The 72,089-nt window shown below is 40.1% G+C and overlaps 2 protein-coding genes across 2 annotated transcripts; one reads left to right on the top strand and one right to left on the bottom strand.

Moving 5' to 3' along the window:
• Positions 1–27,648: 27,648 nt before the first annotated feature.
• On the top strand, positions 27,649–29,400 carry LOC145123522 (uncharacterized). Its single transcript, XM_079058733.1, has 2 exons — positions 27,649–28,415; positions 29,088–29,400. Exons 1-2 carry the CDS (start codon positions 27,774–27,776, stop codon positions 29,172–29,174), a joined length of 729 nt encoding a protein of 242 aa, XP_078914859.1. The 5' UTR covers positions 27,649–27,773; the 3' UTR covers positions 29,175–29,400.
• A 957-nt stretch (positions 29,401–30,357) lies between these two features.
• On the bottom strand, positions 30,358–34,329 carry LOC145123738 (uncharacterized). The gene is made up of 9 exons (XM_079058944.1): positions 34,012–34,329; positions 33,645–33,879; positions 33,318–33,487; positions 33,075–33,217; positions 32,812–32,989; positions 32,138–32,723; positions 31,952–32,064; positions 31,610–31,850; positions 30,358–30,621 (listed from the first exon to the last, which is right to left on the bottom strand). Exons 1-9 carry the CDS (start codon positions 34,203–34,205, stop codon positions 30,397–30,399), a joined length of 2,085 nt encoding a protein of 694 aa, XP_078915070.1. The 5' UTR covers positions 34,206–34,329; the 3' UTR covers positions 30,358–30,396.
• Between the last annotated feature and the right edge of the window lie 37,760 nt (positions 34,330–72,089).

Genomic DNA, 72,089 nt, shown 5'->3' with positions numbered 1-72,089 from the left:
ATTAGATCTGATCCCTGGGTGGTGGTAGCAGTACAATCCCTTCTTGTGTTATTTCTTCTTTACAATAGCTCGTGTGTGCTAGTATTGTTTATGCGGGTAGTACTAGGTTGGGTAGAGTCTAGTGGTTTGCCTCACATATGGAGGACTATGCATGATAGGACTCGACGCATCCAAGTGGGGATCGGGTGTAGCCAATGTGTCCCACAGGCTCGATGAACTGAGCACGGGGGACTGGGCATGGCCAATGTGTCCCAATGGGTATGGGTACGGGGGATCGGGGTTGGCCAATGTGTTCCAAGGGCTCGATGTACTGAGCAAGGGGGTCGGGCTTAGCTAATTTGTCCCAGTAGGAGTATGTTTGTTATTGATGTGTTCTTTGACATGCATGCATGGTTATATGTTTGATACCTTTTGTATGTGTGAATAGGGGTAAGGTTGATATGATATGATACAATGTATGTTTGGTTCTCAAGTAAGTTCAGGATTACTAAATTTGATATATGTCGCCATTTGTGGATCTTTTACAGCAGACGTATGCATTCATAAATCATCTGTAACTTTTATTGATTATTATTCTTATTGATATATGTATAAATAGTTATGAATCTCCTAAAATGCTTGAAACCATTAGGATTGAAGTTGAAAATCAACTTGGCCGGAAAATATAAGTATTGAGATTAGATATAGTCATATATGTGATAAATATTATGGTTGACATACATACATCGGTAAAGGACCCTAATATTTCTTTGAATTTTGTAAAGATCCAGGGATAATTAACCAATACGCCTTGTCGGGTACCCCTCAAGAAATGATGTATCCAAGAGGGGGAATAGAACCTTAATACACACGGTGGAAATTATTCTTGCAAACACTAATTTGCCCAAACATTTATGGACCAAGGAAAAAAAACGACAATCCACATCTTGAATATAGTTTCTTTAAAGTTATTCCTAAAATTCATTGGAGATTTGAGTAGGAAGAAAACCAAGCCTAATATATTTAAAGGTGTAGGGTTGTTTGGCCAAATAAAAACTCTACGGTTCTCAATAAAAAAAACTACACATGAAAATCATAAGTTGCTTCTCTATTGGGTATCCTAAAAGGTCTAAATGTTACCGATTTTATGCTTTGTCACATAGTAGCTAAATTGTGGAAACGATGAATGTCGAATTTGTTGAGAATATCAAAATCAGTAGGAGTGATTTATTGAGAAATTTTGACATCCAATAATCTAATGAAGAGACACCTATATTTCAAGTGCTTATTATGCTTATCAATTCATTAGCAGATTTAAGCCAATATATTTTTCCCTCATAAAATGATACCACTTAATATATATTAGCATGGAAACCTATGAAACTTAATAACCTACAATACATTCTCTATGATGTAGGAGGGTCAAATATTTTGACGATTAAATGAGGCCGATATTGACATAAGGAAGGAAAGTGACCCCATCATGTATAGTGATGCCATAACTTGTGATCAATAAACTAAATGGAATGAAGCCATGATTGACGAGCTTAATTCCATGGATAAGAATGATGTTTGAGAACTTGTTGAATTGCCAAAGGGTTATAAATCCGTAGGATGCAAGTAGGTCTTTAATGCCAAATTGGACCACAATGATTAACATCGAATAAGATAAAGTTCAATCAGTCTTAAAAGGGTTTTCATAAAAAGAGGATATACCAAGAAATGTTCTCACCTATTTTTCGAAACGACTTCCTTAAGATAGTAATGGCCCTTGTAGCTCATTTTGATTTAGAGATACATTAAAAGGTATAATATATATGGGTTAAGAGCATATGATGTGTAAAACTCAAGGAATTAATATATATATATATATATATATATATATATATATATATATATATATATATATATATATGCTAAATCAGGCTTTGTTTAATGGTATCTAACGTTTGACGAAGTGATGAACAATTAAGACTTGGTTAATAACCAAGTAGATTAATGTATATACCTCAAGATTAGTGGGATGAACTTTATCATATTTGTATAATTATAGATGACGTTCTCTTAGAAAGTAACCACCTTTATATGTTGCATGAATCAAATCACTTGCTATCATATTACCTCGTTATGAAAGATTTTACTAAAGCCTCGTATATTATAAGCATAAAAATACATCAAGATAGAAAACAAAGGAATTTAGTATTGTCCTAAAAGGTATATATCGAGTGTGTAGTATGTTGAGATTACATGAAAAATGATCCCTTCAATTTCTTTTATAGTTAAGGAGTATGTTTTCAGTTTATATCAGTGCCTGAAAAATGAGATCAAATGAGTTATATATTATGCTTCAGTAGTTCAAAGCTTCATGTATGCCCAAGTTTATACTCATCCCGAAATTGCTTATATTATTGGCATGATGAGATGTTATCAGTCAAATCATGGTCTAGATTATTGAAAAGTTCCCGAGAAAGGTTTGTCATATTTACATGGAACCAATAATTACAAACTTGTTTATATAAGAAATGATAAATTAGAAGTGATATGTTTTTTGACTCTGAATTTTACAAATGCAAAGATGATAAGTCATTATTGGGATGCATCTTTATGCTATCATTCTGCCAATATCATCGATGATCCATAAGAAAAAAAGGACGACTATATCAACTTTTATGGAAAAATATGTTGTCATATATCACGAAACTAGCCATGGAATGTTGCTTAGAAATTAAATTGTGACAACCGAGGAGATACGCCCCCAACCGTCGTCAGTAGTCGAACGACAAAACACGATAAAACAAACTTGTAAACACCATTTTTTTCAACCATCACTCTTATTAATGTCAAAACCACAAATAAATGCACAAAAAGTCGCGCTGCTTTGCGAGCAGGTTAACATATTTAGATTCTACAAGCTACCGTCGTTCCAGAAATATAAAGTTCACAAGAATCTGACACAGTATGAGCGAGATATGACATTTATAGGAAATAAATGCATGTCGTACTTAAAAAGTTACAACATCGAAAAATACAATGAGATCGGTCGACTTTTGGGAAAAGTCACTGTGACATCTCCAATTTCACGGCCAGAAAAGACCGATTTGTTTATGCTTTATTTAAAAATCAGAGTATCCTTTTGAAGAATAATAATGAGAAATTTGTTCCCAAAAATATGATAAATACATTATCAAAGCATTTCCGAAGAAATGTATTTTTGTTGTATTAAAAACGTTGGGATGTCGTCGTCAATACAGAACATAAGCATAAACAGAAATAGTACAGGCCTTACAAACATCTATTATTCTAATGGCCTATAATCCATAGATCATCTGATCATCACACATGTGCTCTTGTACCACTACCTGTAATACAAGAAACTGAGTGGGTCAGGCTTGGGAGTCTGGTGAGCACATAGGGTTTTCAACCCACAATAATTAAATTCTCTAGTTTCATCAAATCATTCAACCCGATTACCCGTTCCCGTTATCCTCACTTTATGTCCCTAAAACATCTAATTTAAGGGACCTAGCCTAAGGATTATCTTTGGGGTTGACAATAATGCTTAGGGGATTCATCAACAATATATGTCAGTAAGGCAACCACGAGGGGGATGGAGTACACCTGGTGAACACGTCGTTCACAAACACCTATAGGTTGCGAGCCTTCCAGCATTCCACTGGTCTGTCTAGAATAGTTTGTGGTCGTCATCTATACTCCGCTAGGTGGCTGTATCAATTTTAACATCAAGGCCCCTCATCATTTATCTCATCTTTCATTTTTCATCATCCTTCGTTTACCCATTTTTGCCCAACATATTTATAGGTATAAAATACATATACAATTTAAATCAAATAAAACATGTATAAATCGTTCATTTAACGTAGATATTAAGAACACATATAGTAGGCACATATAGCACATAATTTATATTAAATACTTCATATCTATTTGTAAGATGAAAGTAACTATGCACTCATTTGTTAAAGTGATGATTCGAAATTCGGACAGCGCTTCGCTTCTACCAATTGTCTTTTTCTTTGACGTAACCTAGTATCTCTTACGCTTTAAATTTTCAAATAAAATTTTCATTTTTAAATCCACATAAAAACACAGTTTAACATTTCTCAAACCCAACTTTGTAAATTGTTTAACATTATCCCAGAATCCTCCAAAAACACAATCAACTAGCTGGTGTTTACAATCATGCCAGCGCCTTCCCGCGATCCTGAGATGTACCTGAAACACATTTCACACAGCACTGTAAGCACAAAACTTAGTGAGTTCTCCAAAATACCACACAAAAATAATTAGCTCATGGCTATATCTCAATAAGGACCCTTCGGTCATGTGTCTCAGTGAGGACCCTCCGGTCTCACAGCTCGGGTTGGACCCTCCAGTCCTGTATCTCAGTGAGGACCCTCCGGTCTCACAGCTCGGTTTGGAAAAGACCGATTTCGTTTATGCTTTTTAATAAAAATCAGAGTAACTTCTTAAGAAAAGTGTTGCGGAATTTGTTCCCAAAACAAAATATGATAAAAATTTATCAAAGCATTTCTTAAAGAAATGTATTTTCATTACATTACAAAAACTCGGGATGTCAATCATCGATACAGATCAATAGCATAAACAAAATATCATAGGTCACAAAACAAAATTGGCCTCAAAACAATATAGGCCTTACAACATTCTGTTTATTTTATACTGGCATATAAATCCATAATCCCTCGTCAGATCATCCAACTATGCTTTTGCCACTACCTGTAATACAAGAAACTGAGTGGATCAGGCTAGGGAGCCTGGTGAGCATATAGGGTTTTCAACCCACAATAATAAGTTCATTATTTATTTTCATCAAATCATTAACCCGATTACCCATTCCCGTTATCCTCACTTTACGTCCCTAAAGCATCTATTCTAAGGGACCTAGCCTAAGGATTTTTCTTCGGGGTGACAACACTGCTTAGGGAATTCCTCAACAATACATGTCAATAAGGCAACCAGGGGGGATGGAGTACATCTGGTGAACACTTAGTTCAAAAACACCTACAGGTTGCGAGCCTGCTAGCGTTCCACTGGACTGCCTAGAATAGTCTGTGGGCGTCATCTATTCTCCGCTAGATGAATAGATCATCGTAAACATCGAGGCCTCTCAACATTTTATCACACATCCACTATTTCATCTACCCATGTTCTACCCAACATATTTGTAGATAAAAAAAATACATACATAGTTTAAATCTGAAGGAAAAAGCTCAGATCTGAAAACAAAATACATCTATAGTTTAGATCTGAAGAAAAGGCTCATATTTGAAAGCAAAATACATCTACAGTTTAGATCTGAAAGAAAAATTTAGATCTGGAGGAAAAAGTCTAGATTTGAAGGAAAAAGTTCAGATTTGAAAAGAAAGAGGTTCAGATCTTTCATCCAACATACATCTCAAGTAAACAGATAATATATATATACACATAGCACGTAATTTATATAAAACAATTCATATATATGTGTAAGATAAAGGTGACTATACACTCACCTGATAAGGAGTGATTCGGACATCACTTCGCTTCTTAAACTAATCTTCTTTGACGAAACCGGGAAGTTTGCTTGAAAACTGGGCTTCGTTGAAGCAGCATTTCTGAGCCGAAATCTCTTCTTTTCGAAGCCGTCGGGAGCTCCGGGGCTTCCTTCTCGTGCTAGGGAGTTACCCTAGGCTTTGGGGGGGGGGGGGGGTTGGGGGAGTTAGAGAGATGTTAGAGAGAGAAAGAAAGGAGGTTGAGGTGTGAGAAATGAGGCTGCCCTGCACCTCTATTTATAGGCTGGAAATCTGATCAAATCACCGAGTCGGAAAACCTACTCATCGAGTCCACGCCACATGTCACCATCTGGTGGCCAGCCGTGGGGAGGAAGCTACGGCCAGGATTGTGCCACGTCACCCTAAGTCGCACAGCCTATTCCCGACTTCTAAAAATCGTAACTTTCGCATACGAGCTCCGTTTTCGATGTTCTTTATATCCACACGTAGGTAGGATCATACTCTACAACTTTCGTTTAGACTCCGTCGGCTAATTTTGAATTTATTTTTAAAGTTATATTTTTAACAAGCCGGGACAAGAAAAGTCCGTTAAAAATTCATAACTTCTTCATCCGATGTCCGTTTTCATCTGTCTTTTTACCGTAGCGCTAATAATAATGAGATCTTCAATTCTCATTTAGGTTGCGTTGGCCAAAAACCGCTCGATCTAAAATTCGAATTCCGGGTTGTTTACTGCTATGCCAAATCTTAGAAAAATCATAACTTCCTCATACGAAGTCAGATTTGGGCGTTCTTTTTATGCACGCTCTCGGTTTAACGTAAACTATGACTTTTGTTTAGATTGCTAAGGCTAAAAAGTCCTCTATCGTAAATTCACTATTTACGTCACACAGCGTCGTGTCGGTTTTGTCGCGAAACTTCGACAGGTCATAACTTCTTCGTTATAACTCAGATTTTGGCGTTCTTTATATGTCCGGAATCCTTGTCACGACCACTAAAACTTTCTTCATCGATATCGGGTTTATCTAACATTTTATTTTTGACGCTTATTTTTACCATTTATTTATTATATTATTATAAACAAGTAATAAGCACACAAAAACACATAATTCACATAATATTCAAGTAATTCATCTTTATTACTTCAAAAAGAGTTAAAATGGTTGGCCTAGACTATTAGATCAGCATTAGTGCTTAGCCCAGAAACACGAGCGTTACAATTCTCTCCCCTTAGGATGATTCCGTCCCGGAATCATGCATCAGCAAACAAATGCGGATAGCGACTCATCATGTTACTCTCTGTTTCGCAGGTGAGATTTGGCCCATTCGAATGTTTCCACCGCACAAGCACTAAGTCGGCCATCTTGCGTCGTAACTTCTTCGTCTTACGGTCAACAATCGCCTCGGGCTCTTCGATTAGCCTCTTATTCTCATCCATCCTTAACTCTGAAATTGGAATTATGTCGGGAACTTCTCGCGTAAACTTCCTCAAATAACACACATGGAATGTGTTATGGATACCATCTAGTTCTTCAGGCAATTCCAGCTTGTAGGCTTGGTTCCCAATCCTCTGAAGAACTTTGAACGGTCCAATGAACCTTGGACTCAACTACCCTCTTTTCCCAAATCTTATAAGTCCCTTCCACGGTGAGACTTTAAGCAAAACCGAATCTCCGACTTCGAATGTCACCGGTCGTCTCTTCTTATCAGCATAGCTCTTTTGACGATCCTGAGCTGCTAACATCCTTTCCCTAATCACCTTCAACTTTTCAGCAGTTTGATGGACTATTTTGGGGCCCATAAACTGCTTTTCTCCAGCTTCAAGCCAACAAGACGGCGTACGACACTTTTGTCCATACAAAGCTTGATAAGGTGCCATCTTGATGCTCGAATGGTAACTATTGTTGTAGAAAAATTCTACCAGAGGTAAGTGCTCATCCCAATTACCTTGGAACTCCAGGGTACACGCTCTCAGCATATCCTCCAATGTTTGGATCGTTCTTTTGCTCTGACCATCGGTCTGCGGATGGTAAGTTGTACTTAAACACAACTTGGTACCCAATTCCTCTTGTAGACTCCTCCAAAACCTTGACGTGAAATGGCTATCACGGTCTGATACAATCGTTAAAGGAACTCCGTGAAGTCTTACCACTTCCTTCACGTAAGCATTAGCAAGCTTATCCATAGACCATCTTTCATTTACCGCTATGAAGTGTTCACTCTTAGTGAACCGATCAACGACCACCCGAATCATGTCGTGACCATCCTTCGTTCTGGGAAGTTTGGTGACAAAATCCATGGTGATGTCTTCCTATTTACCCATGGGTACAGGTAAAGGATCTAAACTCCCATACGATTTCTGATGTTGTGCCTTAACTCTCGCACATGTCACACATTCGGCCACATACTTCACAACATCGAGCTTCATCGTCGGCCACCAGTAGTAGGGTTTCAGATCCCTATACATTTTCGTGCTACCGGGATGAATCGAGTACATGGTCTTGTGAGCTTCTTCCATCAGCAGATCTCTTATTCCTCCCATTTTAGGTACCCAAATCATATCTTGGAATACTTTCAATCCTTGATTGTTTGTACCGAACACTAACGTTTTGCCCAAACGCTCTTCCTTTCGGTCATTTTTCTCTGAAGCTTCTTCCTGATATTTCTTGATGCTTTCCACAATTGTTGAGACAACTTCAATTCTTAATGCTCTTGGCATTTTCCTTTCAAGGCTCACTTTCTGACTTAGAGCATCAACCACAACATTTGCTTTACCAGGGTGGTAAAGTATCTCGCAATCGTAATCTTTAAGCAACTCTAGCCAGCGTCGTTGTCTCATATTCAATTCCTTCTGAGTGAAGAGATACTGAAGACTTTTATGATCAGTGAAAATCTTGCACTTCGTGTCGTAAAGATAATGCCTCCATATCTTTAGTGCAAATACTACCGCTGCCAACTCCAGATCATGAGTGGGGTAGTTCTTTTCGTGTTCTTTCAATTCTCTCGATGCATATGCTCTCACCTTATCCCTTTAGGTCTGAATGCAACCTAACCCAACTCCAGATGCATCGCTATAAACTACGAAGTCTTCAACTCCCTCGGGCAGAGAAAGAATCGGTGCTTCACACAACTTCTTCTTTAGCTTCTCGAATGCTTCTTTGTGTTTCTCACTCCAAGTATAAGTGGCTCCATTATGGGTCAAAGCTGTCAATGGAGCAGCTATCGAAGAAAAGCCTTGGATAAACCTTCGGTAATATCCAGCTAACCCGAGAAAGCTTCGGATCTCCGTGGGACTTTTCGGTCGTTCCCACTTCATTATAGCTTCAATCTTTGCTGGGCCAACCATGATCCCTTTTTGGTTAACCACATGACCCAAGAATTGGACTTCTCGAATCCAAAAATCACATTTGGAGAACTTTGCATACAGCTTCTCCTTCTTCAGAACTTCTAACACTTCTCGCAGGCGCTTGCCATGCTCCTGCTGGCTCTTTGAGTAAACCAGAATGTCATCTATGAATACTATTACAGATTTATCGAGGAATGGTTTACAAACCCTGTTCATCAAATCCATGAATGTTTTTGGTTGGATAAGGTGTCTAAGTCCATAACTATTTCTGGTATGTACTTGACCCGGTTGGCATGGTCCATTTGGGTTGCATGGCATTGCAATACTTGGATAGACCAAAAGAGAGAAAGGACACTTAAGGTTTATTAATATATTATAAGTTCTAATATATTAATAATATTATTTAATTAGTATTGATCAAGAATTAATTTAGAATTAATTAAGTGATCAAAAAGAGACTAATTAAATATATGGGGTTGATTGTGTAAATCATCTATTCTTCTATAGCGGGCTAATGATCCATGGTTTAGTGAATTGGGCTAAAACCCATAAGGTTCTCCATGGATAGTCCATGGAGGTTATAAACCCATGGATCATGGAATATGGAAAGCCATGTCAATTAGGGTTTACATGTTGTAACCCTACTTGTGACACAACTACAAAAGGACCCCTTGACTAGCAAAATCGGCCCTACTAAGTGAAGAATAAGAGGGCTAGCCGATTTTGAGTGATAAGTGCCTTCTCTCAAGGTTATTCCAAGTGTTGTGGTGTTGTGTGAGACATTTGAGGCATCACACTTGAGGTGCTAGGCTCACAAGGTTCTCAAGGAATCAAAGCAACAAGAAAGGTATGTCTTCTTACTAGTTCTTATGATTCAAGTTCCCCATGCCATGTTAGATAGGTTAAGAACCTTGGAAATCAAATTTCCATGTATCTTAGTAAAACATAGATCCAAGGTTTCTAGGGTTGCATGTACACCTTAGGAGTGCTAGAATGTTTAAAATCCTTCAGTGGTATTAGAGCCTAGGCTTGTTTTCTTGATACTTGATGCAAATTGTTGAAAAAACTCAAGTTTTCTGCATTCTGCGACATGAACTCACCGAGTCCATGGGGGGACTCGACGAGTCCATATGATAATTCATCCTACTCGTCGAGTAGGTTCTTGCACTCGACGAGTAGGAGCCCCTGAATGCAGATTTTCGAGTTTTGCTGCTGGAAATAGACTAGAAACATTACCCTAAACTGTTTTGGTCTTATAAAACTTGTTTTAGATGGTGTAATGGTTATGCTAATCCATTTACAATGGCCATTATCAAAATTTCAAGTCTTGTATGGTTTATTTATGATTCTTGAAATTGTTGATATCAACATTCATACACTTATGAGTTTAGAAGATCATAGGAATTATTTGCAACTTGCTTGTTAGTTTAATTCTTGATCATTATGTGTTTTAATGGAATCCATAATTTGTCCTCAAGTTATGGATTACCAAAAGTCACTCTTTTAAAGTCCATTAAAGAAACACATAGGTTACATAAAATGAAAAGTCTCTCATTTTAATAAACCATTAACTCATAAGTTATGAAAGATGAAAAGTTTTGAAAGTTACAAAACTTGCCCTCAAGTTTTGGAACATGTAAAGTCACTTTAAAAACTTTAGTTCCAATCCCTAGAATTTTAAAAGTTAAAATTCAACCCTTATACTTTATAGTATTATAAGTTAATAATAATAATATATATATATATATATATATATATATATATATATATGTATACAAACAAGTCGTTTTACCATTAGTAGGCCTCATTCACGAAGCCGGTCTATAAGGGGGGTATAAGGTTGTTGCCTATAAAATGGCAGCTTAATGGGTGTCCACTCTCACCCACCGCTTCCTTGACTAGTGGAGGGTCGTTAGCTGAACGGGTAGGATAATGACTTTAATCCTCATTAAAAGTATGATGATTATAAAGTAACTAAATGTTTTTATAAATTCCCAATCTTAGTTACTTTAGGAAAATGTGAATAAGGTGCTAACCCATGAAATTACACTTTACACTTTGATTAAGTCGTTAGTGGAGCGTGTGTGGTTAACCGGCACACTAACCTGGACTTAACAAGGTAGGCAAAGGGTGGCTTAAGGTTTATCATAGGTCGGTGGAGCGCGTGTGGTTAACCGACACATCGATTGAGTGATAAACATTAAGAGTACCAAGTAATTTGCATGGTTACTTCACACCTTGTTTTGTGATCCTCGGCATCCCAGTCACAAAACCTGAAGGGCACACTCGAGATTGAAACATGCCATTGAAAAGTTCAATGAATCTCAAAGAGTCTAGGAGTTTCAAAACCAATTAAAACCTAATAATTTATTTCGTTTTTTATGGTGGAAATTGGTGAATCGTCATTCACCTACCTTCAAATATTTTATAGCTTGGATTACGGAATCCCTCTTCTAAGTTATAAAATATTGTGTTGGGTCCTAGCCTTAATATTACATTTGGGTGTCTTATTAAGGACTATCTTTATATCTAATCTAAACTTGTCTTTCTTCTTTTCATATGTCTTCCAAAAATCCTACTTCTGGCTCAAATCCTACCAGCTCCTTCTCTCTCATGAACCTTTGTGGGAGAGTCATCTTTGATGGTTCCAACTTTATGGATTGGATCAGGAACATCAGGATGGTCACTCGGTATGAGGACAAGGAATATGTCCTCGACAAGGAGCTTAAGGAACTTGAGTCGTCTGCTACTCCTGAGGAGATCGCTGAATACCAGGCACATGAGAGAGATACTACCAAAGTGGCATGTATCATGTTGGCCACAATGACAGCCGAGCTCCAAAAGTCCTATGAGGACTACTACCCTTTTGAGATGCACCAAGACTTGATGGACCGCTACCATCAGAGTGCTCGTCAAGAGCGGTATGAAATCATCTCCTCCATGATAACAACCCGGATGAAGGATGGTGAACCCATCACGGGCCACATGCAGAAAATCCAAAGGTATGTGGACCGTTTGCTGAAACTGAATGTGAACTTCCCCGAGGAGTTGGAAATTGACATCATTTTACACTCCTTACCTTTGTGTTATGATTAATTCCGAATGACATACCACATGAACAAAGAGGAAGTTACACTCAGCAAACTTCAAGGACTACTGAAGAACGCCGAAAGTGGTATTAAAGGTGAATCGGTTGTTACTACTTCTACTCCTACCAACGCCCTTGTACTGGCTATCGGGAAAGGTAAAGGGAAGAAGAGGAAGAGCCCTTCGAAGGATACCAAGGGAAAGTCTCTTGATGGCTCCTCTTCAAGTGGAACCAAGAAAGGTCCTGTCACTCCTTCTGCCAACCCTAATGAGGTTGAATGCTTCTATTGCCATGAAAAGGCACACTGGAAGCGAAACTTCCCAAAGTACTTGCAAGATGTTAAGGATGGGAAAGTGAAACCCAACCATGCAGGTATTTACACTATATTGTCTAATAACTCACCCTATTCTAATTATTGGGTCCTTGATACAGGTTGTGGTATTCACATATGTTCTGATTTGCATGGACTAAGAAGAAGTGAGAATGTGGAGCATGGGAAGATAAACTTGATCATGGGGAATAGGAAAGTTACACTTGTCACCAAGATTGGAGTTTATTCTTTATTGCTAAGTAGTGGGTTAACATTAGATTTGAATAAATGTTGTTACTCGCCTGAAATGGCAAGAAATATTATTTCCTTTCATGGTTTGTACAAACAAGGTTTTACCTTTTCGTTTGATAATGAATGTGGTGGTATTAATGCTTTCTTTAATAATGTTCTTTATTTTAAATCATTACCTTGTGATTATGTGTATGAAACTGTGTCGGTTGTAGATAACCTAGGAAATAATGTGTTGTGTATCGATTCTTCCTCTAGCTTGGATAAAGCATCATTATGGCATTGTCGTCTTGGACATGTAAACAAGAAACGCATAGGCCAACTCCAAAAGGATGGATTCTTGGAGTCATTTTACCTAAAGTCGGATGATAGTTGTGAATCTTGTTCGCTTGGGAAAATGAAAAAGTCACCCTTCACTAGTACTTGTGCTAGGGGTGAGGGTTTGTTGGACCTCATACATACTGATGTGTATGGACCCTTCATAACCGCCACAAGAGATGCTAAACGCCTTCTATGTGACTTTTACTGATGATTTTAGTAGATATGGATATGTCTACTTAATCAAGCATAAGTCAGAAACCTTTGAAAAGTTCAAGGAGTTTAAACAGGAAGTGGAGAATTAGTTGGGCAGGAACATTAAGATGATTTGATACGATCGAGGTGGTGAGTATCTTAGTACAGAGTTCCTTGACTATCTTAAGGAGTGTGGGATTGTCTCACAATTGACACCTCCCAGAACACCACAGCTTAATGGTGTGGCTGAGAGGCGTAATCGAACCTTGTTGGATATGGTTCGTTCCATGATGAGTCGAGCTTCACTACCAATCTCATTTTGGGGGTATGCCTTAGAGACTGTCGCCCATATCCTTAATCTAGTCCCTACCAAAAAGGTTGCCAAAACACCTCACGAGATGTGGACTGGAAAAGTTCCCAATCTAGATCACATCAAGATTTGGGGTTGCGAGGCTTTTATGAGGCGCGAGACTCACGATAAGATCAAACCTCGAAGTGAGAGGTGTATTTTCATCGGCTACCCACAGAGTTCCTTTGGTTACCTCTTCTACAGACCCAGTGATAATGTGGTCTTTGTAGCAAGGAGAGGAGTCTTTCGAGAGAGAGAGTTCATAAGCCAAGGAAACAGTGGGAGGCAAATTGACCTTGAAGAAATTCAAGAGTCAAGTGGTGAAGGAACCTCAAAACCTAGCAATCAACATCAGGAGGAAACTCCTGTTGATCTGACAGATGAGTCTGTACCTCTGAGGCGTTCCACGAGAGTTAGGAATGCACCTGAGCATTACTATGGTTTCCATATTACTGCAGAAGGTGATACACTTATCAGTGATAGCACACTGGTAAGTCTGGATGAACCTAACAACTACACGAAAGCCATGGCAGGCCCTGAGGCTGCTAAATGGAAAGAGGCTATGGACAGCGAGATACAGTCCATGTTTGACAATCAAGTTTGGAACTTTGTTGACAATGTACCAGGTCGTAAGACAGTCGGGTGCAAATGGATCTTCAAGAAGAAGACCGACATGGATGGTAATGTACACACTTATAAGGCACGACTGGTTGCAAAGGGCTTTTCTCAAACTCCGGGAGTTGATTATGATGAGACCTTTTCACCAGTAGCGAAGATTAAGTCTATTAGGGTTATGCTAGCCATTGTTGCATTTCATGACTATGAAATATGGCAAATGGATGTCAAAACCACTTTCCTTAATGGAAAGTTGGCTGAGGATGTTTACATGAGTCAGCCAGAGGGTTTTGTCAGTGCAGAGTACCCTAATAGAGTGTGTAAGCTTGAGAAATCCATCTATGAATTGAAACAAGCACCTCGCAGATGGAATCTTCGTTTCGATGAGAAAGTCAAAGAGTTTGGTTTTTCGAGGAGTGAAGATGAGTCCTGTGTATATGTCAAGGCTAGTGGGAGTATAGTTAGCTTTTTGGAATTGCATGTGGATGACATACTACTCATAGGAAATGGCATCCCAACTCTACAGGAATTGAAGTCCTGGCTTGGGAAGTGTTTCGCTATGAAGGACCTTGGTGAAGCTGCCTATATCCTAGGGATAAGGATTTTGAGAGACAGGAGTAAAAGACTAATTGGACTTAGTCAGAGTACCTACTTGGATAAGGTGTTGAATAGGTTCAGCATGCAGAATTCCAAGAAAGGAGAGTTACCGATCCAGAGTAACGCCAGATTGAGTAAGACTCAGAGCCCGAGTACAGAGGCTGAGATAGCTGAGATGAGTCGAGTTCCGTATGCTTCCGCTGTAGGCTCGATCATGTATGCTATGACTTGTACTCGTCCTGATGTGGCCTTTTCATTGAGCATGGTCAGCAGATATCAGGGGAACCCTGGCAAGGATCACTGGACTTCGGTAAAGAACATTCTCAAGCACCTGCGGAGGACTAAGGACTGGGTCCTTACACTCGGTGGGAGTGATGACTTGAGAGTAGTAGGGTATAGTGATGCTAGCTTTCAGACCGATAGGGATAATTTCCGCTCTCAGTCGGGCTGGGTCTTTACCTTAAACGGAGGAGCAATTTCTTGGAAAAGTTCCAAGCAGGAGACAGTGGCTGATTCAACTTCCGAATCAGAGTATATAGCGGCAAGCGAGGCAGCAAAGGAGGCTATATGGCTAAAGAACTTCATTGGAGACCTTGGAGTTGTACCAGCTATAAAGGAGCCTATGGAGATTTTCAGTGATAGTGAAAGTGCAGTTGCCTTAACCAAGGAACCAAGGGATCACGGAAGATCTAGACACATCAACAGAAAGTACCATTTCATCAGACATCGAATAGAAGAAGGACTCCTCGTGGAAAAGAGGGTATCATCAGATGAGAACCCAACAGATCCCCTCACGAAGGGACTGGGTAGGGTTAAGCATCTCCAGCATGCGAGGCGCATAGGGCTGAAGGATGATATTAGTTTTAGTAGTTAGATAGATTTGAAATTTGTAAAGTGTAATTGACGTTTGATGATAAATAAAAGTTATTGTTTATTTATAAGTAAAGTGTTGCTATCTTCTGTTAATCGTTTACTATCATTTCATTTTGCATGTTTTGACTTTCAGAATAATTATGTTATGGTATATCATATAATTCAAATTTCTCCACAGTCGGTCGTATGTTGGAAGTAGAAATGAATCAAGACTGTCATGAGTTGGCTTGTAGATGTCTAAGATGTTGGACATAGCAAGAGTTGCTACAACACTCATGAGTGCTCATAAGTTCTGAGTATTGGATTCAACCCACGCTCACTTGTATCACTTCATGGAATTTATCTCGAGTGATCGTGAGACGATAATATCATATAAGTCTTCAAACCTAGAGATATGAGTTGTTGACTATGAGTTGGTTATACATTGATTGTACGAAAACGCATTGGTAACTCGATGTTATAAAACGTGCCTTTGTGTATAATTCAACAAGTAGTAGAACAAGCATATGAGTCGAAGTTTATCTGTTCCTTCTTGGATTAGAAGCGATATCTGGGCCCCTCGAAGATTTTGTTGTGACCTATGTACCGGGCCCGGTCAGAACTAAATTGATGAGTTCGATTAAGTTCTATGTCAAACAAATCAGAAATCGGGAAACTAACTGCTGGACAATAAGTAAGAAAATGTTCCATGTATCTGTCTGGTTGATATCAAGAACAGAGGATTATATGATCACTTATCTTAAATGGCGTATCATCATCATCTCAGTTCCGCGAGACCTTGAAAGAGCTACGATTGTTGATCGGTTCCTGAAGTCATACTTGCAATTATGGTTATTAGACTTATCCAAGTGGGAGACTGTTGGATAAGGTGTCTAAGTCCATAACTATTTCTGCTATGTACTTGACCTGGTTGGCATGGTCCATTTGGGTTACATGGCATTGCAATAATTGGATAGACCAAAAGAGAGAAAGGACACTTAAGGTTTATTAATATATTATAAGTTCTAATATATTAATAATATTATTTAAATAGTATTGATCAAGAATTAATTTAGAATTAATTAAGTGATCAAAAAGAGACTAATTAAATATATGGGGTTGATTGTGTAAATCATCTATTCTTCTATAGCGGGCTAATGATCCATGGTTTAGTGAATTGGGCTAAAACCCATAAGGTTCTCTATGGATAGTCCATGGAGGTTATAAACCCATGGATCATGGAATATGGAAAGCCATGTCAACTAGGGTTTACATGTTGTAACCCTACTTGTGACACAACTATAAAAGGACCCCTTGACTAGCAAAATCGGCACTACTAAGTGAAGAACAAGAGGGCTAGCCGATTTTGAGTGATAAGTGTCTTCTCTCAAGGTTATTCCAAGTGTTGTGGTCTTGTGTGAGACATTTGAGGCATCACACTTGAGGTGCTAGGCTCACAAGGTTCTCAAGGAATCAAAGCAACAAGAAAGGTATGTCTTCTTACCAGTTCTTATGATTCAAGTTCCCCATGCCATGTTAGATAGGTTAAGAACCTTGGAAATCAAATTTGCATGTATCTTAGTAAAACATAGATCCAAGGTTTCTAGGGTTGCATGTACACCTTAGGAGTGTTAGAATGCTCAAAACCCTTCAGTTGGAGCATTGGTGAGTCCAAATGACATAACCAAGAACTCATAGTGTCCATATCTTGTTCTGAACGTGGTTTTCTCAATATCTTGTTCTCGCACCTTCAGTTGATGATATCCTGACCTATGATCGATCTTGGAGAAATAGCTTGAACCTTGCAGCTGATCGAAAAGGTCATCAATCCTCGGCAATGGGTATTTGTTCTTCACTGTTTCTTTGTTTAGCTCTTAGTAGTCTATACACATCCTCATGCTTCCGTCCTTCTTTTTCACGAATAACACCGGAGCTCCCCAAGGTGATGAACTTGGTCTAATAAAACGTTGTCCAACAACTCCTAAAGTTGCGTCATAAGCTCCTTCATCTCCATCGGTGCTAATCGGTATGGTGCTTTTGCTATTGGTGTTGTTCCTGGAAATAAGTCTATTCGAAACTCCACTTGTCTATCAGGCGGTAATCCAGGAAGATCTTCGGGAAAGACTTCCGGATAGTCACACACCACTGGTATTTGCTGTATCTCTTTCTTTTCTTTCTTTGCGTCAATCACGAATGCTAAGTATGATGTGAATCCTTTCGAAAAACATTTTTTGGCTTTCATTAGGGAAATGATTCCAGAATTCACTCTACGTTTGTCCCCATACACCACAAATGACTCTTTTCCAGGCGGGTTTACCCTTACTATCTTCTTCTTGCACAGTATCTCGGCATCGTTGGCGCTAAGCCAATCCATTCCCAGTACGCTGTCGAAACCATTCAGTTCAATAGGCAACAGCTCCACATGGAATTTGTTTCTGTTCAAGTCGATGACGATATTCCTAATGCAATTGCTAACAGGTATGAATTTGCCACTGACAACTTCTACAACTAGGGCATCATCAAGTTTTTCTATAGGCAATGCAAGTATTCCACCAAATTTATGTGATATAAAGGAGTAATTTGCTCCAGAATCAAACAATATATTGACAGGTAATCCATTTACAAGAAAGGTACCTGAAGCGACGTCCGCTGCTTCCTTCGCGGCTTCCAAGGTCATCTGGAAAGCTGTGGCTTTTGGCTTCGATGGGACATTGGGCCTTGCTACCTCCTTCTTCTTCGGGCAATCCTTAGCAATGTGCCCTTCTTCATTGCATCCATAGCACACCCTCTTGTTGGATGTGCACTCATTGGCGTAATGCCCTGTCCTTCCACATTTGTAGCAAGTCACCTCCTCGCTACATTTCCCCGAGTGTTTCTTTCTACACTTCTCGCACCATTTTGCTTCGTTTCCTCCTCCTCCAGATTTCTTTAAACCAGAATTGTTCTTCTCTTTAGATTTTGACGACCCATCAAACTTCCTCTTTTCGCCAACCTCAACCTTGTTGGTGGCTCTTCCCTTGATCATCTCTTCAACAGACTTGGCAACCCAGATAGCTGCTTCCAGAGTAGGTGCCTGGCGGACTGGCACAGCGTACTCCCATGGAAGTCCCTTTGCATACTTATCAACTTTTGTCAGCTTATCTGGAACGATGCGTAAAGAAAACTCCATTTTTTCAGTGAAGGCATTAGTGTATTCATCAATGGACATACTTCCCTTTTTCAATGTCAGGAATTGGTTCTCTAGCTCAAGCAGATTTTGGGCCGAGCAGTATCCACGCTTAAAATGTACCAAGAACTCTTCCCAAGTCAGCTGTAGGGGCTCATTGGGGCTTAGGGTCTTCCCCAGGGTGTTCCACCAGCGAACAGCGCCACCTCTGAACTGACGCACTGCAATTGTGGTCTGTAGCTTGCCTTTGCAACCACATGTTATGAAGGCCAATTCCATCTCCGATATCCAGTCCATGACTCCAATTGGATCCTCCTTCTCCATGAAAGTTGATGGCTTGCAAGTTGTGAAGTCCTTATACGTGCATTCATTCCTCTTGACTCCTTCATCATGGTTGTTCCTCTTGATCACTGGGGGTTCCACCCACTGACAGTGCGGATGTTAGAGAGAGAAAGAAAGGAGTTTGAGGTGTGAGAAATGAGGCTGCCCCGCACCTCTATTTATAGGCTAGAAATATGATCAACTCACCGAGTTGGAAAACCTACTCGCCGAGTCCATGCCACATGTCACCATCTGGTGGGTAGCCGTGGGGAGGAAACTACGGCCAGGATTGTGTCACGTCACCCTTAGTCGCACAGCCTATTCCCGACTTCTAAAAATCACAACTTTCGTATACGAGCTCCGTTTTCGACGTTCTTTATATCCACGCGTAGTTAGGATCGTACTCTACAACTTTCGTTTAAACTCCGTTAGCTAATTTTGACTTTATTTTTAAAGTTATATTTTTAACAGACCGGGACATGAAAAGTTCGTTAAAAATTCATAACTTCTTCACTCGACGTCCGTTTTCGTCTGTCTTTTTGCCGATGCGCTACTAATAATGAGATCTTCAATTCTCATTTAGGTTGCATTGGGCAAAAACCACTCGATCTAAAATTCGAATATCGGGTTGTGTAATGCTATGCCAAATCTTAGAAAAATCATAACTTCCTCATACAAAGTCAGATTTGGGCGTTCTTTTTATGCACGCTCTCGGTTTAACGTATACTATGACTTTTGTTTAGATTGATAAGGCTAAAAAGTCCTCTATCGTAAATTCACTATTTACGTCACACAACGTCGTGTCGGTTTTGTCGTGAAACTTCAACAGGTCATAACTTCTTCGTTATAACTCGGATTTCGACGTTCTTTATATGTCCGAAATCCTTGTCTCGACCACTACAACTTCCTTCATCGATATCGGGTTTATCTAACATTTTATTTTTGACGCTTATTTTTACCCTTTATTTATTATATTATTATAAACAAGTAATAAGCACACTAAAGCACATAATTCACATAATATTCCAGTAATTCATCTTTATTACTTAAAAACGAGTTAAAATGGTTGATCTAGACTATTACATCATCATTAGTGCTTAGCCCAAAAACACGGGCGTTACAGGACCCTTTGGGCCTAACTCAATAAGGCACAGAATAATATACAACATAAATCACAAAGACAGAATGCATAATATATCACATAACTCGGTATATGCACATAAGACCCTCCGGTCAATAACTCAGGCAAGACCCTCCGGTCAGACAATATTACCACTCAGGTAAGTATAGTAAGAAGACTCACCTCGTCGGTAAAGCAAGTATGTCTCATACTCAACGGTCGGTCTAGACTCCATCTACATATATCATATCACCTCTAATTAACAATTTATAACAACAACTCTAAAGATGTTAAGCTAACCCCCTTTACTAATTCTCGAAAAGGGTAAAAGACCATTTTACCCCTCCATGGTCTCCAAAGTCCACAACTTGACCAAACCCTAAAAGTCAACGAAAGTCAACGCTTAAGTCAACAGTCCATGTTGACCCAACTCGTCGAGTGCATCTATGCGACTCGTCGAGTTTCTCCTGTTCTCAGAAAAATTAGGAAAAATCCAACTCAACTCGCCGAGTTGTCTCACCAACTCGTCGAGTTTGCATAGCGTCTAGGATAATAATGGCGGAAAACCCTAACCAACTCGTCGAGTTGGCTAACCAACTCGTCAAGTTCCTTCATCCCAATCACTCATTCAGACGCTTTTAAGCGAGACTAAGGCCCCAAACTCTAGATCTAGCCTTCTAAGGCTGAAATACCACGTAAAGCTGCAAGCTTTACGTCCATACATGGCATCTAGGGCTAAGTTTGCCAAAACAAAGCTCAACAAAGGGTTTAAGGCATGGAAGTTGGCCAAATCTTGATAAAGCTTGAGTCTCGAGGCCTAAAGGGCCTAATAATGTCCAGATCTGAAGTCTTAGCTTTCTGGTAAGCTCAAAACCATCAATGACTCAAGAAATGCTAAAAATGGCCATAAAATCCCTAATGGAAAGATCTAGCAAGCAAGTGATCAAGATAATGGCTTTTTATCTCCAAATGGTTGTGAACACTTAATGGATGCCAGATCCAAGGACTCCTTCTTGTTCCAAACCTTTTACTCCTCAAGTTCCTTCAAAGAAGGCACCAAAACACACACTCTTAGCCTCACTCTCTCTCACACTGGAAGATAGCTCGATTAGGGTTTGTCTCAGGGTGATAAGGTGATGAGGGAGGCGGGATAAAGGGCTTAATGACCTTTAAATAGTGTGCAAACCCTGAAAATTAGGGTTTTCACACTCAGCTCCAACTCGTCGAGTTGATTCTAAAATTCACGCGGCCATCTCGATCTCTACCCGACGAGTTGGGGCCTCCAAGTCGTCGAGTTGCCCTGTCAAAATGAATATAAAACAATTTAAATTTATACCTGGGAGTCGGGATGTTACAATTCTCCCCCACTAGAATCAGACTTCGCCCTCGAAGTTATTTTCCGGAAATAGCTCTGGGTACTGCTCACGCATCTCGGACTCCGGCTCCCAAGTCCACTCGAATCCCCTCCGATGCTGCCACTGAACCTTAACCAAGGGCACCTCCTTATTCCTCAAGACTTTCACCTTCTTATCCAAAATCGCCACCGGCTTTTCAATGTAGTTCAGGCTTTCATCAATGTGAATGTCCTCTAAAGGGACCACTGTCGTCTCGTCGGCTACACACTTCCTCAGCTGGGATACATGGAAGATGTTATGAATCTTGCTCAACTCTGCAGTCAGATCTAACTGATAAGCTACCCTCCCTACTCGAGAAACCACTCTGAAAGGACCAATGTATCTAGGGCCCAGCTTTCCCCGCTTCCTGAATCAGATCACCCCTTTCCATGGGGATACCTTCAGGATGACAAAATCACCGACCTGGAACTCTAGGTCGGAACGTTCCGGTCTGCATAACTCTTCTGACGACTTTGGGCCGTCAGTAACCTCTGTCTGACCTGTTGGATTTGCTCTGTCGTCTTGAGCACTATCTCAGTGCTTCCCATCACTCTCTGCCCGACCTCCCCCCAACAGATGGGCGTCCAGCACCTCCTCCCGTATAAAAGCTCAAAGGGAGGCATACCGATACTGGAGTGATGGTTGTTGTTGTATGAAAACTCAGCCAAGGGCAAGTAAGTGTCCCAACTCCCACCAAAATCCATAACACATGCGCGTAGCATGTCCTCGAGCGTCTGAATCGTCCGCTCGCCCTGCCCGTCTGTCTGTGGGTGGTATGCGGTGCTGAAATGCAGTCGGGTACCCAACTCCTCATGAAATTTATTCCAGAACCTGGAAGTAAAACGCACATCACGATCTGAAACTATCGATGTTGGCACCCCATGTCGTGCCACCACCTATCGAACGTAGACCTCATCCAATTTCTCCGCAGAAGAGCTCTCACTTATAGCCAGGAAGTGAGCACTCTTCGTCAACCGATCTACAATCACCCAAATCGCATCGACACCCCGTGCAGTCCTCGGTAACTTGGTAATAAAATCCATGGAAATCAGTTCCCACTTCCAGAGGGGAATCTCCAAAGGCTGCAACTGGCCATGGGGACGCTGGTGCTCTGCCTTGACCTGACGGCAGGTCAAACATCTCTCGACTACCCATGCCACATCTCTCTTCATACAGGGCCACAAATAATCTTTTTTCAAGTCCAAATACATCTTGGTGGCCGCAGGATGGATCGAGAATCTCGACCTATGGGCCTTCACCATCAAAATCCGTCGGGCTCTACCTGAATATGGCACCCATATCCGCCCACGGAAGGTCATAAGCCCCCGACTATTAGTCTCGAACTCAGAAATCTACCCGACCACCTGCTCTCTCTTACGGTTCTCTGGTCTCATGGCCACCTCTTGGGCCTCTCGGATGGTATCTAAGACTAGAGTCATCACCTTCATCGTCATATACACGTCTCAGATCGGAGCACTCGCTGCTCTATGGCTCAGGGCATCGACTACCACATTAGCCTTGCCAGGGTGATACAAAATCTCACAGTCATAGTCTTTCACTACATCCAACCACCTCCTCTGTCTCATATTCAGGTTGGGCTGATCCATAAGGTATTTCAGGCTCTTATGGTCCGTGTATATGGTACATCAGACACCATAAAGATAGTTGCACCAAATCTTGAGGGCGAACACCACCGCCCCCAACTCCAAATCATGGGTGGGATACCTCGTCTCATGAGGCTTCAGCTGCCTCGACGCATATGCTATCACGTGCCCCCTCTGCATCAACAAGGCACCCATTCCCGATATAGATGCATCACAGTATACTACGAAGTCCTCTACTCCCTCCGGAAGGGCTAACACTGGAGCTTCGCACAATCTCTGGCAAAGAGTATCGAATGATGTCTGCTACTCAGGCCTCCAAGCAAAGGTAATGCTCTTCCTGGTCAATTTGGTGAGAGGAACAACAATCTTGGAGAAATCTCTGATAAACCTCCGATAGTAGCCTGCCAGACCCAGAAAACTTTTGATCTTGGATGGGGATCTCGACACCTCCCATCGCATAACTGCCTCAATCTTGGCCGGGTCGACCAAAATCCTATTTTGATTAACGAGGTGCACCAAAAATTAGACCTCTCGTAACCAAAAATCACACTTGGAGAATTTCGCATAAAGCCTCTCCATCCTCAACACCCCAAGAATCTCCCGAAGATGCTCCTCGTGCAGTTCCCTAGACCTTGAATACACCAAAATGTCATAGATGAACACGATCACCGACCGATCCAACGTGGGCCTGCACACCCGGTTCATGAGGTCCATGAATGCTGCCGGTGCATTGGTGAGCCCGAAAGGCATCACCACAAACTCGTAATGCCCATAACGAGTCCGAAAGGTCGTCTTCTGGATTTCCTCCTCGCAGACTCTCATCTGATGATACCCAGATCTCAAATCAATCTTGGAAAACCAAGACGCCCCCTGCAACTGATCAAACAAATCGTCGATCCTCGGTAGTGGATAACGGTTCTTGGCCGTCAGCTTGTTCAACTCCCAGTAGTCGATGTACATCAGGTGTGAACCATCCTTTTTCTTGACAAAAAGAATCGGTGCTCCCCATGACGAGCTACTCAGTTTAATAAAACCCTTCCCCAGCAGCTCCTGGAGCAGCGAGGATAACTCCTGCATCTCGGGCGGCGCAAGGCGATAAGGTGCCTTGGAAATAGGTGCCGCCCCCGGAATCAGATCGATCTGGAACTCCACCTGTCTCTTAGGAGGCTAAAAAATTGACCAATCTAAAATTCGATTTCTGAGTTGTATACTGCTACGCTGAAACTTCGAAAAATCATAACTTCCTCTTGTGAAGTCAGATTTTGACGTTCTCTGTATGCACGCTCTTGGTTTAACGAATACTGTGACTTTTGTTTAGATCAATAAGGATAAAAAGTAATTTATCAAAAATTCACTTTTTACATTACGCAGAGCCGTGCCGTTTTAATCGCGAAACTTCAACGGGTCATAACTTTTTCGTTATAAGTCGGATTTCAGCGTACTTTATATGTACGGAATCCTTGTGACATATAATATAACTTTTGTTAAGATTATTTATCCTAAATAATCTTCTATCAGAAAGTCATTTTTAACGCTTATTGTCTCTAAATTGTCTAGCATGAATCTACGGGCGTTACAGTTAACAAGTAGACAAACGTAGTACTACATAAAGTAGGAATTATGGAGCAAAGAACGTTGAAAACAAAGATCATATGAGGAAGATATGATTTTTAACAATAATAAAAACACGTCGAAAAACGAAAGTCAAAACTAGGCAAAACGACCAAAAGGAACGTTGTAGAGAATGAAGAGATCTATACGAGTATATAAGAGTCGTCAAAAACGGAGTTCATGTGCGAGAATTACGAATTTTCGAAGTTTAATTATCTAGTCACGCGCGCTCGCACGCAATGCGCCGGGCGCACCGACACACGATTTCATTGAGATACGGGATGACGTGACACAATGAGGAAACGACAGGTGGCATGATCGTACAGTTCACGCGTATTTGCCAGACATACACCATAAAACCTGCTATAAATAGCAAGCTTCAATAAATCATTTTCCTCACCCCTCTCACTCATTCTCTTTCTATCTCGATTCTCGTGCCACTATCCCAAATGTCTCTCAAAGTCCTTGCTTGAGGATTTCTACCCTACATCAATGATTTCATAACTATCAGGTAATGTACTCATTTCAGGCAGAATCTGATGTGGAGCACAATTTATCACTTGGTGATTACGTTGTTATTAGAAAGGTATGTATTTATTTTGTAAACAAACCCTTGAAAGCATAAATTGTGATACTTGAATGCATTAAAAATTTACATCGAGCAATATAGGCAACATACTTTGTCTTTTACCCAATATAGCAACCAACTTTTACTTACCTCTTTACCGATATAAGCAATTTGCAAGTACAAACCCTATAAAAATGACGAGGTGGCACTCATGTCAAACACACTGCTTTAGAAATGCAAATAAGATGCCATGTCAGCATATTTCTGACAACTATATAAAAATTTGATAATGTAAAAGAGATATGATAATGTAAAATTTTGCAGGTTTCTAATAACGGTTGGGCAGAAGGTGAATGCAAAGAGAAAGCAGGTTGGTTTCCAATGGGATACATTGAAAGACGAGAACGTGTTCTTGCAAGTAAGCTGACAGATATTTTTTTAGCTCTCATCTAAAATTCATAATCTTTTGTAAATTCTCTTTTGGAATTTTGTTGTCGGTTTTTTTGAGATACGATTTATATAATCGCTTTTGTGCTTTAGTCATATTTTTGTGTTAAGTCGAGAAAGTTAATGTGCTTTTTCTGGGAAACTATTCTTTGTCATGAAATTCAAGGAACAATTACGAGAAATACAAAACATTATAGCAATGTACTTTTTTTGAACTACAGTTTTGCATTTCGATCTTTATGTGTTACATATAGAGACCAGGGGCGGTTTTAGGGTGTTCCCGGTGTGACACTGCTTTTCCTGTCCACAGTGGAAAAATTTTCGATTTTTTTTTTACCTATTTTTTATGTATCGGCAACATCTATTTCATCTCGGCAACACCTACTATGTATTTCTGCATCCTCCCCTGATAGAAACATGTAATTATGTAAGTGCTTTACTATGATGAGTAAGGAATTGCAATTATGTTGTTTTGTGTCAAGAAAATGGAAATATGATATTGTCATGGTTCACATAAATAAAAATGATTTCATCAATGATTTCTACCCTAACTACTTCTTCTGGACTGCCCTAACCTCTCTCTCTCTCTCTCTCTCTCTCTCTCCAACAAGGTAGGAAAAATAAGAATTTGATCACGTTGAAAGTCTAGCAACCGTTGAGATTATATGTCTTGATAATCGGTTTCATTATAATTTCTATGATTTGATTTAATATGTTTAATTGGATCCGTGACTTTTGAGATTAAATTTTGTAAATCATTATTACTTCGGATATTTGTTTTGAACATCAATCAAATGTTATATCATATCATCTTCTAGATTATGGATATTTGTTTTGAACATCAATCAAATGTTATATCATATCATCTTCTAGATTATAAAGTATAAAATCATCTTTGTTTTCCTTTTATAATTTTTGAGCATGTTTTCATATTCTTAAAAATTATCAAAAAGTAATTTAATAGTTTAAAACTTTTAATTAAATAAAATGTTCATGACAAAGAAGTGTGTATTAATCGACAGATTGGGCATATTTGGGGGTTTATCCTCATATCTAACATTCTAACAATAAACATCAAAAACCAACTATGCCTATACACTAGTCGTTTTCAAAAAAAATAAAAAAATCTTGGAAGCCATATTTGAGTTGATAATTTAATATCTATTCTTTTGGTTTGAGCTTACTTCGTTAGGTAATACTTATACACAACCTACTTAGTGAATGAATTTTTTTTTAAAAAAAATGTATTAAATAATACATTGACATCTTATCTTCAAGATGTTGGTGGTAGTGGTGAAGTGTTAGATAATCGCACATGACTTGAACTCCCTTAGTCCCTAAGCTATCAAAAAGGAGCATGTCTTCGCAACTTTGTGACATCGATTATTCTTTCATTTCCTTTCCTATCATAATGATCACAATTAGTTTACTAATGATCAAACTTAGTTTATTATATGAGATAAAATTAGATTCGATTGAACTACTTTTTAGAAACTTTTGGAAATAATTTTCGATGTTTAAAATTAAAAAAGATATTCTAGTTTATTTTGTACAAATAAGATATAACAACTAGTCTATTTTCAATATCTTTAGATAGGCCTTTGTTTGTTTTTTTGTTTTTTTTTTCATCCATCTTCATTCAATAATCTCAGTATATGGGTATGTTCATAATGGGATTTTTAAGATATTTTAGTTTTTAGTTTTTAATAAAATATTTAAATTAAAGAAAAAACTTCATTTCATAGCATAATCTTAAACCTTCTAATTAAATAAGAAAACACTTGTAATCCAAAAATAATTTCAAGTAGTTTTTAAAAACTTTTATATTAGTTTACATCTTTTAAAATTTTACTGTGTACCTTCTAACTATGAGTTTCTAGCTAAACTATATTTTTTACAAACTTTACCATAAACACAAAAACTTGTTTTAATTAGTCTTGTATTGCCTAACAACAAACAAATAATGGAGTAACTTGTTTTTAAACCAAAAGGAAATGAAATATCTCACTATCACTCACTCAAAAAGAGAAAGGGGAAAACAGTATAGAGAAGTGGTGGCCCTTCATACCTTTACTTACCACACACCACCCCACATTCCCTCACCGGAGTTGCAGCAATGACCTCCGACACTAACCCAAACGGCGGCCATAATTACCACAACCACAGCCACAGCCACCTACCACCTCCTCCGTCACACAACCACCACCACCGCTACAACCAACGACACTACTACCCTCACTCCTCCTCCTCCTCCGCCTCAATCAGAGGCTGTTGCTGCTGCCTTATCCTCCTCTTCTCCTTCCTCGCCCTCGTCGTCCTCACCGTCGTCCTCGTCATTGTCCTCGCCGTAAAACCTAAAAAACCTCAGTTCGATCTCCAACAAGTCGGTGTTCAATACATCAACCTCGCCGCTTCCCCGGTGAATACTCCGAGCACCGCCTCCCTATCCCTCGCCATTCGGATGCTGTTCACCGCGAAAAACGACAACAAGGTAGGGATCAAGTACGGCGTGTCCACCTTCAATATCATGTACCGTGGGATTCCATTGGGTCGGGGCACCGTACCCGGGTTTTACCAACCGGCGCACAGTGTACGGCGGGTTCAGACGACGGTGACGGTGGATCGGGTGAATCTGTTGCAGGCGGATGCTGCTAGTTTGGTGAGAGATGCTTCGCTTAATGACCGGGTCGAGTTACGGATCATGGGTGATGTTAATGCTAAGATCCGAATCCTTGGGTTAACTTCACCCTCCGTGCAGGTTAGCACTTAGCATTGTCTATTTTATATTCAAAATAACATTCTCTTAGACAAAAAAAACATACATTCATGTGAACATTGATATTCTTAAGTCTATCCTCAAGAATCTCGATAATCTTAATTAAAACTAGGGTTTTTGAAATATTAATCTCAGAGGCTTCATTTGTTACTTGTATTCGAATATTTATTTTCTACATATCTGTCATTAAGTGGTTTTAATTGTATTTATGCTAGGTTTAGATTATAAGAAATTGCATGGATAATCTCAATTAACATTAACGTTTGTATATTTTAGGGAAAAACTCAAGGTAAACCATTATGTTATCGTTCTAATATTGCCTAAATTAATGTTTAGTGACCATTTTGTCCATTAAAACCGGCATAACACAAAATTTCTTTAAAAAGAAATTAGATCATAAAATGGTCAAGAAACATTAATTTAGGCAAAGATGATAATATAAAATGGTTTTAGTGGACAAAATAAAATATAAATAATGTTTTTTAAGCATCGGGAGATAATACATTGGTTTTTTCTTGGTTTATGCAAAATTTATAAAACGGGAATTCTTACATTGTTTATAATCACATTTCGATATATGTATTTTATGAGTTATAATTTGTTATAAAAAGTTTATATAATACGAATAATTGGAATTGACATGATATATTGTAGGCATCGATTGATTGTGCCATAGCCATAAGCCCAAGGAAGCAAGCTCTCACTTACAAGCAATGTGGATTCGATGGTTTGCAAGTATAAACTAACTCCCACAACCACAACATATTTAATTAAAATGCACCGATTTTAATTTGACAAAAGTTGTGCACAGTTTGGTTTTGTTTTGTGTAATTTTAAAGTGCGCCCATTATCAAATCGTTGAAAATGGTTTGAATAATGGTTTGTGCTTATGGTTTTTTTTCTCATCACTTTCCCTAATTTTTATATTATTCAACGTAACATAGAGAATGTCATGTTATTTTTCATCCTTGAAATATGTCCTATCAAATTTAATTTGTTAACCTTTCTCAATCTTACATTGATTGTAACAACCAACAAGAATGACTTGACTTTGATTCAAAGTAACATCATAGAAAACATCACGCCAATTTTGTTGTGCGACATTAACACCATGTGCAACAAAGGTAACACGTGAGGAGTTGAGACAAAGTTGTGTTTTCATTCCAATCATATACTAAAAACAATTCCTCAATAAATACATTCAAATAACATATTCTTGTTACTATGTTATCTAATAAGCACATAACATTTATAATATGTAACTAGAAAGGTTACCCCCGCTACGCGGGGACCAGAAGCTTTCAATGTTGTTTCCGAATTGATAAATATGACAGACATAGAAAGTGCAAGGATGAAAAGTCCGGGCTTTGCCCCGGACAAAAAATGTAAAAGTTTTGACTGCAAGGACCAGAAGTGTAAAAATGGCTAAAGAATTAAAGGGGTAGAAATTAGCAATTTTTTAGAAAATGGATCAAAGTTGTCAAACTGTTAAAGTTTTGTGGCCAAACTTTAAATATTAAAAAGTTCCAAAAAAATGTAAAAATATTGATTGCAAGGACCAAAAGTGTCAAAATGCGTAAAGAATAATGAACAAAGTTGCCAAAAAACATCCAAATTTAGTATTCCTAACTTCCAACAATAATGCAGGGACCAATTCTGCCAAAAAAATGAGAAGTTGAATCAAACACAAACAAAAGGACATGAATAAATTAGTTAAAGAAGTACAGAGACCGGATATGTAAATCAAGGGACCAAATCTGGACAAAGTATCCTAAGTTTACTATTCTTTTCTTCCAGAACTTTAATATATATATAATAATAAGTTATATCTTTTAACTTCTAAGATATTTTTTAAAATAAAAATGACAAATTTATAAAATGATTTATAATTATATATAATATATATATATACAAACAACACTCCAAATGATTCGTGTAATGTAAATCTACCCGATTAATTACATTACTTCTTTTTCTTGTCTTCCTCTCTTTCAAGTAAAACAGGAGCTGCTGGTATACTAAACCACCACTCTCTCATTCTCCTCATGAATCTTTCGGTTTGTGCCTTTCTCATTGGCGAGTACTTTGTAAATTCTTCCAAGAACATTACTAGAAGCACGTATCGAAAGGGTACAAATGTTAAAAATAAAGCAAAACCCGCAAGTGCAGCCGCAAATCTATTAGTTGCCTGAAAATATACGTAAAAACACAACTTAGTGTTTGCTTCTTTCTGATTTCTTTTTTACGGTAAAATGATCATTTACATACATCCAAACAATATATTCGGTTCAAAAATTTTTATCTGTGTGTTAACACACTTGGTATATACACATATTATTTAGCCCTGTAATGGGAGCCTGATAGTGACACAGTAGGTCCTGGTTTAAACCTTAACATACTCAAAATATTGTTAGTGTTGCAATTGATCTGGAATGTGAGCTTTGAGGCGGAGTAATGTGGGATGCAGCTCAAATGGTACGGTTTATTGTTTTTTTTACATATATTATTTGGAGTTATCACAAAAGGTTGACAAAAAATGAGATCATAATTATATCACCAAGTGACCACATTTAAGAAAAAATTATCACCAAATAACCTACTTACTTCTTGAAAATATCACCAAATATCTTCATTTCAAGAAATTAATTTTTCAGTGGTCCCCACCACCATAATTACTGAATTTCTATGCTTTTTCAATATTGTTTTGCGAGATAAAAATAACTTGCAATAGTGACTAACTTAATTATTTATGTTTAAAATGTATTAAAAAAAAAAATTTCGGTTAAGCAAAATTGGTCAAAAAATTTAGCTCTCATAAGGTTCCATGTTTGACGCCTTTGAAAGACTATTTTTTTTTCTTCCAAATTTAGCTAAAATTTTCTGCTCTTCAATTATATGTAAAAAATGGTCTTTTAAAGGGACTCGAACTCACATGCTTCACCTAAAAAACCAAACACCTTAACCAATTTTACTGCAACGTGTCAAAGATGTATTTATGTATCATTTTGTGATAAATATTAAAAACAATGGTCATTTCGTGTCATACATTTTCCTCGTTTTCACATTTTTATGATTAGTCTCAATGTTTTATCCATTTCATAAAACCGGAAGCACGTTTAGGATTATACTGACATAGACAGAAAATATAAAGATTGTATGTAAGTATGTATATATACCTGTGGAAATATGGATAAAAAGAGGCCACGTATTTTAAGAAGAACGACATTTCCCTCTTGAATTAACTCTTCAGCTTGAGAAATTGCATTTTGGACAGCTAAAAGCTGCTCCATTTTGCTCATTGATGGAGGCACTACAACTCTTAGTTCATCAACTGGTCGTCCACTAAAATATCGTGTCATCACCATATTGATCGCAAAAAAATTGATCAATAACGCAAACACATAAGCCAGCCATCCCCTACACCCACAAAAAAAAAAAAAAAAAAAAAATTAAAAATATCAATTATAATTTTATAATAAAATTAAAGTAGGAAGTAGATATTAAAGTTATAAGCTCACCAGTAGATAATAAATGTAAATACAAAACAGAATGTAAAAGACTTTGTCGGCTCATCCCAATACAATAGTCTCAAAAGATGAAACCCGAGTTCGCTTAAAGGAAATAGCAACTCCTACAAATAGCAAAGAGGAATAATAAATAATTAAATGGAATTCGCTTCTTGTATTATTGCATCCAAACAGTACCTTAAGAACAGCTAAATTCGTATCAAGGCCTTCAACTTTAGCTCCATCAACAGTCGCTTGTGCATCAGCCACCATCTTATAATTGCTTCTAGATTCACCAACGGCTTTCTCCAATGGAGTCATCTCCCCAACAGTTATCTCACCAACAGTAATCAACGACTGATTATTAGAATTTGCCCCAAACACAGACCCTAAGCTCGAAGCCATGGTGGTAGCCGACACCGAATACATTCCCTTTCCGTTACCGGATTTACCTCCGTTGTTGTTATTCCGTTCCGGCTCTTTCGAAGTCAACATCGATGCGATTGTTTCTAGTATTCGGTCGCCACCTGGCAGTTGATCACACGCATTGAACATAAGACCTTCTTCGTAGCATAAGGGGATTGTGGAGTTCATGTGAGTTAGGGCTTGCATTCGGATAATGCCGAATATTGCTTTTAGTAAGGCTTCATCGCGTTCGACTCCTTTAATCTTGAATTTTCGGATGAATTTGTGAGCGTATAAAACTTCACGCAAAATTGCTAGCCAATAGTCGCGTCTAGCGTGCCCTTTTAGCTCCGGAAGCTCCATTACAACTGGATCTGATCTACAATTTGGAACCCTAAATTAGTTCAAAGCCTCTACCCCTTTTGGTTATTTTTGTGATTATATTATATGTGTTAAGGCAGGCTTACAAGGAATTTGACTTGTAGAGAATAGCTTTGTCAAAAAGTCTTGTTCCCCATGGGCCGGTCAACTCAGCTTTGACTACTTGCTTCAAGTCATCTGCTAACTCATAAACTGTGGGCTTATCATATGACACAACACGAAGAGCTTCAAAGTATAATGCATGATCTGTCAGAGTTAATCGACCTGATGATAGATTTATATAAGAATTTCAACAATATCATGTCATATATATCATTTGAAGGAAAGAAAATCGAATATTTAAACCAACCAGGCCAAGTTGAGATCCCTAAATGTTGAAGAACAGGTTGTGTGGTGACTGTTCCATCTACTTCAAGAATCCTTTCCCCTCTTTTAGCTCGTTGAGATGAAAGCAAAGATGATTCTGAGTGTGATTTAAGTTTTTTAATAGACCTGTTGAAAAGTCAATCTTGTTACATTCGCAATCCAAGAACATGGAACACAAGATCTTTAATGCAAATATAAGAGCAGATTGCAGAAGTAATTTGAGTACTTTTCCAATGCAGAAAGATATTTCTCATATGTAGAATACTGAAGCCTGCCTCCAGTGGATGCAGTAAGAAACTCAAAAATATAATTACTGACTATCACATTTGCAATAATAGGCACAGCTGGAGCTATTCTTGAAAAGGCCTCAATTCCCACTGTTGGATCCTCATCTATCTGCACAGTGATCCAAACTGTTCAATCTAAGATCTACCTTAACTGTGAATGAATGAAAAACTGAAAATTACAAGTCCCAGAAGCTTCTGAAATCTATAATTACTATACAAATTTTGGGCATATCATCATTACATAATGAATGTACAGAAGAACATACATTTATGGTTTGCTGGCTAGCAGAATCTGGAATTTCCCAAGCAAGCATCATATCAAATGTTAATCTTCGAAACCTTTTGTCCTCCATATAACCATTAACTTGCGTAGATTGAGAAAGAGCCCTAAAACAGGCAAACTCCAGGAAATTTCGAGCATATCGAATTGGATGTTTTGTTACATCAGAAGCCTCTGCTTCAAAGTTTTCCCAAAGCTTATCCGTAGAAATATGGAGGATTCTGTAACATTCGGATACAGAGTGAGTGAAATTTCATTTGGAATGGAATCAACAGATCTAGTAAAGCACATGAAACATATTAATTTTGATTGAAGAAATGTAGAAATTGGGAGTATTTTGCAACAGAACTTACTTTGAACATCGACGGATAACTACATTTGCGACTGCAGATAGATCGTTGATCCATTTTTTATTACTAGATGAAGAAGACCTTTTAATCTCTTCAAACTCATCATGCAATGGGTTATGGCTTTTATTCAACCATTTCAATGATCCGTCTTTTACAAAACCCTCGATCATATGTTTGGTTTTGCTTACTGCAGCCATCTTCGGATTCTCTAGGATTGAATTAGGGTTTTGAGATCGTCAAATCCAAACAAATCGCGTTGTACATTATGCAAATTATTGTAAAAATAGAGGAATCGCAAGAAAGTTTCATCGAAATATTTCGCTCAATCCCAAAATCAATCAGAGCTACGTGGAGATTGATTTTTGTTTGAATGGAATATGCATGTAATTCGTTCGATGTTGATTTTACAGAATATTGTGATTTACAGAAATAGTCCTTGTGCTATTTATCAATCTGGGATAATCCATTTTAACCAATGTTTTTGCACAAATGGTCCCTACGACTTTAGGTTTTCCATTTGCTACCCATCTCCATTTCTATATATTAAAATATATATGTTAAGCTTCAAGCCTTCAACTTCTTTTACACTAGCTTTTTTAATAAGATTTTTGTTTTCATATGATCGTCAAATCAACATATCAAAAAACATAACAAAAATCTAAAATACAAGAGCCTCTTCACAAAGTTTATTCAATTTATATACAAAATAAATGAAATAGTATTAAAAATATGAAAAAGTCTTACTACTGAGCTTGTAAATTTACAAACAATGTGAAAAAAACTTCGGAATGAAAAAAATAAATAAATCATTCTTTAGCTTATTTGATTGAATAACCTTTTGAAAAAAGCTGGTACTATTGATATGCTAAGACATGCATCAACTTCAAGATGTCTTTGAACGTGTGTATTTATTTAAACATAAGTCATGCTATCTTATAGAAGCTTAGAAAATGAATAATCTCAAGAATTATCAAGAATGGATAGGATATTAACTATTTCACTAAGTGGGCTAAAGAATTGTCAAACTAGGCTTAAAATAAATACAAGAATTATCAAGAATTGATGATAGTTTCCTAATAGTTATTTGGACCAAATTACATTATTTTGAAATAAGGCCTAAAATGTGCTTAAATAGGGGATTGGAACATCCACGTACAAAGTAGATTTCTATTTCAGAATCCATTACTAATATGATACTTTTGTTGATGGGGAAGGGGCCATTCTTGAATATTTCAATAACCGTAAAGTGTGAAATCAGTGACTATTTTGTGGAAATTATATTTCAAAACCATTGCTAAAGTTTATATGTTAAGTTTTCCGTGGCCAAAATACAATATTTAAACTATAGCTTAACATAAATGAAAATAAATAATATTTAACGCCCCATAATCACTTCAGTATTACTTTGGATTCACCCATTTAGCCTCATTCGACCCGATTAATCACTTAATTATTCAGGTTGCAAACCGAACAAAACTGAATCAAACCAAATTACAATCGAATTCGAATTCAATTTATGTTTGTGGTTTGAATATAAAACTAATTAAAAATCAAATATATTAACTAATATAGCATTATTGATACATAGAAATTCATGCGAAGTTTACCTTATATTTTTTGCCCAACTCGAAACACACAGTCGCACAAGAAGTCGGTATTTTCACCTAAAGCTTTCTTCAAGTTTGTGTAGTATTTAGCAACACTCGGTGAGTTCATACAACAAAATTGGTCGATTCAAGCCACGTATCCATTGCACCCAATATGTTTTGGCCACCTCACAGCCCATTTTTACTGACTTTTGTTTTTTCGCAAAATAGTCACTTAACTTTTTATCATGTGCACTTTCGACCCTCCATAGCCATTTCCACATTTTGTCACTTTTAATGGCGTGTTCAACAAAATTAGCTCGTAGAGGGTAGTTTGTAGCGTTTTGTTAAACGCTACATGAATTAACATTTGGATTTGGAGTGCTTTGTTTAAACTAAACGCTAGAAGCTTGTAGTGCCAAACAATGTTTTTTGTTCAAAACGGAGCGTTTTGTCAAACGTTAGAAGCTAGAAGCTCTCAAACACTCCGTGCCGAACACGCCCTAAGCCCTGCTTTTAGAAGTTTTCATTCTCGAGGATAGATTTTGAAAAGGCTCCACTAATTCTTTTTATTCACTACAAAGATGCAACTCGTATACCGACGACATTTTCTATCCTTATGCCGACAACAAGTTGTCGGTAAAGCCTATGTCGACGACAAGTCTTCTGGTAAAAGTAGTCGGTATAGCTCCGTCGGTATAAATTGTAACGTCGTGATTTTTACCATAATTTTTTTCTTTTTAAAACATTTATTTAACAGAATACGTTAGCGAAAGACTTAGTTTTTTTAAATCAAAACATTTTCAAAACCACAACGTTACTTCGAAAACTCAAACATAATTCCAAACCATTAAACTGTAAACAAAAGTATTTTTAAAGTAAATAATCAAAAATGTGTCCAAGAGTGGTATCGTTAATACAAATCTACTACCTATAAGAACCCCCTCACCAAGGCTAATCTTCTAAACTGCCTATACCAATCATGAGACACAAAAGAGAAAAGATACAAGTGTCAGCCCCTGCTGAGTGAGTTCATAAAGTTGCATATAAAACATACAAACCCCAAATGGGTCAATCATTCATTTTATGATGAAGCATAAAAATGATAGACAAATACCACTTAGAGAATGACCGCATATTATAATTATTCAATCACATATTCAACCGCATACATGCATATATGTTTAACCACAATTCTACCACATAACATATATGATCAACCAAATACCATATAAGCAACCGCATAACATATAAATAATCACATTTCATATTTAAGCAACCTTTAATTGTTCAACCTTTTATTAATAACCAACCTTTGTTATACATTCAACCTTTTAATATGCAACCAACCTTTTGTTACATGTTCAACCTTTTATTAATAACCAACCTTTGTTATATATTCAACATTTTAATATGCAACCAACCGTTTGTTACATGTTCAACCTTTTATTATATCTATCCAACCGATTGATAGAAAAGTGTCTCTTAGTGCTACCTAACCCAAGAGAAACACCCCGTTCACTACTTGTGTGCACGGCCAACCGAATGCTCTAAGTGGCTCATGACTTCCACCCGAAACACCAACCCCGTGACTCCACTTTCGCTACTCCGACTTTGCAAAGTACAAGTAACCTGCGGTGTCGTTCAGGATCGGTACAAACAGTGCCAATTCCACCGATACACCTCCCGATTCCCACGTGATGTTTGCGCTGGCCGCGAACGAGGGACCAACATCACTCCAGCCCACGAACACCGAAGTGCCCGCAAACCATGTGTCACACGGTCATCTAGAAAGACCGGCAACTAATCACCGTTGTGGCTATAGCTCTTCCTATATGTACTCTTTCAACCTAGTAGGCATCCTCAATGATCCGGATAAGGTTTTAGGCAAAGATCATGAACTACCCAAACCCTCTACGCATAACCCCGCAATGTCATTTATACATTAAGCAAGTCATATAATGCATACCATATGAATGTGTATTAAACATGCAATGTATTCATAACCAGCACATCAAAACATAACCATACATCATATTTCAAGCAACTTAAGCTAGCATGTTATATACATCAAGTACATCAAAGTGTAAACAACATAGCAATTAGGTCATATCATGGCATTAGCCCAAAACATATATTAGCATCACAAATATCATATCATCATCAAGCACAAGTAATGATATGGTCATCCTAAAGTGAATCAAATCACCATCTACGGATTGCACGTTTCAATAATGCAACCTTAGTGATTTAAAACTATGAACTCACATTGTTCTGCGATAATAAAATATTACACTTATACGTCGTTTCGTAAGCTCCTTAATCCTCAAGATACCTAAACAATAAATATATATTTTTAATTTAGTTTAGGCTTTCAATATTTTAGATTGCAAGTTAATCGCCTATTTGGTAGTGAAATCAATATGGCATAAAATTAGAATACATAACTATGGTCATAAGTAAGCATGAGGTACAAGTAATTATCCCAAAATACCAGTAATGAACTAAAATGGTATTAAGGGTTGGGTTATTTAACAGATACCGTCCATAATATATCTATTTAATTTTTCTTAATTAAAAGTATCCATACATTCTTAAAGGACCTAACACAATCATATTAATTGTAAGCCCTTACACCAAGGGATCAAATATAAAAATAATCATTAATTTTTTCAAATAACCGATTATAAACCCAACATTTATTTTTATTGTTAACACTATCTCATAGCCTTGATCAATAATTCCGTTTTACTCATGTATCCACAAATCATTTGATCTCTTTATTAACTTAATGAATAAATTATAATTCATAAAATTTATCGGCTTATATATTATGGCATATGTATATATTTTATTAAAACAATGAAATACATATACTAAAATCTAAGCCGTTGTAACTCCACTTAATTTTAAATAATTAACCAGGTAAATGTATCTTTCTTCTTTTCGTTACAGTCATAAGCAAACTTGAGACCTCATCCTAGTATTTTGTTTAATATTATTAGACATGGAAATTCTTATTACGTGTTGGGTGTTGTATTTCATGCAACTAGCATTTACCCTCAACCATTATAGACTATAACTTGATAACGAAGGAAGAAGCACGTAAACAATGTACAAACAACCCAATCACAACCACCCTTTGCACGGTGGTGGTGTTGTGACGGAATCCGGCAACCATGCCTGCCGGTGGTGGTGATGATGAGAGTCGAACCATAAAAAGATAACACACGAGACTAGAATCTTACCACCACGATGTATGGCCGGAAAACACTTCAACCCGCTGCCTTAATAGGCTTCTGCCGGAAACCAAGGGCAACCAGAATCTTGCTGGAAACCTAGCCGCTTGCCAGAAAACCTTCACAACTAGCCGACAGCCTCTCCTCTGCTTCTCTCTCCCTCTCTCTCTCTCTCGTGGATAACGAAGCAAACAGAAGTAAGTTGGTAGCCGTTTTTTAATAAGAATGGGGGAATGACATTAAAGCCATCGGGGTAACAGACGAAGAAAGAAGAGGAAAAGATATGTTGGTTTCTTGTTTCAGAGTTATTGAATGAACTTACAACTTTGGTCCCCAAGTTTGTTCCATAATAACGATTTAACCCCAAAATCCAAAAGCACCTCATTTTATTACTTCCAAGAATATCACTTTAACCCCTGGACTACATTTATACCTTTTATGGGTTATATTTATGCTAACTATTACTATAAATTAATTAATTAATTTAAATACCTTTTAATTATTAATTCATTCTTTTTAAATATTAAATTAACAACCTTTCTATTTAATTTACTCGTTTTTTAACTTAGAACCAGAATAACTTGACAACAATTACTTTCCGAACAATGGAAAGCTAACGTCATTGACGAAAGGATTTTCGGCTCGTTACATAAATGGACAATATCGTCGGTATAGGTCAATCAATCCAGACGACTTGTCGTCTGGAAATGGTCGTCGGAAGTGATTTTCGAGAAAAAAAAGTTTTATTATATTCTTTAACATATGACTTGTCGTTAGTATAGATGCAACCATGTACCGACGACTTGTCGTAACAAAAGGTAAAAAACCTATTCAGATGACTTATCATCGGGAAATGATGGTAACTACATTTTTTTTTTCATTTGAGCTTTACAAATTACATGTCGTCGGTATTTTTTTTAAATATTTTTTCACAGATTTTGTTATATATGCAAAACCTGTTTTTAAAAAGAAATCCAGACATTATATATGCAACATAATGTCAAAAACTAAATAAGCATAACAAACCATCAAAGTTCAAATTCAAGATCAACTATATACCACAATAACAAAAAAAATGTTTAAAATAACATAAAAGATCAATCACAATCTTTATTGTTCTTCTCGGTCTTGGTGGTTGGTGTTGCTACGTGGCGACCCAGATGCTTGTGGTTGTCTCCCTCAAATCCAATGCGTGTGGTACCACTTATGTATTTGTGTCTACGCTGGCAGGCCAGGTTCATTGGCTGCCTTGGTGTTGTGTGGGCTGACGCCCATGCCCCATTAAGCCCCCCCCCCCTCGGCCTAATTGTTATAAAGTGTTGTTGATTTATAATAATTGGGTTGAATTGCTTTATGATTTTCCAATTTTACTAAATACAGTTAATGGCTCTTGGTTTACGCACGCACCCAAGTCTTCGCGTAGGCTTATAGACACTTGAGCCCTTTTTGGTAGCAGTTGGCTTCCCGCCTTTCATTTGATAAATGCTTGTCACATCTATGACAATTTTCTTCCTTCTTGTTCTTTCATATTCTCTTTGTCATTTCTTCTTCTCGAATCCTCATATGTTTTGCAAGAGAATGCTTCGTTCAGTGATACCCGTCGTTCATTCTCCCGTCATCCATGAGCGTCTCGACCAGATTTCTACGAAGTACCATCTTGTTGACGGGGATAGTGTCGCCCTTCCTGCTCCCAATGCAGTCATCGATCACCCCCATTAGGTAAGGTTGTTTTTTATCTTTACTACTTCGAAGCCACTCTTCGTTCCCCATCGTCGTTCTTTGGTTTTATTATTGAAGCGTACAAGATTCATACTTGTTAACTGAAACCTAATTCGATTTCAAAGGTTATCTGTTCTGAACTGCTCTGCTACGCTTCTTTAGTAGTTCCTGTTAGCAGGGCTTATTATTATGTTGTATTGTTATATGCTCGGCCCATTGGCCCTTTTCTATTGTATCCATGTATATATACTTTCACATAATAGAAGATCACGTTTACGGGAAAATCATTTAATCACATGGTATCAGAGCGATATCCATCTCCCTACATTCTTGCTTCATCTAACCCTAGTCGATAGCCTCTTTTCTGTCGACTGTGTTCTTAGTCTTCATTAATTCTTCATTCTTGTGATCTTCTAGTAATATCTCAATGTCTGGAATCAATATACCTGACAAAATCTCTCCAACTATCAACATCAAACATGCAGTCCCTCTGGTTTTTGATTTAGAACAGATGAATTATGATATATGGAGGGAGTTTTTCGAAATTCACTGCATTGCATATAGTGTTGACCATCGTATCCGTCCGCCCACTGATCCTGTCACTCCACCGGTAGATAAAGAAAAGGAAAAGTCAACAACAGAGTTAGCGGCTGCCAAAGCTGCTTGGTTACAGGCAGATTCCACTATAAGATCTTGGATGTATGGAACCCTCTCTATCCCTCTTCTAAACATGATTTTCAAGAAACAAGCCACTACACTTAATGTTTAGGAATGCCTATACAAGGTTTTTCGTGAAAATAATGTTGGATTTAGTGTCTAAGCCCATAACTATAATTGGTATGTACGTGACCCGAGAGTAACATGGTCCATTTGGGTTGCATGGCACCAGAACAATATGAAGGATGGACTTTTGAGAAGAGGATATTTATGATTTATTAATATATTATAAGTTGTTATATATTAATATGAAATCATATTATTTAATTAGTATTGATCAAGAATTAGTTTGGAATTAATTTTGTGATCAAAAGAGACTAATTAAATATAAGGGGTTGATTTGGTAAATCATTCATTCTTATAAAGTGGCCTAATGATCCACAGTTCCTCATGTTGGGCTAAACCCATGTGGTGACCCATGTATACTCCATGGAGGTTTTAACCCATGGAGCATGAGGGATATGGAAGGTCATTAGGGTTTACATGTGTAACTCTAGTTTGCCACACTATATAAGAGACCCTAAGGCTACCAAAATTGGCACCTAAGTGATAAGAAAAGAGGGCTAGCCGAATTTTTGTGCAAGGATTCTTCTCTAAAGTTATTCCATTTGTTGGTGGTGTTGTGTGAAGCATTTAAGTCATCACACTTCGTGTAACCTCCGGATTTCTAGGTATTATGTTTTGATAATTTATTTTGAGTTAAAGAGAGGGACTCGACGAGTTGACGCTTAGACTCGTCGAGTAGGATCGCGATTGCTGACTGGATTAATGAATGGACTCGACGAGTCAAAAAGGGTGGACTCGACGAGTCCGCGCTGTGGGCTGAAACCCTAAATCCCCGGGCCTGTACCCTATTTAAAGGACCTTATGGCCCTTATTTGCGGCTACCTTCGTCCTTGAGAGTACCAGAGCATCTGTGAGTCTTGTGAGTGAGAAAGGAGGCCATTGTTCACCATTTCTTGTGTGTTTTAGCAAGAAGGAAGGAGGAAGGACAAGCTAGGCGGGTTGGGGAGCTTGGATCTACTTCCATTTGATCAGGGGAACCTGTTGGAGGTATCAATCTGTGCTTATTCTCGTATTTATGATGATTTAGTTGAATCTAGGGTTTCTTTATGCATTATTTAGCTTGAATCTGGAGTGTGTGAGGTCCCAAGGTGAAATGATTCTTAGATCTGGACCTTAAGAGGTCCAGAGAGTCCCTATCACTCTGCTTTATTCCATCCCTTTTGGAGTTATGAGCCTAGGTGGCCATTTTAGTATTTCACCAAAAGAAGCCTTGGGTGCGTTGCATGTGAGTCAAGATTCGACCTTTACGTGGTTATTGGTCATGGGGAAGTCAAATCTATAGTTTAGAGAAGCAGATCTGACCTCAGAAGGTCATTTGAGTGTTGTCATGGGAGCAACTCGCCGAGTTCATAAGTGGACTCGACGAGTCGAGTCGGGGTTGCCCCGCGATTCGTTGCAGAGTAGCCCGGCGAGTGGAGGAGGGACTCGACGTGCCAAGTGAGGCTTAGAAGGATTTAGAGGACCCGCATGGACTCGCCGAGTCGCCCGGATGCACTCGATGAGTTTGGTCAAAGTTTGACCGTTGACTAGAGTTGACTTTGTTGACTTTTAGGGTTGAGTCAATGTTTGGACTTGTGAGCCATTGGAGGGGTAGAATGGTCTTTTACCCTTCTTAGAGAACTTAGAGAGGGATTAGTCTAGTCTTTGAAAATCGTATTAATTAGAGTAATTATTTTATGTGATTAGGCGAAGGCTAGATCAGTATTTCCGAGTTCGAGGTTTACCGAGTTATCCGAGGTGAGTCTTCTCACTATACTTTACCTTGAGTGATAAGTAGAGTTATGTGACAGAGTATCTTGTATGCTATGTATGCCATGTGTTGCACTGCATTATTTCTATGTTATTTATGTTGTGTGTATTCCAGAGTTCACAGAGTTAGGACCGGAAGGTCCACAGAGTTAGGACCAGAGGGTCCACAGAGTTAGGGCCAGTGGGCCCACAGAGTTATAGCCTCGAGTGGCTAATATGTGTTATATGTGGTATTTTGGGGAACTCACTAAGCATTTATGCTTACAGTGTTTTGTGTTATGTGTTTCAGGTACCAGTGAGGATCACAGGAAGGCGCCGACATGATCAGCACACACTTGTGGAGTTTTTATGTATTGTGAATCTTGGGATGAATTTTATGGATTTGATATGTGATACATTGAGATTGATAATATTTATGAATGAAATTATATTTTTAAAAGTGAAAAATTCTTTTGGAATTTACGATGTTACAAGTTGGTATCAGAGCCTTGGTTTGAGGGATTCGGATGCACCTTCGGGCGCATTTGAACTCAAACTGAGGATTTGAGAAATTTTTCGAAATAAAACAAAATTTTTCTAAAGGAATAAAAGGTTTTGAAAAGAGCAGAGCAGAGCAGTGTGTACGATCAGCCAACGCCCGAACGGTGATTTCCCAAAATACCCTTATATTATGTGTTATGAGATATGATATGATATGTTATGCATGCTAGAGTAGGCTAGGTATTCTTATTAGGACTAGAGTGGCCTGATTTGTGATGCCTTAGCCTAGGGGTTTTGCTGCTAGGAGATGCTTGAGAGTGAGTAGATAGCAGCGAGGAGCTTATGAGAGGTCTGCTAGAGAGTGGCCTATGCATAATGAGAGTAGAGTACTTGGGATTTGGGATCCTAGGAGGAGGACTTGGGGTGAATACTGATGCGGTGTGGACGGTAGTATTGGGCCCGTACTACTGAAGACACCGGATCAGTGCGCAGTCCAAGTAAGTGTCCTTAGGGTACTAAGGAACAAGTAGGGCTGAGTTGTCGAGTGTGAGTATGCTCGAGCGAGTCTCTGATATTTCTTATGTTGTATTTCAGAGATATCATGGTTGGGACACGCCACAGACCAGAGACCAGCGGTGTAAGTGATGAGGAGCTTCGTCGATGATCCACGAGGAGGTGGCTGCGGCTATCCGTGCAGAGATTCCGGAGATGTTTGGGTCTATTAAGACCACATTGATTGAGACCTTTGATGAGAGATACGCAGCGGTTACTGAGGCTGCAGCCGCTGCAGCTACCACAACTGTTGCTGCTACTAGACCTCAGGGTGGTGATGAGTTGCTGTTCCGAGAGTTCAACAACACGAAGCCACTAGAGTTTGATGGGACGCAGGATCCGATTGCTGCGATGAGATGGGTTTATGACATCGAGGGATGCTTCTATACGTGTTCTTGTCCGGTGCATCTGAGTGTTCTGTTCGCGCTGAACCAGCTTCGCTTGGGAGCGAAGGACCGGTGGAAGTTTGTGACAGCGCACTATTCTTCTGCAGAGCTTGCCGCGGTGACCTGGGAGAGGTTCACCGCTATGTTTCGTGATGAGTGTGTTCCCCCGGTGGAAAGGGAACGGTTGGCCCAGGAGTTCTTGACCCTCAAGCAGGGTACTGAGTCTGTTACTGTGATCACCAGGATGTTCCATGAGAGGGCAATGTTCTGCCCTGAGCACGTGTCTTCTGAGCAGGCACGCATGAGTCGGTATTTGAGCATCTTGAGGAGAGACATCCGCGAGTTCGTGACGAACTCTTCTTACCGGACATTTGCCGAGCTTCAGGCGAATGCTCGGAAGAGGGAGATAGAGCTTGAGACTCAGGCTAGGGAGGAGGCGGAGTCTCAGGGGAGGGATCGGCGACCGGCACAGTCCCAGCCGGCAGCCAAGCGGGCCAAGCCCGCCGATTCGGGATCAGGGAACCAGAAGGGCCGCACTTGTGGCAAGTGCGGAAAGGGTCATGAGGGGATTTGTAGAGCAGGGTCTTGCTACAAGTGTGGCAAGGAAGGACACATGGCCAAGGATTGCCCCAAAGGGTTTGCAGTCTGTTTCCACTGCAACCAGACCGGACACCGGAAGGCCGAGTGTCCGTAGCTGCGGGGGTCAGCACAGGGAGCATCGTAGGGATCTGCCCCTGCTGCTGTACGAGCTACCGAGAGTCGGCGGGTGAAGGCCGAGGCACCGAAGGCACGAGGGAGAGCCTTCCAGTTGACAGCGGAGGAGGTCCGTGCAGCGCCCGATGTCGTGGCTGGTATGTATTCTTTCATGTATTTATTTTGAGTTTGAGATATTGTGCTTATATTATGATATGCGTAGGTACTTTTCTTGTGAGTTCTGTACCTGCCTTGGTGTTATTTGACTCGGGTGCGAGTCGATATTTTGTATCCTTAGCCTTTAGTCAGCACATCAGTATCCGTCGAGAGGCGTTGAGTCGACCTCTACGAGTTTCCATAGTTGACGAGAGAGCGGTGTATGCCACTGATGTGATTCAAGGATGTGTACTCGAGATCTTCGGCGTTGAGTTTCCGATTGATTTGGTCCCGATTACGATGGGAGATGTCTGTGTCATCGTGGGCATGGACTGGTTGAGCAGATTTGGAGAGTTATCGACTGCGAGCGACAACTGGTGACCATACGAGACCCTAGTGGGGGAGTTCTTACGGTGTACGGCGAGGGTACCCGTTCTGGGTCAGCGTTTTGTTCGGCCGCTAGAGCGAGGCAGAGCCTACAGCAGGGCTGTAGTGGGTCTGTGGCTTATGTGATGGATACGAGGTTTGATGCAGAGAGGCCGAGATCGGTCGATGAGGTTCCGATAGTGCGTGAGTTCCCGGATGTTTTCCCCGAGGAGTTGCCGGGTGTGCCTCCCGAGAGGCAAGTAGAGTTCCGTATCGATTTGGTTCCGGGAGCAGCGCCTATTGCCAAGGCGCCCTATCGCCTTGCGCCTCCAGAGATGCAGGAGTTATCCTCGCAGCTTCAGGAGCTGCTGGGGAAGGGGTTTATTCGGCCGAGTAGCTCGCCATGGGGAGCACCGATCCTTTTTGTAAAGAAAAAGGATGGTTCGCACCGGATGTGCATTGATTATCGGGAGTTGAACATGTTAACGGTCAAGAACCGTTACCCCTTACCGAGGATCGATGATTTGTTCGATCAGTTGCAGGGAGCGTCTTGGTTCTCCAAGATCGATCTGAGGTCTGGATATCATCAGATGAGAGTGCGTGATGAGGATATCCAGAAGACGGCGTTCAGGACTCGTTATGGGCATTACGAGTTCGTGGTGATGACTTTCGGGCTCACCAATGCACCTGCGGCGTTCATGGATCTCATGAACAGGGTGTGCATACCGATGTTGGATCGTTCGGTGATAGTGTTCATTGATGATATATTGGTGTATTCGAGATCCAGAGAGCAGCATGAGGAGCACTTGAGGGAGATCCTTGGAGTTCTGAGATCGGAGAGGCTTTACGCCAAATTCTCCAAGTGTGATTTCTGGTTATGAGAGGTCCAGTTCCTGGGACATCTCGTTAACCAGAATGGGATATTGGTCGATCCGGCCAAGATTGAGGCGGTGATGAGTTGGGAGGTGCCGAGATCCCCCACCGAGATCAGGAGCTTTTTGGGGTTGGCCGGCTATTATAGGATATTTATTAAAGATTTCTCCAAGATTGTTGTTCCTCTCACCAGGTTGACCCGGAAGGGCGTGGCTTTTAGTTGGGGCCCAGAGCAGCAGGCCTCCTTCGAGACACTTCGACAGAGATTATGCGAAGCCCCGATGTTAGCCCTTCCGGAGGGGATGAAGGATTTTGTAGTGTATTGTGACGCGTCGATATCGGGATTGGGTGCGGTGCTGATGCAGAGAGGGCATGTGATAGCATACACATCAAGGCAGCTGAAGCCTCATGAGGCGAGGTATCCTACTCACGATCTGGAGTTGGGGGCTGTGGTGTTCGCCCTCAAGATCTGGCGTCACTATCTGTATGGGGTCCGGTGTACCATATACACGGATCACAAGAGCTTGAAGTATTTGATGGATCAGCCCACCCTGAATATGCGCCAGAGGAGATGGTTGGATGTGGTAAAGGATTATGAGTGTGAGATCCTGTACCACCCGGGCAAGGCTAACGTTGTAGCCGATGCCCTGAGTCGTAGGGCGGAGAGTGCCCCGATACGTGATGTTTGTTTGAGGTTGACGGTGATGACTCCGGTGTTGGACACCATTCGGGAGGCTCAGGTTGAGGCCATGAGGCCGGAGAACCGCAAGAGAGAGCGGGTGGTCGGGCAGGTGTCTGAGTTCGTTGCCGATAGCCGAGGGCTTATGACCTTTCAGGGTCGGATTTGGGTGCCATTTGAGGGCGGGGCACATACCATTCTGATGGAGGAGGCGCACAGATCGAGGTTCTCGATCCATCCCGGGGCCACTAAGATGTATTTGGACCTGAAAAGAGACTATTGGTGGCCCTGTATGAAGAGGGATGTTGCGTAGTTCGTGGAGAGGTGCTTGACCTGTCGCAGGGTTAAGGCCGAGCACCAGCGTCCGCATGGCAAGTTACAGCCACTTGAGTTTCCCTAATGGAAGTGGGAACATATTTCCATGGATTTTATCACCAAATTGCCGAGGACTGCGAGGGATGTCGATGGAATTTGGGTGATTGTTGACCGGCTGACGAAGAGCGCTCATTTCCTTGCCATCAGTGAGAGTTCTTCCGCTGAGAGGCTGGCATAATTGTATGTGAGAGAGGTGGTATTGCGGCATGGAGTACCGATCTCGATTGTGTCAGATCGAGATGTGCGATTCACTTCCAGGTTCTGGAAGAAATTCCATGAGGAATTGGGTACGAGGCTGCATTTCAGTACCGCATACCACCCACAGACGGACGGACAGAGTGAGCGGACGATTCAGACGCTGGAGGACATGCTTCGAGCATGTGTGTTGGACTTTGGAGGAAGTTGGGACACGTATTTGCCGTTGGATGAGTTTTCTTATAACAACAACCACCATTCGAGTATCGGTATGCCTCCCTTTGAGTTGCTGTATGGGAGGAGGTGTCGGACTCCCATCTGCTGGGGAGAGGTTGGGCAGCGAGTGTTGGGTAGAACTGAGTTAGTGCTTCAGACGACAGAGCAGATACAGCAGGTCAGGCAGAGGTTGTTGACAGCTTAGAGTCGCTAGAAGAGTTATGCGGATAGGCGACGATCTGAGCTGGAGTTTCAGGTGGGAAATTTCGTACTCCTGAAGGTATCTCCTTGGAAAGGAGTGATCCGATTCAGGAAGAGGGGCAAGCTGGGGCCCCGGTACATTGGTCCGTTCAGGGTGACCGCCAGGGTGGGCAGGGTAGCATATCATTTGGAGCTACCTGCGGAGTTGGGTCAGATTCATGATACCTTCCACGTGTCTCAGCTGAGGAAGTGTATAGCCGGCGAGTCGGCGGTGGTGTCGTTAGAGGATATTCAGGTGGATGCGAGCCTGAATTATGTTGAGAGGCCAGTTGCGATTATGGATCGAAAGATCAAGGTTCTGAGGAACAAGGAGGTGCCCCTGGTTCAAGTCCAGTGGCGACATCGGAGAGGGTCCGAGCTGACTTGGGAGCCGGAATTGGAGATGCGGGAGCAGCATCCAGAGTTGTTTGCAGGGCAAGACTTCGAGGGCGAAGTCTGATTCTAGTGGGGGAGAATTGTAACATCCGGATTTCCAGGTATTATGTTTTGACCATTTATTTTGAGTTAAACAGAGGGACTTGACGAGTTGACGCTTAGACTCGTCGAGTAGGATCGCGATTGCTGACTGGATTAATGAATGGACTCGACGAGTCGGAAAGGGTGGACTCGACGAGTCCGCGCTGTGGGCTGAAACCCTAAATCCCTGGGCATGTACCCTATTTAAAGGACCTTATGGCCCTTCTTTGCGGCTACCTTCATCCTTGAGAGTCCCAGAGCATCTGTGAGTCTTGTGAGTGAGAAAGGAGGCCATTGTTCACCATTTCTTGTGTGTTTTAGCAAGAAGGAAGGAGGAAGGACAAGCTAGGCGGGTTGGGGAGCTTGGATCTACTTCCATTTGATCAGAGGAACCTGTTGGAGGTATCAATCTGTGCTTATTCTCGTATTTATGATGATTTAGTTGAATCTAGGGTTCTTTATGCATTATTTAGCTTAAATCTGGAGTGTGTGAGGTACCAAGGTGAAATGATTCTTAGATCTGGACCTTAAGAGGTCCAGAGAGTCCCTATCACTCTGCTTTATGCCATCCCTTTTGGAGTTATGAGCCTAGGTGGCCATTTTAGTAGTTATTTCACCAAAAGAAGCCTTGGGTGCGTTGCATGTGAGTCAAGATTCGACCTTTACGTGGTTATTGGTCATGGGGAAGTCAGATCTATAGTTTAGAGAAGCAGATCTGACCTCAGAAGGTCATTTGAGTGTTGTCATGGGAGCAACTCGCCGAGTTCATAAGTGGACTCGACGAGTCGAGTCGGGGTTGCCCCGCGATTTGTTGCAGAGTAACCCGGTGAGTGGAGGAGGGAATCGACGTGCCAAGTGAGGCTTAGAAGGATTCAGAGGACCCGCGTGGACTCGCCGAGTCGCCCGGATGCACTCGACGAGTCTGGTCAAAGTTTGACCGTTGACTAGAGTTGACTTTGTTGACTTTTAGGGTTGAGTCAATGTTTGGACTTGTGAGCCATTGGAGGGATAGAATGGTCTTTTACCCTTCTTAGAGAACTTAGAGAGGGATTAGCCTAGTCTTTGAAAATCGTATTAATTAGAGTAATTATTTTATGTGATTAGGCAAAGGCTAGATCAGTATTTCCGAGTTAGAGGTTTACCGAGTTATCTGAGGTGAGTCTTCTCACTATACTTTACCTTGAGTGGTAAGTAGAGTTATGTGACAGAGTATCTTGTATGCTATGTATGTGATGTGTTGCACTGCATTATTTCTATGTGATTTATGCTGTGTGTATTCCAGAGTTCACAGAGTTAGGACCGGAAGGTCCACAGAGTTAGGACCAGAGGGTCCACAGAGTTAGGGCTAGTGGGCCCACAGAGTTATAGCCTCGAGTGGCTAATATGTGTTATATGTGGTATTTTGGGGAACTCACTAAGCATTTATGCTTACATTGTTTTGTGTTATGTGTTTCAGGTACCAGTGAGGATCGCGGGAAGGCGTCGGCATGATCAGTACACACTTGTGGAGTTTTTATGTATTGTGAATCTTGGGATGAATTTTATGGATTTGATATGTGATACATTGAGATTGATAATATTTATGAATGAAATTATATTTTTAAAAGTGAAAAATTTATTTGGAATTTACGATGTTACACTTCGGGTGCTAGGCTCTTAAAGGCTTAAGGAATCAAGCTACAAGAAAAGGTATGTCATTATACTAGTTTTTGTATTACATATACTCCATTGTATGCTAGTTAGGATGAAACCTTGGAAAAATGAAAGTTTGCATGTATAATAGAGAAAACATAGATCCAAGGTTTCTAGGGTTGCATGTACACCTTAGGTGTGTTAGAATGCTCAAAACCCTTCAATGGTATCAGAGCCTAGGCTTGTTTTTGATTATACTTGATGCAACTTGTGTTTATAGCTTGAAAAATCGAATTTTTGGCATTCTGGACAGTGGACTCGCCGAGTCCACTGGTGGACTTGCCTAGTCCAAGCACAAATTCATCAAACTCGCCGAGTTAGCTCCTGCACTCGACGAGTTGGTGCTCCAGATTGCAGATTTTCGATTTTTAAGGCTGGAATTGGACTAGGATCATTACCCTAAACTGTTTTTGAACTTATAAACCTGTTTTTGATGTGGTAAAGATCATGCTAATCCAATTTCAAAGATAATTGTCAAAGTTTCAAGTTTTAAATTGGGTTTATATGATTCTTGAAACTTGTTGATTTGTATTATCCATGCTTATGAGTTTTTGGTAGATCATATTATTTGACACTTGCTTGTTAGTTTAATTGTTGATCTAAATGCCTTTTAATGGACTCCATAACTTGTCCTCAAGTTATGGAATTGCAAAGTCTTTTCCTTAAAAGTCATTAAAACTCATTAGTTATAGAAATGAAAGGTTTTGAATAGTTTCAAAACTTGCCCTCAAGTTTTGGAATTTGTAAAGTCATGTTAGAAAACTTTAATTCCAAACCCTAGAATTTTAAAAGTTTAAAATTCAACCCTTATACTTTATAGTATTATAAGTTTTTATATATATATATATAAGATCAAGTCAGTCTTACCGTTAGTAGACCTCATTCACGAAGCCGGTCTATAAGGGGGGTATAAGGTTGCTGCCTATAAAATGACAGTTTAATGGGTGTCCATTCTCACCCACTGCTTCCTTGACTGGTGGACGGTCGTTAGCTGAACGGGTAGGACAAAGACAATAATCCTCATTAAAAGTATAATGATAATTATAAAGTAACTAAACCTTTTATAAATTCTCAATCTTAGTTACTTTAGGAAAATGTGAAATTGATGCTAATCCATGAAATTACACTTTGCACCTTACTAAGTCGTTGATGGAGTGTGTGTGGTTAACCGACACATTAACTTGGACTAGTAAGGGCGGCAAAGGGTAGCTTAATGTTTATCATAAGGTCAATGGAGCTTGTGTGGTTAACCGACACATTGATTATGGTGATAATTGACATTAAGAGTACCAAGTACATTTGCATGGTTATTCACACCTTGTTTGTGATCATCGATATCCCAGTCACAAACCTGAAGGGCATAATCGAGATTTAAACATGCCATTGAATTGTTCAATGAATCTCAAAGGATCTAGGAGTTTCAATCCAATTAAAACTTAATAACAATTTCGTTTTTCATGGTGGAAATTAGTAAATCGTTATTTACCTACATTCAAATATTTTGCAAGTTGGATTACAGCATCCCTCTTCCAATTTGTAAAATATTGTGTTGGGTCCTAGCCTTAATATTTCATTTGGGTGTTTTATTAAGGACTCTTTATCTAATCTAAACTTGTCTTTCTTTCTTTTCAGATGTCTTCTGCTTCGGGCTCAAACGCTACCGGCTCCTTCTTTCTCATAAACCTTTGTGGGAGAGTCATCTTTGATGGGACTAACTTCAATGATTGGATTAGGAACATCAGGATGGTCACTCGCTACGAGGAGAAGGAATATGTCCTCGACAAGGAGCTCAAGGATATTGATGAGTCTGCTGCTACTCCTCAGGAGATTGCTGATTTTAGGGAACATGAGAAAGATGCCACCAAGGTAGCTTGTATCATGCTTGCCACCATGTCTCCTGAACTCCAAAAGTCGTATGAGGACTTCTACCATTTTGATATGCAACAGGACCTGATGGAAAGATACCATCAGAGTGCTCGTCAAGAGCGGTATGAAATCATCTGCTCCATGATTACAACAAAGATGAAGGATGGTGAACCTATCACGGGCCACTTGCAGAAAATGCAAAGGTCTGTGGACCGTCTACTCAAACTGAATGTGAAATTTGATGAGGAGTTGGCTATAAATATTATTCTACACTCCCTACCTCCATGTTATGATCAGTTCCACATGACATATCATATGAACAAGGAGGAAGTCACTTTGAGCAAACTCCAGGGCCTTCTGAGGACTGCCGAAAGTGGGCTCAAAGGTAAAAATGTTGTAACCACTCCTACTGCTAATGGCCCTTATCTGGCAATTGGGCAAGGTAAGGGGAAGAAGAGGAAGGCTCCTTCCAAGGGCCGCAAGGGTAAGTCCCTTGATGGATCCTATTCAAGTGGAACCAAAGGAGGTTCTGCTACTCCCCCGACCATCCCAAAAGAAGCAGAGTGTTTCTATTGCCATGAAAAGGGGCACTGAAAGCGAAGCTGCCCCAAGTACTTGCAGGATGTTAAGGATGGGAAGGTTAAACCCACCCATGTAGGTATTTATACTATTGTATCTAAAAACTCATCACATTCTAACTCTTGGGTTTTTGACACAAGTTGTGGAATTCACATTTGTTCTGATGTGCAGGGCCTAAAAAGAAGTAAGGATGTGGAGCATGGGAAGATAAACTTGATCATGGGGAATAGGAAGGTTTCACCTGTCACCAAGATTGGAGTTTACTCTTTATTGCTTAGTAGTGGGTTAGAAATAGATTTGAATAATCGTTGCTACTCTTCTGAAATGGAGAGAAATGTTATTTCTTTTCATGGTTTGTACAAACAAGGTTTCACATTTTCGTTTGATAATGAAATTGGTGCAATAAATGCTTATTATAATGTTGTTTTTTTATTTTAAAGAATTACCTTCTAATGGTGTATATGAAACTGTGATGGTTGTAGACAACTTAGGAAATAATGTGTTGCATATCGATTCTTCTAATGATTTGGATAAGGCATCCTTGTGGCATTGTCTTCTTGGACATGTCAACAAGAAGCGCATAGGCCAACTCCAAAAGGCTGGAGTTTTAGAGTCTTTCGACTTAAGGTCGAATGACACTTGCGAGTATTGTTTTCTTGGAAAAATGACTAACTCACCCTTCACTGGTTCTTGTGAAAGGGGTGAGGGTTTGTTGGATCTCATACACACCGATGTATGTGGGCCCTTCAGAACCGCCACAAGGGATGCTAACCGCTTCTATGTGACTTTTACTGATGATTACACCAGATGTGGCTATATCTACTTAATCAAGCATAAGTCAGAAACCTTTGAGAAATTCAAAGAATTTAAACAGGAAGTGGAGAATCAGTTGGGCAAGAAGATAAGGATGTTCTGATCCGATCGAGGTGGTGAGTATCTTAGTATCGAGTTCCTTGACTATCTTAAGGAATGTGGAATTGTTTCACAGTTGACGCCACCTAGGACACCACAGCTTAATGGTGTGGCTGAGAGGCGCAACCGAACCTTGTTGGACATGGTTCGTTCCATGATGAGTCGAGCTTCGTTACCAATCTCATTCTAGGGGTATGCCTTAGAGACTGCCGCCCATATCCTTAATCTATTCCCTACCAAGAAGGTTGCCAAAACACCTCACGAGATGTGGACTGGGAAGGCTCCCACATTAGACCACATCAAGGTTTTGGGGTTGTGAGGCTTTCGTGAGACGCGAGACCCACAAAAAGCTCGAACCTCGAAATGAGCGGTGTATTTTCACAGGCTACCCATAGAAATCCTGTGGTTATCTCTTATACAGACCAAGTGACAATGTTGTCTTCGTTGCGAGGAGAGGAGTCTTTCGTGAGAGAGAGCTCATAGGCCAAGGAGACAGTGGGAGGAAAATTGACCTTGAATAAATTCAAGAGTCAAGCGGTGAAGGAACCTTAAACACTAGCGATCAACCTGAGGAGGAAACTCCTGTCGATCCGATTGACGAGTCCGTACCTATGAGACGTTCTAGTAGAGTTAGTGTTCCACCTATGTTATATGGTTTTCATATAACATCTGAGGGTGATACATTTATCAGTGATATCACACTAATAAATTTGGATGAACCTAACAACTACAAGGAAGCCATGGTAGGCCCCGAATCTGCTAAATGGAAAGATGCGATGGACAGCGAGATTCAGTCTATGTATGAAAATCAAGTTGGGAACTTGGTTGACAATGTACTGGGTTGTAAGACAGTCGGGTGAAAATGGATCTTCAAGAAGAAGACCGACATGGATGGGAAAGTACACACTTATAAGGCGCGACTGGTTGCGAAGAGCTTTACTCAAACTCCGGGAGTTGATTATGATGAGACCTTCTCACCAGTAGCGAAGATTAAATCTATTAGGGTTATGCTAGCCATTGCTGCATTTCATGATTATGAAATATGGCAAATGGATGTCAAAACCGCTTTCCTTAATGGAAAGTTGGCTGAGGATGTTTACATGAGTCAGCCAGAGGGTTTTCTCGATGCAAAGCACCCTAATAGAGTGTGTAAGCTTGAGAAATCCATTTATGGATTGAAACAAGCATCTCGTAGATGGAATCTTTGTTTCAATGAGAAAGTCAAAGAGTTTGGCTTTTCGAGAAGCGAGGATGAGTCCTGTGTATATGTCAAGGCTAGTGGGAGCATAGTTAGCTTTCTGGTATTATATGTGGATGACATACTACTCATAGGAAATAACATCCCAACCTTTCCGGAGGTGAAATCCTGGCTTGGGAAGTGTTTCGCTAGGAAGGACCTTGGAGAAGCTGCCTATATTCTTGGAATAAGGATATTGAGAGACAGGAGTAAGAGACTAATTGAACTTAGTCAAAGTACCTACTTGGATAAGGTGCTGAAAAGATTCAGCATGCAGGATTCCAAGAAAGGTGACTTACCGATCCAGAGCAATGCCAAACTGAGTAAAACTCAGAGTCCGAGTACAGAGGCTGAGATAGCTGAGATGAGCCGAATACCATATGCTTCCGCTGTTGGCTCGATCATGTATGCTATGACTTGTACTCGCCCTGATGTTGCCTTTGCTTTGAGCATGGTCAGCAGATATCAAGGGAATCCTGGTAAGGCTCACTGGACTGCGGTTAAGAACATTCTCAAGTACCTGCGGAGGACTAAGGACTGGGTTTTTACCCTCGGTGGGAGTGATGAATTGAGAGTGATGGGGTATAGTGATGCTATCTTTCAGACCGACAGGGATAATTTCCGCTCTCAGTCGGGCTGGGTCTTTACCCTAAATGGAGGAGCAATTACTTGGAAAAGTTCCAAGCAGGAGACAGTAGCAGATTTAACTTGCGAATCAGAGTACGTAGCAGCAAGCGAGGCGATATGGCTGAAGAACTTCATTGGAGACCTTGAAGTTGTACCAGCTATAAAGGAGCCTATGGAGATTTTCTATGACAGCGAGAGTGCAGTTGGCTTAGCCAAGGAACCAAGGGATCACGACAGATCCAGGCATATCGACAGAAAATACCACTTCATTAGGCATCGTATAGAAGAAGGACTCCTAGTGGCAAAGAGGGTATCATCGGATGAGAACCCAGCAGATCCCCTCACGAAGGGACTGAGTAGGGTTAAGCATTTACAGCATGCGAGGCACATTGGGCTGAAGGATGATATTAGTTTTAATGATTAGATAACTTTCGAAACTTGTAACAGTTGAAATGTAAATGACATTTGATGTTTAAATAAAAGGTGTTTTTTATTTACTAGTATGGTACTGTCTTGTGTCAATCATTTACTATTGTTTCACTTTGCATGTTTTGACTTCCAGAATAATTATATTATTCAAACTATCCACAATCGATCATACGTTGGAAGTAGGTAATGAATCAAGATTGTCATGAATTTGATTTGTAGATTTGTCTGAATGGTATTAGACATAGCAAGTTTGCTGCAACATTCATGAGTGTTCATAAGGTCTGAGTATTGGATTAAACCCGCACTCACTTGTATCACTTCATGGAATTCATCTGGAGTGATCGTGAGACGATAATATCGTATAAGTCTTCAAACCTAGATATATGAGTTGTTGACTATGAGTTGGTTGTACATTGATAATACAAAAACACATCGGTAACTCGATGTTATAAAACGTGCTGTTGTGTATGATTCAATGAATAGTTAGTACAAGCATATACTGTCAAAGTTTATCTGTTCCTTTTAGTCCTTGGAGGATTAAAAGCGATATCTTGGGCCCCTCGATGATTTTTGTTTTGACTTATGTGCCGGGCCCTGTCAGAACTAAATTGATGGGTTCGATTAAGTTCTATGCCAAACAAATCGGAAATCGTGAAACAAACTGCTAGACAATAAGTACGATGTTGTTCCATGTATTTGTCCGGCTGATATCTTGAACAGAGTATTATATGATCACTTATCTAAAATGGAGCGTCTCGTTTCGACAGAGGCTTTTAAGAGCTACGATTGCTAGTCGGTGTTCTAAGTCGTACTTGCAGTTATAGTTATTAGACTTATCCAAGTGGGAGACTGTTGGATTTAGTGTCTAAGCCCATAACTATACTTGGTATGTACTTGACCCGAGAGTAGCATGGTCCATTTGGGTTGCATGGCACCGGAACAATCTGAAGGATGGACTTTTGAGAAGAGGATATTTATGATTTATTAATATATTATAAGTTCTTATATATTAATATGAACTCATATTATTTAATTAGTATTGATCAAGAATTAGTTTGGAATTAATTTTGTGATCAAAAGAGACTAATTAAATATAAGGGTTTGATTTGGTAAATCATTCATTCTTAGAAAGTGGGCTAATGATCCATAGTTCCTCATGTTGGGCTAAACCCATGTGGTGACCCATGGATACTCCATGGAGGTTTTAACCTATGGAGCATGAGGGATATGGAAGGTCATTAGGGTTTACATGTGTAACCCTAGTTTGCCACACTATATAAGAGACCCTAAGGCTACCAAAATTGGCACCTAAGTGATAAGAAAAGAGGGCTAGCCGAATTTTGAGTGCAATGATTCTTCTCTCAAGTTATTCCATTTGTTGGTGGTGTTGTGTGAAGCATTTGGGGCATCACACTTGGGGTGCTAGGCTCTTAAAGGCTTAAGGAATCAAGCTACAAGAAAAGGTATGTCATTCTACTAGTTTTTGTATTACATATACTCCATTGTATGCTAGTTAGGATGAAACCTTGGAAAAATGAAAGTTTGCATGTATAATAGAGAAAACATAGATCCAAGGTTTCTAGGGTTGCATGTACACCTTAGGTGTGTTAGAATGCTCAAAACCCTTCAAATAAAACATCAAAGATCATTCAAATCAATCGAGAACTCCGTAACGTTTCAATTGGTAACTCTTCTATTACATAATATTGCAACAAGATTAAGTCTCTCGCAGACCAACTTGAACACATGGATTCGAAAGTTTCAGAAACTAACCTCGTTGCGTATATGATTAACGGACTGTCTTCAAAATTATGTCATGTTGTGACAAACATCCGTCATCGAGATCCTCCCCTCTCATTTTGGGATGCTCGATCGATTTTAGTTCTTGAAGAACAGGAGATGCTCCAAGAGGAGCGAAGAGAAGCATCCCTCACTCATACCGACCATCCCTCTTCACAATCGGCTCTCATTGTCGCCACATCCAACCAAAGTTCCAGTGATCGGGGAGGTTTCCGTGGGGGTCGCGGCGGACGTAACACTCGAGGAGGTCGTGGCAATGGACGCCACAGTGGTCGCAACAATTATCAAGGCGGTGGCAAATTTCAAGGCGGTGGAAATTTCAATAGTGGATGCTATTTTTATCATGGTCCACAGCACGTGCAAATTCAACAGCAGCAACATCAACGTGGTGGAGAAGGAGCATGGGCCTATGGGTGGTTTCAAGTGCATCAACCCCATAATGCAACCCATCAGCCAAGAATTTTACCAGCTCCATCGACAGCCAATTTTCAGCCCAACAACACTGGGTCAAAACATTAGTTTTTTAGTCCATCTCAGCCCAGCAACCCATATACAAGTCAACAAGCATTACACATTTCAGCCGACCCAATCGCAGATAGCCGAACCCACCACTCTCCCGCAGATGTTCAACACGATAACCTTGAATGATCCGGTTCAAGCTGAATGGTACATGGATACTGGAGCCACATCACACCTTCACTCCAACGCAGGTATTCTCCAGTCTGTTTTTGATAAAAATAGTAATTTTCCTTCATACGTTTTAGTAGGGGACGGATCATCTATGCCTGTAACTAAAATGGGAAACACTAGTCTTCCGCTTTCTCATCCTTATCGCACTCTCATTCTTAAAAATGTTTTAATTACCCCCTCTATTATTAAAAACCTTATTTCTGTTCGTCGTTTTGTTCGTGAAAATACTTGTGCCATTGAATTTGACCCTTTTGGATTTTATGTGAAGGATTACCGAACCAAACAAATCCTCATGCGATGTGACAACTTCAGAGATCTTTACCCTGTCACGTCTCCAACACCTCAAGCGCTTATTTATACTACCCCGTCTCTTTGGCATCAACGACTTGGGCACCCGGGACACCATATTTTTAAACACCTTGTTACTAATGGTTTTATTTCATGTTCTTCCAATAAAGATTCTAGTTTATGTCATGCTTGTCAAAAAGGCAAACACATAAGGTTGCCTTTTAGTTCGTCTAATTCTGTTTCGTCTTTTCCTTTTGAACTTGTGCATTCCGATGTTTGGACCTCTCCTGTTGAGAGTACAAGTGGTATTAAATACTATGTTTTGTTTCTTGATGACTATTCTCATTATGTTTGGGTGTATCCGCTGCGTTCTAAATCTGAAGTGTTTGATAAGTTTGTGCTTTTTCGTGCTTTTGTTAAAAACCAATTTCAACAGTTGTTTGATCAAAATGGCATCGTCATACGTTTCTCTTGCCCCTGCACATCTCAATAGAATGGTAAATCCGAACGTATGATTCGTACTCACAACAATGGAATTCACACTCTTTTGTTTCATGCTCGTCTTCCTCCCACTTTTTGGGTTGAAGCACTTCATATTTCCTCTCATCTTATAAACATTCTTCCATCTTCCACCATTGGTCATGACACACCCTTCCATAAACTTCACAAAACTCAACCAACCTATGATCATCTTCGTGTGTTTGGATGTCTTTATTTTCCTCACATTGTCACTCCTCACAAACTATCACCCCGATCCACTCCTTGCATCTTCCTTGGTTATCCCACAAACCACAAAGGATATCGTTGTCTTAATCTTGACACAAATGAAATCATTATTTCTTGTCATGTAGTTTTTGATGAGACGGTTTTTCCTTTTGGTTCTATGACTCATAATGTAGCTCCATCATATTTTTTCCTAGAAAATTTCAAGCTTCCCACAACGTCCTTCCATAATAATCCTGTTGGAGATCCTACTTTCGAGAATCCCTCTCCCACCAATGATTTTCATTCATAGGTTCACCCTTCTCTGGCTACACTTACGGGTCAGCCTATTTCTGTGGAGCCTTCGGTGTAAAACAGCCTAACGAGCTCACCTTTATCTATTTCTTCCTCAAGCAGCCCACATACATATTCTCCCTCTTCGTCATCTGATCTGTCTTCAGGTGCCATTCACATTCAATCTCAACACCCCATGATCACTAGGTAAAAAATGGGGATTGATAAACCCATTCGAAAGCTCAATCTTCGTGTTGACTTTATCTCTCCGGTCCCTAAAAATTATTTACAGAAATTTAATGATCCCAACTGGCTCAATGCTATGACGGAAGAATATATTGCTCTTATCTCAAACAAAACCTGGGTACTTGTTCCACATCCACCTGCGTCTAACATTATAAATTGTATTTGGCTATATAAGAAGAAATTAAATGCGGATGGTTCCTTGTCTAGTTATAAAGCTCGACTTGTGGCTAATGGACGAAGCCAAAGGCCCGGTATCGATTGTGATGAGACTTTTAGCCCAATGGTTAAGCCAACCACTATACGTACGGTTTCGAGCATTGCCTTCACACACGACTAGCCCATTCGCCAACTTGATGTGAAAAATGCATTTCTGCATGGCCACTTACACGAAACTATCTATACGCAGCAACCTCCAGGTTTTCGGGATCCCTCTAGACCTGATCATGTTTGTCTCTTACAGAGCCTCAAACAAGCTCCTCAAGCTTGGTTTCAGCGGTTTGCTATGTTTCTCTCATGGATTGGTTTTGTTCATAGCTGGTGTGACTCATCCTTATTCATATACAAACATGGCGATTCTATGGCATATATTTTATTATACGTGGATAACATTGTTCTTATAGGCTCTTCTTCACGGCTGCTGACTCACATTATTTCCTTGTTGAGTGTTGAGTTCTCCATGATAGATCTTGGTGATCTTCACTATTCTTTGGGTATTTCAGCTGTTCTATCCACCACTGGACTATTTTTTATCTCAACAAAAATATGCCACTGAAATTCTTGAACGTGCTTCTATGCTCAATTGCAAACCTTCTCGTACTCCAGCAGATATATCCTCCAAACTTGATGGGTCTGGTCCTCCTGTTGCTGATCCCACATTATATCGTAGCCTTGCAGGAGCTCTTCAATACCTTACGTTTACGAGACCAGATATTACATATGCAGTTCAACAGATTTTTCTTTACATGCATGATCCCCGTGAACCACATTTTACTGCTCTTAAGCGAATATTGCGCTATATTTGTGGCACAACAGCTCATAGTCTTCAACTATTTTCCTGGCCCAATCGAGATCTGCTTGCCTACTATGACACTGACTGGGGTGGCTGCCCGGTTACTCGACGTTCCACATCAGGTTATTGTGTCTTTCTTGGGCAGAATCTGATCTCCTGGTCTTCCAAGCCCCAGAACACGACATCACGATCTAGTGCAGAAGCTGAATATCCGGGTGTAGCAAATGCTGTGGCAGAGACATGTTGGATTCGTAATCTTTTACTAGAGCTTCTTTATTCTCCTTATCAGGCTACTATTGTTTATTATGACAATGTCAGTGCGGTATTCATGTCATCTAATCAGGTTCAACATCAACGGACCAAGCACATAGAAATTGATCTTCATTTTGTGAGAGACAAGGTTGCTACTGGACATGTTCGTTTTCTTCATGTTCCCTCCTCGTCGCAATATGCTGATATATTTACGAAGAGTCTACCTTCTACATTATTTCTTGATTTTAGATCCAACTTGAACGTTCTAGATTCTCCACCCGTTCTTACTGCGGGGGGATGTTCGCAACGCTTATTATTATGTTGTATTCTTATAAGCTCGGCCGATTGGCCCCTTTCTATTGTATCCATGTATATATACTTTCACATAATAGAAGATCACGGTTACGGGAAAATCATTTAATCACAATTCCTACTGTTGCTTTGTTCCATTACATTTTTTGTATTTGTAGTAATGGGGCTTGGTATTATTTTCGATCAAGAGGACAAAGTTTTATCAAGGGTCTTCCTGATTCCATAAAAAATAGAAAAATGAATTTATCTGGCTGAATGCTTCTTGCTTTCCTTGTCGAAATGAATTTCACCTCCCCGGAACAATTGATGACCCAAAACCCAAGAGAACTTGTGACTCCGGCCAAGATATAGATAAGATTTCCTATTTGAATGTGATGATGAAGAAGTTTCCTAAAGCTGTATTGGGGCAAGTTGGCATGAGTCCTTATTGGTTGCGTCTTGGTGTTATTTCTACTTTATTCGTCCATGGTCTGGGTATGTGTTTTTACAAGATGTTTCTAACTCTTGCTTTAATTATGTGAGTTGATCGCATGTTTGCTTCATACAGATGGGAGTCGGTTTCCATTTTTGTTGTCTGGATTTATTGGGGGTAAGATTGTGGCACGAGATCTTGGTTCTGATGATTTTGAGCTCCCGATTATTGATGATAACTTTACTTATATTGGTGGAAATGGTAGTAATTCCCAACATGATGAAGAGGAGGATTCAGAGTTTTTGATTAAAGTGCATGACTCCTATGATGATACAAATGGTGATCATACTTCCCCTATCTCTACTGATCATGTGATAGTTTTTGACGATGACAGTGATGATGGTAGTGGAGAACGACCTTTAGTCCGTCATAAGAGAGGCAGAGATTTTGCTGCTTATGCTGCCTTAGCAGCTGTTATGGCTGGTGGTGAGGGCGGTAGTGGTAGGGTTCTTAAAAGATTTCATTCCCTAGATCCTGATGCTTTCATGATTTTGCTAATCATCTTTGTGTGGGTTGTCCTTCATCATACTCACTCGATTGAGCATGAGCAACCATCCTCATGATTCCTGTGTTCCTCACCCATCTGGTCCTATGTATGTTCCTTCTTGGGAGTATAGGCGGGAGCAAAGTTTAATGGAGCCAAAGGTTGCCATTTCTTTCTTTGAAAACTTTGCTTCTCCAAGGACCCAATCAAGTGTTAGCCAGGGTCGTAGAGAACAGGTTTGAGATATGTATAAAATTAAGCTTGTTGAAAACATGGTTTTAGGTTAAGAGGTCATTCTGTGGCTTGATGAAAACGAGGCGTTACATCTGGAGAATCGTGGCCTTCATGATGAATTTAAAAAGATATATGATCTTTGTTAAACCGTTTGTAGTTTTGTATGGTGGTCTTTCTCATAATGTGCAATTGTTTCGTGATTAGTATGTAGAGCTTGTGGAGAAGGTTGACAAGTTGGAGAAAGTTTCACCGAATGTGGAAATTGTCTCCCATGTTGAGATGGATAAGGTGAAGGGTGAATTGCCCTTCATTCAAAATGAGAAATTTGTCATGGAAAGTAATTTAGCTGGTTATGAGGATGTTGTTGAGGAGGTTTCAATGCTAAAAGATACGGTAGCACCTCTTTATTCGGATAAAATTGGTCTGGTGGACAAGATAGCCATGTTGGAGCATGCTGTTCGGAAGCTGAAAGGGGACTTGAGTGACTCCTCCCTTCGAAACACGGATTTGTAGGAGAGTGTGGTGGGGATAAAGAATCAGCTGAACAAGGTAAATGGGGATGTATCTTTGGTTTTATCGCATGACATTTCGAAGATGACAAATAAACTTATCGTCGAGTCTTCGTTTTTTGAGGCTGACCGCGATCTTCAAACCATTTGTGTTTTATTTGGCAGGAGAGCTGGCTGTGAGATGATGAATGAAGAGCATAATCTGTGTTTGAACGAGACTGACCTTCATTGTATGATCCTATACGCGTGCAAAAAATGGAGGAAGCAATTTTGGCTTTATTCAGTGCTGATTACTTGTATGAATTTGGTTTCCCCTTAACATATGTTAGGAAATTGTTTGCATTGGTGGGTAGTCCTAGTGATGGTGGTGCATCTACAAGTGTTCATGGCGGTGGTTCTGGTAGTGGTGGACCTTGAATGGTGTGATTTAAGGCATGAATATGATGTTTAGGTGTGATCATTTGTCAGATTCCTAATATTGGGTTGTTTGGGTCTTTTTGTAACTTGGATATTTGTCTTTTTTATCATTTAATTGCTCTATGTTGATCATGTTGTTAGTAATAACTTTTTATTTGTATTGACACTTGGGGGATGGAATTATTGTAGTTTGGATCGTATGGTTGCGTACTGATGCTGCTTAGATTTCTAATATCATGCCCTGGTTGACTATATGATAGCAATTTATTTGTGTGCTAGGTTTATAATTTTGCTCTCATGGATTGTTCCTTGCGTTTTGTGGTTCTTAGGTGATTTCTTTTAAGTCGTCGCAAGCATTTTCTACCAGTTGACGCAGTTTACTTGGTCCTTTGGTGTTCTTTAAATTAGACGTGTATCCTCTTTCAAAGTTTTGATCGTTGCCAAGGTGGCGATCATCATGGGGAGCGGTATAATTTGAGAAGAGTATGGATTTTTTGGGTTAAGCGATTAGCCTAATTGTGGACTTTGCCTTTGGTGAAGTTGTAGTCGCCTGACCGAGTTCCAAAATTTATAAGGAATAAAAATATTTTTGAGCTGAGCAGGTAGCTTAGGTTGGAGTGTGAACTTCGACCTTTGAAAAGTTGTAGTCGGCTGACCGATCTAAAAGGTTTATAAAGAATAGAGATATCCTTAGGCTAAGCAGGTATCCGTGGTGTGAGTGTTGAACTTCGACCTTTGAAAAGTTGTAGGCGGCTGATCGAGCTAAAAAGTTTATAAATAATAGAGACATTCTTGGGCTAAGCAGGTAGCCTAGGTCGTAGTGTTGAACTTCGACTTTTGAAAAGCTGTAGTCAGCTGAACGAGCTACAAACTTTATAAAGAACAGAGATATTCTTAGGCTAAGTAGGTAGCCTATGTCGGAATGTTGAACTTCGACCTTTGAAATGTTGTAGTCGGCTAACCAAGCTACAAGGTTTATAAAGAATAGAGATATTCTTGGGCTAAGTAGGTAGCCTAGGTCGGAGTGTTGAACTTTGACCTTTGAAAAGTTGTAGTCGGCTGACCAAGCTACAAATTTTATAAAGAATAGTGATATTCTTGGGCTAAGCAGTTAGCCCTAGTCGGAGTGTTGAACTTCGACTGTTGATAAATTGTAGTCAGCTGACCGAGCTACAAAGTTTATAGAGGATAGAGATATTCTTGGGCTAAGCAGGTAGCCCTAGTCGGAGTGTTGAACTTTGACAGTTGATAAGTTGTAGTCGGTTGACCGAGCTACAAATTTTATAGAGAATAGAGATATTCTTGGGCTAAGTAGGTAGCCTAGGTCAGAGTGTTGAACTTCAACCTTTGAAAAGTTGTAGTCAGCTGACCGAGCTACAAAGTTTATAAAGAATAGAGATATTCTTAGGATAAGCAAGCAGCCTAGGTCGTAGTGTTGAACTTCGACCTTTGATAAGTTGTAGTCGGCTGACCGAGCTATAAAGTTTATAAAGAATAGTGATATTCTTGGGATAAGCATGTAGCCTAGGTCGGAGTGTTAAAATTCGACCTTTGATAAGTTGCAGTCGGCTGACCGAGCTACAAAGTTTATAAAGAATATATATATTCTTGGGCTAAGAAGGTTGCCTAGGTCGGAGTGTTGAACTTCATCCTTTGAAAAGTAGTAGTCGGCTGACCGAGCTACAAAGTTTATAAAAAATAGAGATATTCTTGGGCTAAGCAGGTAGCCTAGGTCGGAGTGTTGAACTTCGACCTTTGAAAAGTTGTAGTCGGATGACTGAGCTACAAAGTTTATAAAGAATAGAGATATTCTTGGGCTAAGCAAGTAGCCTAGGTCGGAGTGTTGAACTTCGACCTTTGAAAAGTTGTAGTCGGCTAACCGAGCTACAAAGTTTATAAAGAATATATATTCTTGGGGGTAAGCAGGTAACCTAGGTCGGAGTGTTGAACTTAGACCTTCGTTTTCATTTATTATGAAACAACGACAGTGGCTTTGGCCTTTTTTCCTTACAACATGCTCTTAGTAGGTTGCTGACATTTAACTGGAAACAAGCGCATCTGTCGCGTGCCCTCCTACTTTCTTCTATGGCCAATTATTGGCGTTGCTTCTTCCCTCAACATTGTTCTATATTTCTTGACTCCCCATATTGATATCTCTGTTAGTGGTCGCTTTCTTCCTTTGGCTCCTATTAGGGATCGCACCTCTGTTTTCTGGCTTAAATTATATAAGTTGGTTAATCGTTTTGTCGCTTTGCACTTTTGACGACTCCCTTTCTTTCTAGAGGTCTTGCATTTTCGAACCTGTCCTTTCCCTCCTTCTGCACCATGCGTCCCCTCATGTACTTTTTTATCCATGGATCTTGTGCATCTCCTTGTTTCATTTCAAATTCTCGCTATTGATTCTTGTTGCCTTGTTGATCCGTGTTTAGTTTCCTGTGTCATTGCCGACGCGATGCTTATTATCCATTTATGTCTTTTAACAGTTACTAACGCGCTGCCTTCAGTGATGTTCCACGATGCTTTAGTCGTTAATAAAATGCAGTGCGTGTTGAGGCATTCATTGCCTTCTGCCCGTTTATTTGACGACCCTTGGTTGTTACGTGGTATTTGTGGGGTGGTACTCTTTCCACCTCTTTCTTCCATTGTTTGGTTATCCATTTGGATTTTGAATCGACTCAGGTTGTTGTCCATATTATGTTCGTTGTCGGGTTTCCTTCCTTGTCCCGACCTTCTTTTGGTTTATATTGTTCCGACACCTGACTTCTTCTGAAACTTGATAGCTCCATGAATTGTTGACACAATGGCCTTGAACTTACGTATCGCCGATCATCCAAAGATGACGTCATATGGTGAAGGTGCATTGATGATGATGAAACATATTAGTTGAGTATTATTCCTACCATTAGGATAATCGATAAAGGTTAGTGGTAATGTGATTATCCCCTTGGCCATACATTGTGGCCGACGAAGCTTACCAGATGATTCTCCGGCGGACTTGCCTTTGCTCGCACGTATCCGGGTAGTTTCTTGAAAAGTGCTTGTACATGGCATCTATAAAACTGCCACTGTCTACGTAGATATCACTTGCATGGTTTCATACCATGAGGCCACTGATTACAATTGGCTCATCTCCTTTGTGGTGGTCATGACTATAATCTTATTTATCAAAGATGAAGGTGAAATTTTCACACTCTATGGTTAACTCTTGCTGGTCAATATCTTGCAGCATGAAGATTTCACTTTTTCTTGCGTTTGGTATTTTTGGTTCTACAAGTGCGATGTTGTCACACCCCAAAACCGGAACGGCGGAAATGTTCGGGGGTGGAGGACGTCATGTTTAGTATCACAAGACATGCATCATAGTAAGCAAAGTAATGAACAACCATTTCATTAGAAAGAAGGTGTTTACAAAGTGTGTTCACAAAACATAGAATACATAAGCAAATAACAATCAATACGTGAAGCTATATTGCTCCATCTTCTGAGTTCGCAGCACGAGTACCTGTCTACTAGGCTCCTGAGAATACAAGTTATTTGAAAGAGTTGATCAGCAATTAAGCTGGTGAGTTCATAAGATTTTAGTGATGTAAATAAATTGTAAATTCTGTTTAGAAAAGTTCGCCAGTTCCTCTTAGAAAATCCTATATTTTCTACTTTAGTGAAAGATACGTAAAAATGATTCTACAATCCTTTCTACGAGTACTAAATGGATACAAGTGATATAAAAACTCAGAGTAAACAAACAATCGACTGTGCGCATCTGCCCTAACTCACAACCAAACAAGGACAGGAAGTAAGGCGGATAGCACGCATCCCATTGTTTGTTAGATCATTGTTATATATAACTCTGGCGTGTTCACTTGTTACTTGTGGAGTTAATTGTAATTGTTCCTTTATATTTAATGAAAAGATTCTTTAAGAAAACCCTTATTTCTTATAATATAATGATGACCACAGTGATTACTTCTATAATCACTTAGTTTATACTGGCTATATATGATCTAATATCGATTAGATAGTTAATTGGGCGAATCTGCCCTAAGCCCACAACCAAACAAGGAACAGGAAGTAAGGGGGAAAGCACACATCCAACTACCTATTGGGTATCAATGATATATAACCATGCTGTATAAACTAAAGTATTTTAGAGTTAATCACCTAAGGTCCTTTAAGTTTAACCTGGTTTAATAAAATGGATTAAACCCTTTACTAGTACGTTTCTAATTTTGTATACCCAAAGTTCTGATTTGGAAAGTGATCTGTACTAGAAAACTGTGCATTGACTCTGTGTCCTATGACTTGACCCATACCTGGTACCCTTATGATGACTCAATGTATACTAGACATATATATATATATATCTAGAATCGAATAGATAATAGACTGAGTGAATCTGCTCCAAGCCCACAACAAAACAAGGATGAGAAGTTCCACGAACGAAGTACCGAGACTTAACGAATCCTAAATGACATATAATGGCATATATTGACATAAATATAGTGTTTAGAAGCAACCAAATGCAAAGAAACACCTCACGGGACTAGGAAACACTTTGACCAAGTGTTGGAATCACATGTGATTCAATTTAGGGGAGTGTACGACCACTTTGAGAAGTGTGCGGCCAGGGAGTGTGCGGCCGCACACTCATGGTAATGAGTGCACAAAAGTGTTTTCCAAAGGTAGGGAGGCTTGTGGGACGATTGTTCAACAAGTGGTGAAGCTAGAAAGGCACTTTGGAGGCCCTTAGGCACTAAACAAAGGGGTGTACGGCCACATGGAGTGTGTGCAGCTGCACACTCCTTGATGAACATGGTTTGGACGTTTTATAAGGCTCATATCTAGTAAGTAACAAGCTTAGGGGATGGTACTTACAATATGGAAGCCTTTAGGGGTGTTTGAGGGGTGTACGGCCACATGAGTGTGTGCGGCCGCACACACCATTTGTTCTTGAGTTCTGGGCATTTCTAAGGGCTTAATATAGTGTTCTTAACAAGATTCGAGCATAAGGGAAGAGTACTTACGATCCGGAGGCTCGAGAAAGCTCAAAATCGCCAAGAACAAGTGTGTGTTCTTGGTGTTCTTGGTGTAACTTGAAGATCTAGACAAAACATGATTTCAAATGGATGATATCAAAGGATGTAACTAGTTTATGAAGATTAACAACAAATCGGGAGAAGAATACTTACCAACTCGAAGATCTAAGCTTAAAATTGGATGGTAGTTGAGAGCAAAATCGAGTTCTAGGCTTGGGAGGGTGAAAAGAGATGAAAGAAGGCTAAGTCCCTCCTATATACACAAGGGTGTGCTGCCAGGAGAGGGGTGTGCGGCCGCACACCCATGTGTGTGGCCGTACACTCCTTGTGTTGGAGTGTAAGACTCGGTTTTGATGCTAGAAGTGTACGCGATCCATTCCTATGCTCAATGCTTGAATGTACTGACCTTTGGACCTTTCAACGGGCTCTAAACGAGGCTAAATGATAGCAGAAATGAGTCTGACACTCAGTTGACTTGACTGGCTGAGCTTTGCAAGGCAAAAACTTAAAATTTTTTCGGGTTGTCACATCATCCCCCCGTTAGATGGAATTTCGTCCCGAAATTAGCTTTCTTACAGTACTACTGGGGTTGCGCTCCTCTGATTTACAGAATACCTACTCGTAGACCTGGAAACTTTGCCCTGGCGTTCATGATAGGATTCGTACTTGGTCCATCTATCATTACCTCGTGTATACAAGTCGTATATAATTAGGATTAATAAACGGTCGGATGTGCGACTCTGCCCCAGGTCCACAACCAAACAAGGAACAGGAGATAGGGCGGAAACACACATACTAAATCTGCGTAATCATAATTATATACCACCCTCGCGTATACACTGAATAGTGATAGGTGGACTGTATTCATCCTTAGCCTCTGTACTTAAACTTGGTCTGCTGGACGAGTGGTATTTCGTGACGGTCTGCGGACATGTGACGATAAGGTTTCAGAGGACAAAGTACTCTTCGCATGAGTACTTCTGGGTTTTTAGAATACGAAAGATAAAACTGGGGTTTATGTCGGACCGTTGATATGAATGGCGGAAGTTTCGAGAACTTGACGGTCGAGGTGATAGAAACACATGAACTTAGTATGGTGAGGACCACTCCAATTCATGACGAATGGTAGTAACGGAATCTTTACCGAACAAAGTCTTGCTGATTGGAAAGAAATGTATGTTATACGATGATGTATCCTTAGCGTGCTCGAAAATGTACTATTAGTGAGCTCGACTATGTACTCTTAGTGCGTTCGATAGTGTACTCTTAGTGCGTTCGATAGTGTACTCTTAGTGCGTTCGATAGTGTACTCTTAGTGCGTTCGATAGTGTACTCTTAGTGTGTTCGATAGTGTACTCTTAGTGCGTTCAATAGTGTACTCTTAGTGTGTTCGATAGTGTACTCTTAGTGAATGTTCTAGTGCTTACTGTTTTCCCCCTAGATGTTAACACTTCTACGTATCGTACCGCGTTGAGCGAGTACATACAAATGAAAGTGTTTTGATAACTGGTGATGATACTTTATATCATGATCCTCCTCGGTACCACTACGATCGCCTGTCATATACAAGTTATGAATATTTAAGATGAATAAGACGGTCGACTAAGTAACTCTGCCTCAAATCCACAACCAGACAAGGAACATGAATTAAGGCGGAATCACTCACTCTAAGTCTGCAAAATCTTAGCTATGCACAACCCTTAATGTACATACTAAGCCATCATAGCTTCTCAGAACGGATCTCTTAGTTCTCTTGAGTACTATGACTTATTTCAATAAGTGAGTTATTATAATTACTTTTAAGTGTTATCCCCATGTTTTAATCTTATATAAATCTAAATTAATTTTCAAAGTAATTACTAAATCGAAAACGTACCGCTGCTTGATGGCGAATCCGAGGTTGATTCTCCTGTGGTGATCATCAGAATTCGTCCATCCGCTCCTGAGTTCTTTGTTATCGGGCAGTCCTCCTGGTAGTGTCCAGTCTCACCACAGCCATAGCAGGCTTGGTCTTCTTCAACTCCGGGGACTTGGAGGATCGGTTGAGCCGGTGCCCTGCAGAAACGGATTGTGTGTCCTTTTCTGTGGCAGTTCAGACATTGCATTTTCCGGCATACTCCGGTGTGGTGATAGTTGCACTTCCCACACTTCGGAAGGGTTCCAGCATATCGACTGGCAGGTGTTGGAGTAGCAGGCGTTGTGGTGGTGTACATAGTACTCGTTCGTTCCTCCTGCGGGGTATACTGTGTTGCTTGCTTCTCCTTTCTCTTGTTCCCCGACTTCTGTCCATAGTCCTCTTCCCTCGGTGGCTCGGGAACCGGGACTTCTATGCCATGGTGGACTTCATGGTTGATGAGTCGCTGGGAAGGCGTTTGGCACTATCGAATGTGGCTGGGTTAGAAGACAACACATTTCCTTGGGCCGGGGCAGTCAGACCCCAGATGTACCTTTCTATCTTCTTGCTCTCCGGGGTAACCATCCCGGGGCATAGTGCTGCCAAGTCGCTAAACCTGTCAGTGTAGGCCACTATGTCTGAGCCGACCATCTTGAGCTCCGATAGTTCTTGTTCCAGCTTTTGAACTTCGCCCAACGGGCAGTATTCTTCCATCATTAACTCTTTTAGGTTCTCCCAAGCTATTGAGTTAGCCACTGATAGGGTCAGTGACTTAACATGGCTGTTCCACCATGTTAGGGCTCTATCAGAAAAGGTGCAGGCAACAAACTTCACTTTGCTCCCCTTCAGGGCACGAACAGATTTCGAAGACCAAATCTGTTTTCTCGAACCATCGCATCAGAGCGATGACTCCACCATTTCCATCGAAGGAATTGGGTTTGCAGTTCACGTAGTCTTTATACGAACACTCCCTTGGGTGTCCGTGAGTAACTCCGGGGTTGGTTAAGTGGGTACCGCTACCAGATCCGAGGGTACCACTTTCACCGAAGTGAGCTAGAGCAGTTGCCACTGCGGAGGGTATCGCTGCTTGGAGAGCAGCAGGATCGAATTGTGGCGTTGGAGTTGGAGTTATCGGAGTAGTGCGTCTGTTTGGTCTGCGAGGAGGCATCTTTGCTAAAAGAATACAAAGATGAGATGGAATAAGTCTAAAGCAATGGACACAAGCCGAAAGCTGAAAAGACAAGGTTATCCTAGTTCTGGGTGTATCGGGTCCTGACTTCCACAGGGTTCTGGAAACAATTCATAAAAGAGTCTATAGCAAATAAACTTTATGAATTTG

Source organism: Lactuca virosa, chromosome 7 (assembly GCF_052849685.1).
Source record: "Lactuca virosa cultivar CGN04683 chromosome 7, Lactuca_virosa_CGN04683_v6, whole genome shotgun sequence".
In the NCBI taxonomy this organism is placed as follows: domain Eukaryota; kingdom Viridiplantae; phylum Streptophyta; class Magnoliopsida; order Asterales; family Asteraceae; genus Lactuca; species Lactuca virosa.
Note: the sequence above shows the minus strand (reverse complement) of the source record. Positions and strands in the feature narration are given on the sequence as shown.

Coding starts and splice junctions, on each gene's coding strand:
- LOC145123522 (XM_079058733.1), top strand. CDS start 27,774: ATGACCTCCGACACTAACCCAAACGGCGGCCATAATTACCACAACCAC. Junction 28,416..29,087: donor TAACTTCACCCTCCGTGCAG/GTTAGCACTTAG, acceptor GATATATTGTAG/GCATCGATTGATTGTGCCAT.
- LOC145123738 (XM_079058944.1), bottom strand. CDS start 34,205: ATGGCTGCAGTAAGCAAAACCAAACATATGATCGAGGGTTTTGTAAAA. Junction 33,880..34,011: donor GTTATCCGTCGATGTTCAAA/GTAAGTTCTGTT, acceptor CGAATGTTACAG/AATCCTCCATATTTCTACGG. Junction 32,724..32,811: donor CTCTACAAGTCAAATTCCTT/GTAAGCCTGCCT, acceptor TCCAAATTGTAG/ATCAGATCCAGTTGTAATGG.